We start from the raw sequence: 71593 nt of genomic DNA, 5'->3' as shown, positions 1-71593 counted from the left end.
GGGCCACTCGTGGAATGGTGTTGCGAACCTGGCTGAAACGCTGTATAAAGCACCGTAGCGTCTCCCCTTCCTGCTGTTGGACGGCGTGGAGGTCGCACTCCAAACCGGGACGCGTAAACGTGCCCTGAAAGTTAGCCACGAACTGGTGGCACAGGTCATCCCAGGAGCCGATAGACCCTGGGGGTAAGTTCATAAGCCAAGAGCGGGCGGAGCCCCTTAGGGCAACATGAAAGTAGTTTGCCATCACCTTTTCGCTGCCTCCGGCCGCTTGGACAGCCGTTGTGTAGATCTGGAGGAACTCGACGGGGTCGATGGACCCGTCGTACTTCTCCGGCAGCTCGGGGCGGAACTTGGAAGGCCACCTGACCCGGCGGAGCTCGGCGGTGAAAGCACGGCAGCCGGTGCCGTACCCCGCAGCGCGAGCGGGGGTCCTCGGTGGCGAGTGGCGGCGAGCCGGGGATCCCCGGTGGCCTTGGGCCGGGAGAGAGGAAGCCTGGTCCTCTGCCCCGACCCCCTGCCGGGTCTCCCGCTGACGCTCGAGAGTAACTCGGGCATCCTCGTGGCCCCTCCGCTCGTCAAGGCGCAAACGAAGGTCCTGGGCTTCAGATACGACCAGGGGGACGGCACTCCGCCTGGAGACCCCTCGGCCCGTGCGGGTGTTGCCCGTTGAGGAGCCGGCTCTGGCGGCACCATGCTGGGAAGTGGTGCGAGGACTCCCGGCCTGCACCTGGCGACGAGCAGTGCCGACCAAAGCGACGACATCTTGTATCCACCGGCCTTCCGGAGTGTTCGGCGTGGCCTGAACGGGCGGGTGCCTAAGGAGAGCATGTGCTGCAAGCAGCGCGCTCCCTAGGCTGGCCTCGCTGAAAGCGAGCCCGCGTCGTGGTGGCACCCGACGCGGTCCATAGGCGGATCTGGCGGCCGGGGTCCCGACCACCTGCTGGGGGTCGGAAAGTGCGTCGGCAGCGACGGCGGCGGCCCAGATGGGCCCAGCGCCTTGATCCCCTTGAGCGGGAAAAACCGCGCACGTGGATGGTGGCTGTTGCTGGTACGCAGCAGTGACTGGGCCTCCTCTGGCGTCGGGCAACGCCCCGTCACTGGAAGTGGAGCCGGAACGCTGGAGGCGATGCCCACCGGCCATCTCTTCCTGTGGGAAGAAAGCGAAACAAACAATCCAGGGATATTCCCCCCTACCTGGCGCGCCAGCTGTCGGAGGGTGAACTCCTGTCGCAGGGATCCCGAGAGACCCCTTTTTAGAGATTCGGCCGGGGGGATGATCCTGAATGAGCTTGTTTGGGAAATAAGAAGAAAACGGAAATAAATGCAGTGGCTGGTGGGAGATGATCGTCCTAGTGCGAGAAAGATGGGTGCACTGGGGTTTAGACAGGTTCGAGCCGCACGGGGGCGTAATACCCTACTCCTGTGTGAGTGCTATATCTATCCTTGAAGGGAATTCTTCAAGGATGTATCTGGTTACAAGAGAGAGCCACTTACAGAGAGCTTGAGGCTCTCGTGTTCTAGCTTGGCTTGAGCTGGTTCGAGCGTCTGCGTCCTCTTTCTTTTTTCCACACTTTTACGTGTTCTCCATCCTTTCCTTTTATAGGCGCGCCGACCTCGACATATCCTGAATGGGAAAGAGGGGGTGCGAGTGCCAAGGTGCCACGGAGAAAGGCGTCATCATTCCGTCTTGGCGAAGTGACAGGGGCGGTGGAAAAATGCGGTCGCATATCCAACCACCCGCCACTGTGGATGCCCTCGGGCGCCATTAAGGGGGCCCACCGGGCAGCCTCAGAGGTGCCCGGTGCGCCCACCCTGTCTTGTCTTCTGCTAGGGCAGGGTGGCAGGCGAAGCGCTTCGATTCTGGCAATGTTATCCCGAGGCACCCGGATGAAACGGGACGGGACCCGTGCATTTAATGGACCCACGCCCCCCTGCCAGTGCATGGCAGGGTCTGACACTGGGGTGTGGGCAGCTGAGAATGTCAGGATGTCAGGCCGCGCGTGCCTATTAAATGCGGCATTGGGCCTTTGACTGGCTGACACCCCGACGATGGGACCCTTCGGGTCGTCGGACGATCTTGCGCGAACCTTCGGGGAACCGAGTCCTCGGGGGCTGCCACGTGCAGCCCCGAGCACTCTCTCCCGAGCACTACGGTGAGACCTTCGGGGAACCGAGTCCTCGGGGGCTGCCACGTGTAGCCCCGAGCACTCTCTCCCGAGTACTTGGATGAGACCTTCAGGGAACTGAGTCCTCGGGGGCGGCCACGTGCAGCCCCGAGCACTCTCTCCCGAGCACTTCGGTGAGACCTTCGGGGAACCGAGTCCTCGGGGGCTGCCACGTGTAGCCCCGAGCACTCTCTCCCGAGTACTTGGGTGAGACCTTTGGGGAACCGAGTCCTCGGGGGCTGCCACGTGCAGCCCCGAGCACTCTCTCCCGAGCACTTCAGTGTTTGGATCATCGGGGGACTACAGTACTCGGGGATAAGTGAGAAACCTTCCGAGCACTTCCTTCCCGGTACTTGGACTCTGCGGATCATCAGGGAACTGGGCTGCTTAGGAACCTAGAGGCTACAGCCCCGAGCACCTTCCCCCGGGACTTAGTTTCTTCTTATCCTGCAGGGTGGACCTCGCGGGATGGTGACATGTGGCGGATGGCTGACCCGGTCTCGGGATTCAGGGACCCCTGGTTCCTAATACACCGACAGTATTAAACATGTATCAATTGACTGCTATGTGGCTATAATGTTTTGGAATTATGCTAAAGGGATAATGGGTGTAAAGCTCCCATATTTGCACCCTTTGACTTGGGCTTGAGACCTAATGTATCCTGTCATATGCTTGAAGCAAGAAGCGGCTGTGATAATTTGCAGAATGTGGACATTGTGGATGGCTAGGAATAAGAGGCGACATGGTGAGGTCATGATGTTAATGAGGCAAGCAATTATAGGACAGAGAATGACGACTAGAGGGGGTGAATAGGTATTTCACAAATTTCTTTGATGGTATTCTTCTATTCTTCTCGCCCAACGCATCTCAAAATAAAGTGGAAGCAACAATTGGAGAGAAACTAGTTGCTATGAAAAACTCCAAGCATAGCTCTTATAGGTGTAAATGAACTCTAGGATCCATTGGCACATATCCCACAAGTCATCGTCGTGAAAAGATAGCAACTTGAAGAAAGAAACATTTGTTCCAAAGAAAAGATCACCGAAAAAGAAGTTCTCCGAGTCGATGATCTAGAGATAAGAGAATTCAAGATCAATTCTGAATGTGAATTTTATACCTCTAACAACAATAATAACAACTTCCCAAGGTGGGAAAATTCTCAGCTCATCAATCAAAAAAAAAAAATCACAACCAAAAAGGAAAAACACGCAACAAAACAAGGAAGCCAATAGAAGAAAACTAGAAGGAGATGAACATAAACATTGAAGGAAACATGCACTTCATTTCTTCCAAAGGTCAACCCTCTTTTCGGCATATTACAAGGTATTTTACTCAAAAAAACTCTCACCTATTATAAAGGCTAAGCTCTCCTCTCTCCTTTCCTCTAAAACCTAACACTTAAAGTTCAAATAGTTGGCTCAAACCTCCCGCACAATTCTACCCCTTTATTTATAGGCCTAGAGAGGTAGCTTAACCCTTAAGCTTCCTTATTCCCAAAATACCCCTCTTTTCCAATAGCCTCCTACCTACCACCAGGGCTTTTTGGTCTATTGTTTGCTCCATCCATCGAACAGCCCTGACACCTTCATGACTTAGCTTCGTCTCGATGCAAGCTTGGCAATGATGTCACGTGCCCACCATCCTTCCACAATTTTGAGGTCAAACCGCGAAACCACCTCATATACTTCTCAAAGCGTGATTTTCTGCCACTTGCTTTCACCTCAAGCAAGTATCTCGATGTCGACGTGTGTGCTCCATCTTGCGATCTTGACCGTCGGTAAATCTCACTCGTTCCCAATCCCTCGGACCAACTTGTTACTTGTATTGGCATCCCATTCACTTGACTTCGTCAACACATCATCTTCATTCTTCCTTTTATGCTTTGCTTGACCTCCATGTGCACAGTTAGGATCACCCTTGGCTCCACCCGGCCCCGTCTTTCGTCCAGCATCAAGCACCCCGTTTGGCCATGATCATCCCATCGTCGGCCGCCAAATTGCATTCATCACCTACACAATACAAGACAACCACACAAATATCTCTAACTCCATTATAGATTAGTCAATAATCAAAATACTCAGTTAAAGCATATCTCAGAAAAATCATGAACACTAGATGATCCAGTGTTCATAGCTTCTGAGCGCCGGACCATCCAACATGTACTTCTTCTCCGGACTAGCCATTTTGCAAGCTCCCTGCAAGAAATACTCTGACGAAGCATCCGGCATTCATCCCTTTGAACGCCAGACTATCTGATGAGTACAAGTCTACCAAAGCCAGTTTGCATCCTCTCTCCAAGAAAAGCTCCGACGTTCACTTCACTCCATCATCGGACCATCCAGTTTACACTTCAATCTTTGCTTCTGGGATGAAATGCTCCGGTGTGTAAATTTCCCTATCGCCAGACTATCCAGCATGTACCTTCTTTCCAGAACCCATTTTGCAATCTTTGTGCAAGAAATAGTCCGACATTCTCTTCACTTCATCGCCGGATCATCAGGCATGTACTTCAACTTTTGCTGCTGAGCTAAAATGCTCCAGTATGAAGTCTTCTTGTGTGTCAGATCATTCAGCATGTACAAATTGCCCAGCGCTAGACCATCCAGCCTATGCAATTTTCCTAGACTCAAAGACAAACACGCCAACTTCATTTCTCTCTACAACTTTGGTTAGCCATGATCATAATTGCAACACATATACATGCTCGTGCAATCCAAAATAACAACATTGTCAATCACTCATCACATATAAACTAAGGAATATTTTAACTTTATTTCTCAATCTCGTCTTTGATGAGTGCATTGACAACACTCAATACACGCTTCACCGCTTGGCAATGAGATGTCCTTGGTAACACTCTGGAAGCAAGCATATAAATAAACAACAAAGTGGATGTCGGATCTTGTCGCCGTCAGGTACAGGAGGGAGCCAATCATACTCCTGTACTTGTGTTGGTTTACCTCCTCGCCATTTTCATCCAGAGCAAGCACGATCAAGGTATCCATTGGTGTCGCCAAGGGCTTCGCATTGCTCATGTCGAACTTATTTAGCAAGTTCTTGGTGTACTTCGTCTGGTGAAAAAATGTACCTTTCTTGCATTGCTTGATTTGCAGTCTGAGGAAGAAGTTGAGCTTGCCCATCATCGGCATCTCAAATTTCCTGCTCATAGTTTCTGCAAACTTGACCACAAGAGCATGAGAAGAGCCAAAAAAATGATATCATCCACGTATATCTGAACAAGTAGGAAATCATTGCCATGCCTAGATGAACAAAGTTTTATTAACTAACCCCATCACATACCCATGCTCTAACAAGAAGGATTTAAATCTATCATACCATGCCCTAGGTGGCTACTTAAGCCTATACAAAGCTTTATGATTCTTGTATACTCTATGTGAGTATTTGAGGTGCTTAAAATCGAGGGTTTGCTTGGCATAGATCTCTTCCTCTATGAACCCATTAAGGAATGCACTTTTGACATCCATTTGGTACAACTTGAAACCTTGGGATGCCGAAAATACAAGGAGGATGCTAATGGCTTCTAGTCTAGCTACCGGTGCAAAGGTTTCTCTAAAGTCTATCCACTCTATTTGAGTAAAACCTTGAGCCACAAGTCTAGCCTTGTTTCTTACTACATACCCATCATCCCCCTATTTGTTTTTGAAAACCCATTTGGTGCCTATGGTGTGAACATTTGGGGGTGACTCTACAAGGACCCAAACTTGGTTTCTCTCAAAGTTTTCTAGTTCTTCATACATTACATTGACCCAATTTAAATCAGAAAGAGCGTGTTCAACATCATGGGGTTCAAAAGAAGCAACGAATGCAAAATCAATAAAATAAACATGATGAGCAGATTTAGATCTTGTTACCCTCTCAACAAGGTCATCAATCATCTATTGAGGGGGATGTATCCGGTGAATGTGCCGATGGGCCTCGTGTTGTGAGACCACCTCCCCCTCAAATGTAGCTAGTGCAGGCTCAAAAGCAGCTGAAGTGAAAAGTAGAGGCTGCAAATAAAGCAGGAGCTAGCCAGCTCGGGAGCAGGTGTGATGGAAGAAAGTAGTGGATCATCCTCATCATCATCGAGAGCTAGAAGGTCGTCATCTACAAAAATGCTTTTGCTCATCTCTTGATCACCTACACACTCAAAAGCAGAACTGGCATACAGAGTTGATTCATCAAAAGTCACATCACAGGATTCTATGATGGTGTTAGTGTCAAGATTATAAACCCTGTAAGAATGACCATGAAGAGAATACCCCAAGAAAATCCCATCAGAAGAGTGCGACTTGAACCTGTCAAGATTGCCACGCTTTAGGATGAAGCACCGACAGCCAAAAACTCTCAAGTGAGAAACCTTTGACTTCCTCCCAAAGCGCAACTTATAAGAAGTCAAATTCAAGATCGAGCGCAAGAAAATCCGATTGGAGATATAGCAAGCAGTGCTAATAGCCTCAGCCCAAAACTTTCTAGGTGTCCTATGCTCATCGAGCATCGTCCTAGCCATCTCTATCAAAGTGTGATTCTTCCTTTCATCCACACCATTCTGTTGAGGAACACGTCTGGCAGAAAATTGATGCTCAATGCCATGTTCAAGACAGAAAGCATCAAAGAGATAGTTCTTGAATTTTGTGCCATTATCATTGTGAATTGCTTTCAATGCACTGGAGAGTTCCTTGAACAATCTCAAAACTAAACCCCGAAAGTGTGAGAACACTTCATCCTTGCTCACAAGAAAGAACACCTAAGAGTAGCAAGAGTAGTCATCAACAATGATAAGTACATACCACTTCCCACTCGCTGAACAAACCCGGGAAGGACCAACATTGTCTATATGGAGAAGTTCTTCTGCTCGTTCAGTCATCACCAGATTGACTAGTGGGTGAGAAGCGGCAACCATCTTGCCATACCGATAAGGAGCACACATAAGGTTCTTCTCAAACTTGAGCTTGGGCAATCCATGGATCGAGCCTAGGGCACTCAAACGAGAAAGCAAATCAAAACTCACATGCCCTAGTCTCCTATGCGACATCCATAGTTCAAAATAGGGTTGAGTAATTAAGCATCGAAAAGAACAAAAAGGCTTAGAAAAATCAGCTCCAAAGGCTCTTCATACTCAAGAAATCTGGCAAATCAAAGTACCTGAAGAATCAAGAACTCGAGAAGCATTATGCTTGAAGCACACTTCCAAGTCCTCATCCAACAACTGAGATACAGAAAGCAAGTTGTATCCCAGATACTCCACCAAAGCCACATCCTTGAGAGTGAAACTCTCACTCACTCTTACAATACCTTTGGCCATCACTCTACCTTTTCTGTCATCTCCGAATGTGATGTACTTGTGTTGCTTCGTCAGGGTGAGGCTGGAGAACCATGATGCATCTCCAGTCATATGGTGCAAACAACTAGAGTCGATGAGCCACTTGTTCTTCAGGCCTCCGCCTACCAGCTATATATGAGAAGAATAATAGGTGGATAGCTCAATAGTGGGGTTAGACAAAAACCTCTTGGCAATCCAGTACTAGGTCATCCACCCTGAAGTAGCAAAAGGAGGTGCATGCAAATCAACACTAATGCGCTAAGGGCGAGTGCCACGATAGGAAAAATGTAGTCCGCCAAAGCATTGCAACTCAAAGCCTATTACACGTGAACCAAAATCATATTAATCATGGTTAGATCTATGCTGGGCACCACCTCTAGGAGGAAACTAAGAAGCACCGAAACCTCATAAGTAAGAGCGAGGAAAAGTCTCATGTATAGTAAAAGAGGAGCGATACATGTCCCGAGTACTCAACTCCCACTCGCACAGCTCATCCCTCCTACGACAAAAGCAAAACCCAACTAGGTGACTCTGTCTCTGGTAGTAGGTGTAGTGATAGCATCTCTCAAAAGCTAGACTACCGGTCACTCTAGGCTCTCTCACAAGGACTTTTATCTTTGGTTGTGGAGATCTCTTGGGTTATGGTGTGAGTTTCTTCTTTGTGAGTTATAGTGGGATATTGATCTTGGATTTCTCAACCTCAAGGTTAGTAGGTGTGGTGAAAATAATCTTACCATCCCCATTGTAAGCCACCGTCTCAAAACCCAACCCCAAAGCTAAACTCGTCTTATCTGCACATATTTTGGTCTTGGCCAAAATCAAGTTTATCTTGCCCTTGTCTTCTGAGCATTTCTCCAGAAGAGAAAGGAGATACTCATTCTCGGCCATGAGCTTTTCTTCTTGCCCTATAACCCAGCTGACCTTGTCTTTAAGGACGATGCAGGTGAAACAATTTGGTTGCACATCCTTAGCATACTCAAGACTCTCCAATCTAGACTCTAGCTCCTTTATGCGCTTGACTTTCACATCAACATACTTTGAGAGCAAAGGGCAATTCTTGCAAGCACCTAAGAGAGTAGGTCTAGACTCCTTCTCAAGAAATATTTTATCAACAGTCTCAAGATGACTGGTGATTTGAGCATGCAAAGTTTGAAGCTTGACAAGATCACTCATGACCACATGGCAACTATCATACTCCTCATCCCTAGCCTCTAGACCTAAGCAACTCAAGCTTAGAAGATGAACATTCTAGCCTAGACTTGAGTTCCTTTACTTCTCGAACCGTTGTCTTAAGCAATATATCCTGACTAACAAGAGCGTCATTTAAGATATCAACCTGAGTAGAAAGCTAGTTATAGGAGGGTGATACCTTAGAACAATCGAGCTTGAGGTCGCTGTCGTTGTCGTCCGCCTTGAAGCAAGGTCCGGTGAAGTCCTTCTTTTTCCTCTTGTTCTTCACGTGTGGCTCCTCCTCCTTCGAGCTTTCCTCCTCGCTTGAGGAGGTGTCGATATTGCTAAGCGCTACCACAAAAGCTCGAGATGTCGCCTTGGCCACCTTCTTGGCCATCTTGTCATGGTTCTTGAAGAATAGCTTCTTGTTCTTCTTGTGCTTGTCGTAGTCGTGGCCATGATCCTTCTTCTTCTTGGGCCTTCGATAGTCTACCTTGAAGTGAGTGGTGTCACCACACTCAAAACAGGCACGAGAACCACCTCTCCTTCGGTCTCTTTTGTTGTTGTAGAAGTGGACAAACTTCTTCACAATCAAAGCCAATCTTCATCATCTAATGTGTCCACCTGCTCATCTGTGATAGAAACCAAAGAAGACAAAGCAAATCCGCCAAGTGAAGGGTTAGCACAAGAAAAACCAACTCTAGTAGGACTACCACCACTAGGTCCTGAAACCAACACCATGTTCTGAGACAGGGGGTTCCCTAGGCCTATTCTAACTGCTTTGGCTATCTTAGTGGATTTGAGCTTGCTGAAGAGTTCATCATAAGTCAACGTGTCGTAACTAGATGACTCTTCAATGCTTGAGATCTTTACTTCCCATATGCTACGGTCAAGAGCATAGAGAAGCTTGATCGCCCTCTCATGGTCAGAGTAAGGCAAAACTCCAGTTGATCTAAGATTGCTAATAATCCCATCAAATCAAGCAAATATGACATCCAAAGACTCTTTGGGGCCTTATACGAACATTTGATATTCTTGGTTGTACGTGCTTTGGCGCCGAGACTTGATTTGGTTAGTGCCCTCTTGAAAGACACCAAGAGTGGTCCAAATCCCTCGAACAGTGCAGAGGTGTTGAACCCTGTCAAACTTATTTCGACTCATGCTACTGAACAATATATTTCTAGCCTTGTTATTGGTCTCATATTGTTCTATTTGGACTTGAGAAGTACGAGCAACATGTATCTCATAGTTGGAGTCTACAACCTCTTATATTGCACTTTCTTGGCTTAGAAGATAAGCCTCCATGCACACTTTCCAATAAGAAAAGTCACAACCTTCAAAGAGTAGGATGTTTTCATATCTCTCCATTGTCGCATATGGATTACAAAGCCGGTTAAGGTCAATAAGTGATCAAATCTGTTCTGATACCAATTGAAGGACCGATAATGGCAACTAGAGGGGGGAGGGGTGAATAGACGCCCCACAAATTTCTTTGATGACCTTCTCCTATTCTTGTCACCTAACACACCTTAAAACAAAGCAAAAGCAAAAACTAGAGAGAAACTAGTTGCTAAAAAAACTCCAAGCATGACCCTCATGGGTGTAAATGAACTCTATGATCTATTGGCACATATCACACAAGTCATCGCCAAAGAAAGATAACAACTTGCAGAAAGAAACCTTTGCTCTAAAGAGAAGATCATCGGAAGAAGAAGTTCTCCGAGTTGATGATCTAGAGGCAAGAGATTTCAAGACTAATTATAAATATGAATTTTATGTCTCTAGTAACAAGAAGAACAACTTGCCAAGGTGGAAAAATTCTCAGCTTATCAACCAAAACAAAAATCACAACTAAAAAGGAAAAACTCGCAACAAAGCAAGGGAGCCAATAGAAGTAAACTAGAAGGAGAACACAAGAATTTGAGGAGACATGCACTTCATCTCTTGCAAAGGTCGGCCCTCTTTTCGACAGATTATAAGGTATTTTACTCAAAAAAACTCTCACCTATTACAAAGACTAAACTCTCCTCTCTCCTTTCCTCTAAAACCTAGCACTCAAAGCTCAAATGGCTGGCTCAAATCTTCCACACAGTCCTACCCCTCTATTTATAGGACTAGGGAGGTGGTTTAACCCTTAAGCTTCCTTGTTCCCAAAATACCTCTATTTTCCAATAGCCTCCTACCTACCACTCGGGGCATTTTGGTCTATTTTTTGCTCCATCCATCGAACGGCCATTACACCTTCACGACTTAGCTATGCCTCGACACAAGCTTGGTGATGATGTCACATGCCCTCCATTGTTCCACGGTTTTGAGGCCAAACCGCAAAACCACCTCGTATGCTTCCCAAAGCATGACTTGCTACCACTTACTTTCACCTCAAGCAAATATCCTGACATCGATGCTTGTACTTTGTCTTGCGATCTTGATTGCCGACAAGTCTCTCCCACTCCCAATACCTCAGGCCTCCTTATCACTTACACCGGCATCCCCTTCACTTGACTTCATCAACACACAATCTTCATCATTCCTTCCATGCTTTGCTTGACCTCCATGTGCACAACTAGGATCACCCTTGACTCACCCGACCCCATTGATCGTTCGGCACCAAGCACCCTCCTTGGCCACGATCAAACTGTCGTCGGCTGCCAAGTTGCATCCATCACCTACACAATATGAGACAAGCATACACATATCTCTAACTCTATTATAGATTAGTCCATAATCAATATCCTCAGTTAAAGCACATCTCAGAAAAATCGTGAAAGTCGGATGATCCGATGTTCATAGCTTCTGAGCACCAAACCATCCGGCGTGTACTTCTTCTCTGGACCAGCCATTTTGCAACCTCTCTGCAAGAAATGCTCTGGCGAAGCATCCGACGTTCATCCCTTTGAACACTGGATCATCCAACAAGTACAAGTTCACCAGAGCCAGTTTGCAATCTCTCTCCAAGAAAAGCTCCAGTATTCACTTCACTCCATCGTCGGACCATCCAGTTTACACTTCAATCTTTGCCTCTGGGATGAAATGCTCCGATGTGTACATTTGCCCATCGTCGCACCATCCAGTGTGTACCTTCTTGCCAGAACCTATTTTGCAATCTCTATGCAAGAAATAGTCCGGTGTTCTCTTCACTTTATCACCGGATCATCGGGCGTGTACTTCAACTTTTGCTTGAGCTGAAATGCTCCTGTGTGAAGTCTTCCTGCGCGTCAGATCATCTAGCATGTACAAATTGCCCAGCGCTAGACCATTCGATGTATGCAATTTTCCTAGACTCAAAGACAAAATGCCAACTCCATTTCTCTCCGCAACTTTAGTTAGCCATGATCATAATTGCAACACATATACATGTTCGTGCAATCCACAAATCAATAAACCAAAATAATAACATTATCAATCTCTCATCACATATAAATCAATGCACATTTTAACTTGGTTTCTCAGCAATATTTTGAGCAAGAGATACTGCATATGATCTGTGGAAAATTTGAAGAGCATTGTCAATCAACGAAAGTGGATGAAACCACCAGCAGGCTGGCTGAAGTGCAATGTTGATGGTGCTTTCTTTGCCAATGATAACACAAGAGCTACCGGCTGGGTTTTACGTAATGAGCATGGTCACTTTGGTGGTGGGGCCGCTTTATGGTATGAACATGCCTTGAGTGCTCTATTGATGGAAGCATATACTTGCAGGGATGGCTTAACATATGCAATTCAAAGAGCTGCTCGGAATGTGATAATGGAAACAGACAGTCATGTTTTGGTTGATCTATGGGAAAATCCGGCACGTCAACGATCAGAGATCTCACCGATTTTAGAAGATATCGGAGAGCTTAGTAGGAGATGTTCTTCTTTTTAATTGATCTACTCTAGCTGATCATGTAATAAAACTGCACGTACTTGGTTTCACGGTTGTTGACGGGTGGATGGCATTCTGAAGCGCCCTTGCTAGTTCGTGATTGTCTCTAGAGCTAGATTGTAATACTGCTTCCAGTTAATGAATGAAGCTCTTTGACCTTAAAAAAAAAAAGAAGTGACTTCAATGTCAATTGAGAATGCATTGCCTTTCACATTTATCACCCATGTTCTTTGCTATCAACTTCAACAATGTCACATAAATCTTTGAAGGATAAAGATGTTTACACGCAGAGTGGCATTGCAATTGAAAGGAAGTGGTTGTTAATGCCCAGAAAGTGTGCTCTATAGCATTTATACAGATTAAAAAGGTGGTCGTTAATAGTACAGATTAGTCGTTAATTCTCCAATAGTAGCATGCGTAATATTATTAACGACCGGAAATGTGGTGGTTATTATAAAAAAAAGTTGTCGTGAGAGGGGGAAATTTTTAATGAGGGAAAATTGTATGTGATTGATCATACTTTTAATGACAGAGTCTTTAAAGACCATCAACGACCACATATTCCATCGTCAATATTCATTTCTTTAGTAGTGCCAAAAACTAGCTCTAGAGGTGAGAGGCTCACCCATTGTTTAAGTTACGTTCCTTCAATCTCTCCTCACAACTAATGTGAGTCTGTTCCGACAATTTAGCTCGTCCCATAATGGTGTCCCTGGGCATTGACTGATTGACTGGTCCTTCACACGCAGCCACAATCCACTGGTCCTTCGCCGTTTTAGTGTCCTACGGGCGTAGAGATTGTGGACCAGACTCTGTTACCAGAGTTGGCCCAAAACTAGGGGGGTTCTATAGAGTTTTTTTTTTAAAAATTATCAAAAATTTAAATAAATAGACTCCTCGTGAAAAGATTTATAAAAATAGGCGTCTACGTAGCCCTTTCAGAGGGTGGTAAGGATTACCATAGTCCCCCCTTCCCGCCCTCTGAAAGGACGGGTGGGACTAACCGCCCTCTCAAACGACGGGTAGGGGGAATCCTCACACCTGCAGCCCTTACCGCGTTTAGGCCCCTTGCCGTCCTCTCATAGGACAATTAGGGGGCCTGCCCCGCCCCCTCCTCTATTTAAACCTCAAAAATGAGAGAAAATCCTCATTTTATTCTGGAAAAAGAGAAAGGGAGAGGAGAGGAGAGGGAGGCAGCGCGGCGAAGTCCTACTGTTTTCGATCAGCGGATTTTGAAGCGTGTTTTCCGGTAATTTTTTTATACTCATGTTTTTATTAGTAAGTGAAGTACCACTAGATCTAGGGTTTAGCGGTATAACAATAGCTATATTAAAATGACCAAGGGTTTAGAAATGTAGAAAATACTGTATTTTGTAATATATTGTAAATATTAATTACGACGTGGTAGGATAGCCATTAGATGCATAGTAGTATTTATAGTATGGTAGTTTCGAATATCTAGATTGTACAGAATAATGATGTAAATAATAATTGTAGGTAATTAGAAATTTTATTAAGTAGACGGATGGTTAATTAGTTTAATTAGGTTAGTTTCTTAGGGGCAATGTTAAATAACCTATTGTTAGGCGATAATTGGTGCTGGTAATTTCGTTGTAGTTTTGATAATCAGAAATATAGTTTTTCAGTCTTAACATTGGATATATTTTCGGATGTTTCTAAGGATGACAGATAAATTATATTTTCAAATATATTATGGTGAATGTCAAATTAGTTATAGTCCTAACAATGTAGATCTCTCTGAATTTCAGCATATCGTTAAGGGTCTTAGTAGAGCCAATGAGAGGACCATAGTGGGTGTGTGAAAGTGGCTGATGTGTCATTTTCAACTGGATCCCCAACAACATGATCTTAAGCTGAGAGTTGTGCTAAGCCATGCTAATCAGAGCTACTTTGGCGAGCTCGTCCCGATCAATGCGATATCTACTTGGAGGCAGTATGTAGATATATCATGTGGCTGTGGGCTTCCTCTGGTTTTGTTAGCTAAGGCGTATCAAAAGGATCCAACAGAGATAAACTCTACGGAAGCAGTAGCGGGAACAAGTCAGACAGTGGTAGATGAATCAGACCTGGTAAATGTCGGGGCCAAGCAAGATGTTAAGGATATGCGTGAGATGCAACTGAGGGGTGTAGCCGATAAGGGGGAGCACATCCCTAGCATAATTGAAGAGATGGAGATGGAGATGGAGGATCAAGAGGTGAAGGAAGTCGTTGCCGATGAGGATTAATCCGACGAGGAGGGAAATGCTCATGTTCCTACAGAGTGGAGGAATCCGGAATTTTCGAAGCTAGTGGTTAGTGAGGCTGATCGGACACCGTGAGAGTATCATGAGAATGAGGTGTCTCAGGGTGCTATGTACCATACTAAGGAGTTTGTTATTGATGCAGTTAAATTTTTATCACTATCTCTTCAAAGGCAGTTCAAGGTTGTGAAGTCGAGTAAAAGGAGTACGACGTGAAGTGTTTGGTGCCTGATTGTCCTTGGTGGGTGCACGCATTCAGGGGGAAGTGGGTTGACTACTGGCAGTGCTCAATAGTCAGGGAGCATAATTGTCACATTAAGAAAATAGAGTTCTCCCACCGGAACCTGTCATCTACTTTTGTTACCAATGTTATGTATGGGAAGATTGTGGACAACCTGAAGTATGAGCCACGATCAATAATCCGTGCTATTGAGCAAAGTTTCCAGTATACAATAAACTACGCGAAGGCATGGAGAACGAAATAGAAGGCTATTGAGATGAGGTGTGGGACATATGAAGATTCATATCACAATCTATCGCATCAATTAGGGCCTGTTTGTTTGCACTTGGGATTGTAGAATCCAGCTTTTATAAGCTGAAGTGGAAACAAACAAGCAGATTCTATAAGCTGGATTCCATAATCTGTAGTCTAGATTATCACAATCCCACAATCTGTACTCCACCAGCTTTTCTCAGCTTTTGATTTGCAAAAAGACCGAACTACCCATCAATATTGAGTGGAATTTACCCACCTCTACCCTCCCTTACCCCCTCCCGCTCCCACGCGCCCCTGACCACGGTCTCCACAGGCAAACCCGTGTTCCCCATCGTCTCCAGTGTTTCTGTCGAACCCTAGCGCCGCCATGGACGATTTCGGCGCCTCCGCCACCAACGAGTTCGACGCAGCCCTCTCGTACCGAGACGGTCTGGCCGGGGCCTCTCCCTCGCCCGACGGTGCTCCCTCGCCCGCGTCATCTTGCGTCGCGCATCTGATCCCAGGCACGGAGGCGCACAACCTGTTCCCCATCGACGGCACACCGAGTTACTTCCTCGGAGATGGTGGCTCTCCGTCGGCCGTCCCGTCTCCTCCGCCCGGAGCATTTCGCGGCCCGATGCGACCCGGCTCGGCGGCGACCTTGTTTGGAGGAGATAGCGTGGCGGCCTACTTCTCCAGCATCGGCGCGGCGGCCCGGCCCGGCGCGGCCGCATACAGGGCGCCTCGGCCCTCCCGCGCGGCCGGCGCTGCTCCCCTCCCGGGCTTGGCGGCCGGCGCTGCTCCCCTCCACGGCTTGGCGGCCGGCGCTGCTGCCCTCCCCGGCTTGGCGGCCGGCGCTGCTCCCCTCCCCGGCTTGGCGGTCGGCGCTGCTCCCCTCCACGGCTTGGCGGCCGGCGCTGCTTCCCTCCACGGCTTGGCGACCAACGCTGCTCCCCTCCACGGCTTGGCGGCCGACGCTGCTGGCCTCCCTGGCTTGGCGGCCACCGCTGCTCCCATCCCCAGCTTGGCGGCCAGCACTGCTGCCCTCCCTGGCTTGGCGGCCAGTGCTGCTTCCCTCCCAAGCTCGGCCGGTGCTGCTCCCCTCTCAGGAGCTGGCGGCGCAGCTCCCCTCCCAGGCGCGGTGAGATCATTTTGCCTCAATTCTATTTAGTGAGATGAAACTATTTTGTGCGTGTGCTTTTGTATGATCATCAACAATAGTTTTGCTTCATGTAATCACATGCCTCTGTGATTGGTAAAAGAAGTGCACTCCACTGTTGTACTGCTAGGCTGTTAGGTTCCTGGGAGAAGACCTTTTTTGAGAGTGAAGTAGTTCTCAGCTAGTAAACTTGTTCTGAAATTCTTGTGGAGTAATGCTTGTCATGCCAATTGTTTTATAGTATTACTTGTTGTTTATCATTTGATATGTACCAAATTACTCCTGATAGCTTGAGTTGAGGCTGGTCAGTAATGGGATAGATTGATGCCATGTACTGTTCTATCATTTGATATGTGCCAAATCTACTGTTCTATTGCATGTTTAGAGGCTGCTAATCTTACTTATTGTTACCGAATAGATCGATGAGTTTGACAAAGCCGATTGGAATACCATCAACAATAGAGCATTTTGTGAAATATGTGTTGAGGAGATAAGAGCTGGGAATAGACCTATTGGAGTTATGACTACTAGAGGGTATAAGAACATAGCTGAGAAGTTTTTGGTAACGACTGGCTTGCGTCACTCTAGAACGCAATTAAAAAACAAATGGGACTCACTTAAGGGTTTGTATAGCTTCTGGCTAAGGCTTAACAAAGACACTGGCCTTGGATGGGACAGTGCTAAAGGAACGGTGATGGCTAGTGACAGTTACTGGAAAGTGAACACGAAGGTACTAAATTTTCTATTGATGTCCATCATTTACACTGTATGTATTTTTTACAAATCTGAACCACTGTTATCTTGTAATGTTTTACAGAATCATGCAGAATGGAGGAAGCTTAAGAATGGTCCACCTGAGTGTCTGGATGAGCTTCAGATCATGTTTGATCTTACAGCAGTGGATGGCTCTTCTTCTTGTGTTCCCGGAGAAGGAATAGGAGAAGGAATTGGAGAAGGAGGTGGTGAAGAAAATAGCAGAGATGAGAGCAACTCAAAGGGCAGTAATCCACTAAAGCGATGTAGTAGCAGTAACAATGCAACTAGCCCAAAGAAGAAAGTGAAGAATCCCATGGTTAAGATAATGAAGGGCATTTGGGATACTATGCAGGCTAATAGTGATGTTGCCAATAAGGTGATGCAGGGTGAAATGAGGTTTGAGTCCATTAAGGAAGTGATGAGCTTGACGGTAGAGTGCGGAGCAACCGAAGGAAGTGTAGAGCATTTCATGGCTAGCCAACTCTTTGTAAAGGCTGAAAATCGTGATGTATTCCGCACAATAACCACAAAGGAAGGGAGGCTCAGTTGGTTGAAAATGTGGTGCAAGAAGGAAGGCTATTAGTAGTTATCTAATATTAGCTTATTCATGTAATATTTGCTTGAACTTATGTATGACAATGTCTATGTTTGGGTTCAATAATTATTGCATTATCAATGTGAAATATGTTTGACAATGCCTATGTTTGACAATATTTGTTGCATTATCAATGCTCATTATGTTTGACAATGCCTATGTTTGAATATGTTGTAGATGAACATGTATGGAAGTGATGATGAGGATGAAGCATTTGAGGTTGCACGCAATCAACTTGATGTGCTTGAACAATATGGAGCAATATTTTGCACATTTGGTATGTACTATGCCGACACTTATTTGAACAAGTCACGGAGAAGAGAATCTATTCTATCGGGTCATGACTGGGTTATGCATACCCTTAATATTCCAAAAGATTGCTATGACATGTTTAGGATGAGTAGACCACTTTTTGATACCCTTCATAATTTATTGGTGTCATCTTATGGTTTGAAGTCAAGTAGTAACATGAGCTCCATTGAAGCTTTAGGCATGTTTTTATGGACTATTGGGGCTCCTCAGTCATTTACTCAAGTGAAAAACCGATTTGAGAGGTCAAAGGAAACAATTAGTAGGAAATTCAATGAAGTGTTGGATAGTATATATCTTATGTCAATAGATGTTGTGAAACCAAGGGACCCAGAGTTTACAATGGTGCATCCAAGACTTCAAGGTTCTCGTTTTGCACCATATTTCAACAATTGCATAGGCGCAATAGATGGTACTCACATACCCGTTGTTGTGCCTGCGGCAAAATTGGTTCAACATGTGGGACGTCATGGATATTCCACTCAAAATGTGTTGGCTATATGTGACTTTGACATGAGGTTTACTTTTGTTGTTGCGGGATGGCCCGGATCGGTCCATGACATGAGGGTGTTCAATGATGCTATACAGAAATATGCCGACAAGTTCCCATTTCCTTCACATGGTAAGGACACATATTTTATTGATTTCATCTCACTTCATTTCAATATCGAAAACTATTTCTCATGTTGTACATTGTTTTTTAGGAAAATTTTATCTTGTTGACTCGGGCTATCCTAATCGAACGGGTTTTTTAGCTCCTTACAAAGGGACAAAATACCATTTACCGGAGTTTCGACAAGGCCCACGTCCTAGTGGCAAGAAGGAGGTATTCAACTATTTGCATTCATCTCTTCGCAATGTGATTGAGCGCTCATTTGGTGTTTTGAAGATGAAGTGGAGAATTTTATTGGACTTACCAAGTTATCCTATGCTAAAGCAAACAAGAATAATACATGCATGTATGACTCTTCATAACTTCATTCGAGATAGTGTTATGAGTGATGAAGATTTTGACATGTGTGATCAAGATGAAAATTATATGCCAATACCCTCTCAAGGGAGTGGTGAAAATAGTGAATTAGGAGAAGAAGAGGGAGATATGAATATCTTCCGTGATAACCTTGCTAATGCTTTGTATGCTATGAGAGAGTAGATTATTTATAGGAGGATATTGATATGGACAAAAATTAAATTTTATTTGAATGATGTATTTTGTGTAATTTAATTATGCAATTTCGTATTTTACAAATAAGCTACAAGTTCGATTGAATGAGAAACGTGTCACGAAATGGTAAACAATGTACCCAAGACAGATAAGGGCATTTCAGACTTTTGACCTGCACAAATAGCAATCCAACACATCCAGAATCCAGATTGCCAAACAGCCCTCAGCTTTTAGATCATCAGCTTTTCACAATCCAGCTTTCCACAATCCAGAATCCAAAAGCTGCTTTTCAGAATCCACAGCTGAAACAAACAGGCCCTTAGCCACAATATGTGCAAGAAACCCTAGAAGTTACTATGACATCAAGCATTACCCTCGACTGATGTGGAGTATAGCGGGAAATGAGTATTGCAGCGTGCTTTCTTTGCATTTGCGACAACCATCAAAGCATTTAGGCACTGTCGACCTATCATTTGCCTGGACGGAACGTTTCTCACTGGGAAGTATAAAGGACATATATTATCTGTAATTGGGGTCGACGGGAACAACCAAGTCCTGCCACTGGGGTTTGCCTTTGTGGAGAGTGAGAACGGAGATAGCTGGTATTGGTTCCTTGAGCGGGTGAAGCATGCTATCATTCTGGACTGGCCAGATGTTTGTTTGATTCATGATAGACATGCGGGGTTGTTGCAGGCTTTGCTGGATATGTAATATGGGAGTGTTCGATGATGTGTTACATCAAAGTGGCCCGACTTGAAGAGCGGGTGGTGCATGCGGCATATGGGTGCAAACTTTTATAAACAATTCAAAAACAAGGACTTGATGAAGCTTTTCAAGAAATTGTGCAGTCAGAACCAGCAGAGAAAGTTCAATGCCCTATGGGCAAGACTAGACGAACTAACCATGAAGCAGATAGCTAGGGTAGTAGCCACAGGTTATGAACCGATTGCTCTTGGACCTCTCTCAACAAATACTCCTCAGATAGTAAGGAGGTTAGGGTTAGCTATCAGGAACTTTTCACAATGGATACAAAATGAGCCAAAAGAAAAATGAGCTTTGATGTACGACAGTGGTGGGGCAAAGTATGGGATAATGACAACTAATCTTGCTGAAGTCTACAACTGGGTCATGCGGGGTATGAGGTTCATCCCACTTGTTGGAATTGTAGAAGATATTATGCATGGGACTTGCAGATATTTTATTGATCGCTACGCAGCTGCTACGAAGGCAATGGAAGATAACCATATGCTTTATGGATGGACGCTATGTGAGTATATGGAGAAAGCAACAAAGAAGGCACACATGTACTGCGCTAATCAAGAGGGGACTGCGGAGCACAGGTTCAATGTCCTGTGCCAGGATAAGGGTCGTTGGGGTGGAAGACGTGAGCGGTATGTGCAAGAGTGCGTGCTTAGGAGTGGCTCATGCATTTGTATGTGCCAGAAGCCACAATTGCTACACAGGCCATGTACAAACGTCATAGCTGCATGTGCGGAGCACAATATGCTTCCCAGGCAATATATTTCTAAGTACTTTATAAAGGATCAGATACTGAACATATGGAACCATGAGCTGTATGGCTACGGCATTGTTGATACATTTACAAGTAATCTAGGTCCCTCACGAATCTATGTGCCAGATTTCAAAAGGATGAAGAACGCACCGGGACGTCGACAAACTCGCCGGATTCGAAACGATATGGACGAATCCGAGGCGGGTCCAAGGGTGAAGTGATGCAGCCAGTGCAATAAAATAGGTCACACGTACAAGTATTGTTCAAAAAATATACCTGTTGTGTAGGTGGTGGCATGACTGCGGTTTAGTGTGAATGTATTTAGCGTATCTTGCTGTTATATTTGTACGGTTTTAGCCTTAGTTACCTACGTTGCATTTGGACCTTACATTTGTACTTACATGTTACAATATATTCATGTAACTTTTCATACGTGTATGTAATATGCTGTTCACGTAACTATGTGTATATTTTTATGTAACAGACTGTACATATTATTCATGTAACTTTTCATACGTGTATGTAATATGCTGTTCACGTAACTATATGTATATTTTCATGTAACAGACTGTACATATTATTCATGTATATATAGTTGCATTGTATATTTTGATTCAATATATATTCTTTTTGTCTACATGTTGTAATATATTCATGTACATTTGGTTTTAATGCAGATATGATGCACCCTCTGACCCCCGAGCTTCTTGACCCTGCAGTGGACAAGAGGCACCGCAGCTTCTTGTCTGTCGTTCACCAGACGGAGTTAGGGGTATTCCAACCACGTGGCCCTAGGGAGCTACTTACGATCGATGATAGTTGAAAGCACCAGTGTGTCGCTAATTAGGTACGTATGTGCCGATTTATTTATGTATTGCATGCCCCACATTCATGTTCTATTCCCAATGGTGCAGGTTGGCAGCATCGGGACTCCTACTGCTTAGTCGTTTGGTGGAGGTCCGAGTGACGGAGAACCCTAAGGCAGCGGCGAGACGATTCTATTTTGACCGCTCACTAATCGCTGCCCTGGTTGATTGATGGAGGCCTGAGACCCATACTTTCCACCTCCCCTGCGGCGAGATGACTCCGACGTTGCAGGAGCTGCCGTTGGAGTCATCGACATGGATGCAGACTGGATGAATGTCATGCATCAGCGGTTCTCCCCTGTTCAGCGGACTGATGATGCACCCCCCTACGTGCCTGAGTTCCTGTCGGATCCACAAGAGCCCGTGAAGAAGTGGATCCTATAGTTCCATGTACCTTCCAATTTAACTTTCCAATTACTTTACGGTTTTTCAGATATTTTACTCATCATCATTTGCATTACTTGTAGCTTGCATACATGCACCTGGAGGCCGGCTTGTACTCGGTCTCGAGGCACTTGGAGGCCTACCTGCTTTGGTTGTTTGGCTAGGTTATGTTCACTAGTGGCCAAGACCATCTGTGTCGAGGACCCTTATTCCGTACGGGAGGTGGATAGCGGATGCGGAGCCTGATGATGTCCTACAGTTGAGTTGGGCCTCTGTTGTCCTTGCTGTGACATATCGGGCATTGTGTGATGCGTGCATGAAGAAGGAGCCACTAGCCACATTTGTTGGGTGCCCACTACTGCTACAGCTGTGGTCTTACGAGCGGTTCACAATAAGCCAGCCAATTGTGGACCGCTCCCTGTACCCTGAGGAATGGTACGATGAGCCCGAGGAGGACGGGCCCACCATGGCCTCACTGTGGTGTCGACACCGGGTACGCACGTAATATTTGAATGCTTTACTTCTCACATATTTTTGTTCTAGATTCTGACTATGTTTCTCCATAGCCTCACTGGGTGCATGAGCAGGCCCATAGAGCGTACGAGCTTTTTAGGTCGCAGTTCGACTGTCTTCGTCCAGACGACGTGGTCTGGACCCCTACAACTACTTGTTCATCCAAGCCTGTGCGTCTATGGGTCTATCTCCGTTGTGTACCTGCGACAAGGAGTACTAGCTTACGAAGACGCTGTTCGTCTTCGACATCTACGTTGAGGAGTACTCACACCACCGTGTCATACGGCAATTCGGGTGCTACCAGGCTTTCCCCTTCGTCAACGTTTGCACGTTTCCTGGCCACGTCCACAGGTAACTAAAATCAAGTAAATAATTCATAGCATTCGTCTCATTGTCAGTCTATTTAACATGGTTGACTTGCAGGTATACACGAAAGGGACAACCGAGTGGCAACCTTTGGGCAGATCGCTGGGCGCCATACGTCTCAGCATGGTCCCAGGCCCTTGAGGATGTCGTGGAGGAGGCTTGTCCTCTCGATGAGCGGAGCTTCGAGGAGTACCTGCAGTGGTATGTGCCACGTACACATACATGGGTCACCTTCACCCCAGAGGATGTTCAGCACCACGTCGCGTCGACTACAGAGGCCTACCCGGGCCATTGGGACAAGGACGTTGCATTAGTGATATGTATAATTAACATCTCATTTAATTAGCATATAATCCCATAAGAACAACTATAAACTGAAATTCTCATTTATTGTTTGTTTCCACAGGTTGATATTATTTATGATATCCATAGGGACGCGACTGGACCATGAACCGCCTCAGGCAAGGGGTGCAGCTCAGTGCAGCTGATGTAGTGGAGTTTGTCAAGCGGTTTTTTGACAAGACCACGCGGGCTTTGAAGCTTACCTCTTGCTGGTCCACCGCAGATGTCGCAGGGGCTCCTCCCAGGTCGAGTGGGGTCCACACAGAGTCATCCAGGAGGTCTGATGTGCAACGTCGTCCACCGGGGTTGGCACCCACACGGCTACCTGGACCACGACCTACATGCCCGGTCACAATAGGTACGGATATTTCATACGCACGGCATTTATAGATATTCGTTTGTTACTGATGCATTAATTTCAAATAAATATTAGGTGCACCTACACACGTCTCGACGTTGCCACCTAGACCGAGCTCAGTGCTGACACCCTCACCTCTTGCAGGCCACTCAGGTAATGGGCGATACTAAATTGCTGTATTCAATATATTCAATAGTATATCTAATATTGTCCGTAGGTTACTACGGAGATGAGGCCAGACCGTCTTCAGCTACACCTCGACCGGTCCCACCACCACCGTTCGCCTCCTACTAGGAAACGCATGCCTGACCATCTACTGCTGCACCTGCATACCATACAAGTACAATATTGCATTTTATACAAATACTTTCATTTGCACATTTTCCGTATCTAATAAATTCATCTGTTCGTAGGCCCCTCCAGTCAGTACACATGGACGTCGCCGGAACCTTCGCAGTCGTCATACCCGAGTCAGGAGGATGAGCTTGGGCCAGACCCCCCCCCCCCCCCCCCGTTCGACCTCGTGAGGGACTTCTTCGGAGGCACACCGACTACGACGTCTTCCCACAGTCCTAGCTGCCCAGTGCTCCACTTCGGACACAGCACACCCAGGAGGAGGTCTCAACACCTTTGATCCCTACTAGGCCTACTAGGCAGGTTGGTCCAGCCGACGCCCTGACCTACTCTAGGGGGCACATGAGGGCCAACCAGTGGTAGTGGCACTGGGACTATGATGGTGGGAACAGCCGACGTCAGCGGGGGAGACAGTAGTAGGATTATACATTTACTTTTGTAACTTACATATGCATCTTCGATTCACGAACTATTCTTACATATTCGGATGTGTCTACTCTCTATGGTCTACTTACCATGCATAACTGCATTTCTTATTCCATTGTGACCACACGCTAGTTGCATTTTTTAATCCGACGTGACCACACGCTACTTTCTATTGTCCTCGGCTTTGTATGAACCGTTGATGATAGACCTAGAAAAGTATTTCTTACAAAGCTACTTATACACGAAGTGACCACTCGAAACCTCTGTCGGGAGTCTAGCTTTAGACACGAAGTGACCACACGACTCAACTTTAACCATTAAATGACAACATCTCTGTCCTGGCGTAATCTGTAGACATGAAGTGACCGCACAACTCAACTTTAACCATGAAATGACAACACCTTTGTCCTTGCACGGGCTGTAGACAAGAAGTGACCACACGGGAGAGCTTTAACCATAAATTAAATGACAACACATGTATCTTGACACATGGAATCTCTGCCCAGCATCAATGCCACAACTTTTCCATTCTTCAAGAGGGAATCCAATGCTCCAGCCCCCTGCCAAGCCCATACATCCACTCCATGCACCTACCCTCTGCCACCATAAATAACCTCACCTTCATGCATGGATACACCACTCATTTCTCAGTTCTCTCAACTGCAATGTCTTCATCAGCTCCACCAAGCCCACCCAAGAAACATTGGGGGATTTTCATCCCCCAGGGGGTCGAACCACCGATGTGCTTCTGTGGCGACTATTGTAGGCTTCGCGAGTCCCAGGCCATCTCCCTCCTACACCTATGGCCTACGCTTTTTCATGTGTGCCAACTACCAATATGACAAGCCTCAACATAGACCGTATGAGTACCCACCGGTATAGCGACAAAGATCAGCCACATCTTTCCCGATTTCACGCACTGTTTTACTAATCTCTCATCTTGTTTTATTTGTCCAGTCTCCTCCACCTATCTGTGACTTCATTGAATGGCTCGACATTGAGCAAAATGAAGACCAGAAGCGGTGGGTCGATATGACCATGTGGTGGAGGAGGGAAGCTTACGCAAGCCGGGAGTACGAGCAACAGTAAGAGGAAATACAGCTAAAGCCGCAGGAAGAAGAGCGCATGAGGAATGCAATGCAGGACCATACCGTGGCTCAGGCCCGCGAAGCTGAGAGGGCAAGGAAGCGGGAGAGGACCCATCGCACTAAGGCGGCAGGTCCTGATGCCATGTGAAAGGGCAAATATCCTAGGTGCACTCAGTAGAGAGCATCTAATGTAACCTGGCATGTTTTCACTCCCTAGGGCATGTTATGATTAGGAGCGGTGCACTATTAGGTAGGTCTTTATGCGTACCGTACATACCACTATTTTTTGTCGTCGTGTCTTTGTGGTTAGAGTCTCATGTAATATTTTCCACCGTATGTCCCATGTAATGTTTGTCGCCATTTGCCACGTAATATGCTGCGAGTGCTTCACATCTATAATTTATTCATAAAATTTGATTTTGCATCCTCCCAATAATACATAAACTAGTCCAAAAATATCGACAAATTTACAACCATCCATATTTTCTAAAATATCAAAACTCTATTATGCCGTATTGGCAACTTTTTTACCATTTTGATCCAAAATTTGCAACATATTAATTTCAAATATTTTCACCGAACGAATATGCACTATTTTTAATATTGAAAAATACAAACGTAAAATAAAAAAACAAACCATACCTGGGCCTACCCGCTTTTTGGGAGGGCGGTTAGCACCTACCCACCCTTTGAGAGGGCGGTTAGCCCAACCCGCCCTTTTAGAGGGCGGTAAGGGGTCTCCTGCCACCGTGGGCATCCTTACCACCTTCTGAAAGGGCTGGACGATAGACGTCTATTTTTGCAAATCTTACCGCGAGGAGTCTATTTATTTAAATTTTTAATAGAAAATATATATAAAAAAATTCGGGTTCTATATCCCAAAAAAACTCGCCCTGAAGATGAGGTGGGCTCCCCGACTATTTGTGTTGGTTCAATTCTTTGGTTATTTCCTATCCAACTTCGTGTGCACGCCCAGGTATGTTCATGTGTGTTCTTGTAAGAGCCATGCCCACAAGTTCGCTTGTGTAATCCTGGGGTGATCCAACATGTGAGTCCTCATATTACTAGTGTTTGTGTCATTTATCCTTATTGTGTTTTCCATTTTTTAATCATGCTAAATGATCGATCTAATTCAAAAGTATTTTGTTTGATTCATTATTTTTTCATACAACATAGGTACTTGTACTTAATCGAGTCAACTAAAATTAAAAAAAATGTTAAATGAAATTGATTGAAAACTTTCTCTCAAGGGAAAAGTCCATTTTCCTCTTGTGAACGTTTTCAGCACTCCGAACTACTTCCTCTGACCCAGTATATAGGGCGTATTACTATTTTCGCAAAGACCAACGCAGGCTTATAGGAGGACGTCTTGGACTCATTTACCCCTCATAAACTCACGCTGGATTTAATCCCGCCCGCAACACAAGATATTATGCCCTAACCAAGATACTTTACACTACCGACTGGCCAGAATATGAAACATCATTCTTCCCCATGTGGCATCAGGTGTAGGCACCCACTATGCCACTCACGAACTGTGTTGTAAGCAAAAAGCAGTTAAAATGCCGGGTTTTAGGTACCTTTCGACCATGTTCCGAACCTTCCCACACCACGCAAAGATGGAAAGAAAGAGAAAGCAAAGCAGCCACGACGCCCCGATCACCCCCCCCCCCCCCTTTGTTCCCCAAAGCCAGGACTGACCCATCCCGATGTGCTTGCTGCTCGATCGTCGGTTTTGGATGCCAGGCACGGTGGTGCGCCGCGCACAACCGCAACTGAGGCCACCATGCGCCTCAACCAATCACCAGCGCCAAGTGCGCCTTACAGTATGGACGCGGAGTACCGTGACCATCACACCATAAATACGCGAGTGGCCAGTGTCTCTTCCTGCTTAGCTACCGATCAGGACGGCGTGCTCCGTGCTCTGTTTCGGTAGTGGCTGAGCCAGATATGAGCACCTCGTCCGCTACGAGCTTTGCTGTTCTTGCTCTCCTCTGTTTGCTTCTTCCTTGCCATGCGAAGCTCTCGACCAAGTTCTACGCCAAGTCGTGCCCCAACGTAGCCGCCATCGTGCGGTCGATGATGGCGCATGCCGTTGCCAAGGAGCCGCGGATGGGCGCGTCCATCATCCGGCTCTTCTTCCACGACTGCTTCGTCAATGTCGGTCACGTACAGTAGCCATGTTAGGCTTGCCTAGCTTTCGCCTTTCTTGGCCTTGATGAGCTCAGAGTGCGCTGACATGTGTATGCGTATGTGTGCACAGGGGTGCGATGCGTCCATCCTTCTGGATGACACGAAGACGTTCACCGGCGAGAAGAACGCCGGCGCGAACGTCAACTCCGTCCGCGGTTACGAGGTGATCGACGCCATCAAGGTGCAGGTTGAAGCGGCCTGCAAGGGCACCGTGTCGTGCGCTGACATCGTCGCTCTGGCATCTCGAGACGCCGTAAACTTGGTCAGTCCTTCTAGTGATAATAGTGAACACGTACAGTCTAATGACCAGCTCACATTTCCTCTTAACGCTGATCTGCATGCGCCGCAGCTCGGAGGCCCGACGTGGAACGTGCACCTCGGCCGGAAGGACTCGCGCACGGCAAGCCAGAGCGCCGCCAACGCCAACCTCCCTGGTCCGGGCTCCAGCGCCACGTCCCTTGTCTCCGCGTTCGCGGCCAAGGGGCTCTCGCCGCGCGACATGACGGCGCTCTCCGGCGCGCACACCGTGGGGCGCGCGCGCTGCGTCTTCTTCCGCGGCCGCATCTACACCGAGCCTAACATCAACACCACCTTCGCGGCGGCGCGGCGGCGGACGTGCCCGCAGGGCGGCGGGGACGGCAACCTCGCGCCGTTCGACGACCAGACGCCGGACGCGTTCGACAACGCCTACTACAGGAACCTGGTGGCGCAGCGCGGGCTGCTGCACTCCGACCAGGAGCTCTTCAACGGCGGGCCGCAGGACGCGCTGGTGAGGAAGTACAGCGGCAATGCCGGCATGTTCGCCACTGACTTCGCCAAGGCGATGGTGAAGATGGGTGGCCTTGCGCCGGCTGCTGGGACGCCGACGGAGATCAGGTTGAACTGCAGGAAAGTTAACTAAGAATGGCTATACTTGAAGTTTTATTTGTGGCTAAGAGCCTAAATTTAATTACAAGTGTTCTTTTGTGATCTTTTATGCCTTCATTTGTTCTGCCCTGATAAATAATCAGGCTGCTGCAATTAGTTTTGTGCTTGCTCGGCAAAATCACAGAGCAGGTCGTATCGGATGCAAGAATTTTGTAAGGAAAAAGATTCTATAATTGTGTTGTCGAAGATTAGTTCCCGACAAGTGTTTGTAAATTGACTGGATACCTTCGAGAGTAGGGATTAATCACGAAGAGAGATAAAATAATGTATACAGGTTCGGGTTTCTGATTGGAGTAATACCCTACGTCCTGTGGGGCTGTTACTGTCTTGTATTGATGATCCCGAGTATAAGCAAGGTGGCTAAGACTATTAGAAGGAGTTGATTGGATCTAATCTATCATAGGGCTCAAGTCGTCGAGTAACTCCTCTATTGTTGCTTTCCGTGTTGCTCGTAATTCCTTGTTCTTGTCTAGTTGTGGTTGTTCCTTCGTGTGTTTCGTCCTCTGTCCCTCCTAGCCTTTCCGCCTTATATAGAGGTGAGGTATCGACTCCTATTCAGCCATAGTCGATAGAGAGTTGTCTTTCTTGACGTCCAAGTAAATATACCTGTTTTGTATAAAGATCGTATTGGTTTGGGTAACCAATCTAATCCCTCTCGGTATGTACTTCCTTTATTCTAGGTGTATCAGGTACCGCTGATTCGGTTCCGCGATACCTGGAGTTATCGAATATGCTTCATATATACCTTGTCAGTATATGATGTACTCTTTATACGTATATACTCTATAGTTAGATATTCGACAATAGCCCCCTAACTCTACTCCGGACGAGAGGTTTCCATAAGCACCTACTCGAGTACTACCAAGTTTAAGCTTGATCGAGTAAAGTAGATCAGTCCCATGGTCAAAAAGAATCGAGTATGGACGAATCCTTTCTCAAGTATCAAGTGGAAGCTTAGTCGGGTCGAGCGTCCTGTGGCTAACCACACGACTCGAAGAAAAAAGATTTAAAGAACTTAACTGATCAACATTCGACTCCGAGTAGAGTTAAAAAACCTTTCGAAATTTGAAACGACGGGTATGAGAGCATTTAATGCGGGCAGAAGGGTGTACAGAGATTCGCACATCGTCATCATTCCTTTTTTTTGCGCCAATCGAGGTGTTGCAAAGGTGGGAGTGGTTGAAATGGTGGTAACTTTTTGGTTTTTTACCCGTAAGACCCAAACTTGCAGCAACCATTCTTCGTCCTTTGCCATTTGTCTTCCTACACAAGCCTCTCAACTTTCTCTGCCTCGACACGCACTATCACAAGAAAAAAGTTTAGATCCATGGATCCCAACCCTTCCCCAATGATTCCGACTTCCTTCTCGCCGGAGAAGCAGTCGGATGCAGCAGCTGCCAGCGCCTCGCTCAATCAGTATGATGAGGCGCGGTTCATGATCGAGGCCTGGACACTCTCGGGGATGCAAGAGTCCCGGCTGGCGGAACTCAAAGCGGAAGGAGTGGTGCCACTGCGCAGCCTGGTCGAATGGAGGACGGCATCGGGTGAGAGATTCCCTTCCTGTAAGATCAAGCACGAGTTCATAGTTTTTGAGTATTTCTTTTGTTGCAGATTTAACATCCCTCCTTCCAAGTTTCTGCTCAACGTGCTCGATCGATACCAGATTGAACTCCACCACCTGAACCCCAACTCCGTCACCATGTTGAGTGTTTTTATTCATCTTTTTGAGGCTTTCCTCGGCATTGAGCCAAGTTTGAATCTTTTTCAGTATTTCATAAATTGAAGAGGATTACCGACAATAAATGTGTTGGGGGATGTAGTTTCTAGTTGAGGAGTGGAATGAGAAACTCCTATATCTTGGTTCCCCTAACCTCCTCTTGGTCAAAGGATTGGAAGAAACTTCGGTTTTACGTCTCCAATCCCGACCCAATCAGTTTTCCTTTAGTGTATAGATGTCTTTTTCCCGTCCAAAATGTTTCTTGGATGCAAGAGCATTGAGAGTCCAGCCACACCACCTACTTTGCCAACAAGATTGGCATGCTGAGGTAATTTGGCCTAACTAGGTGGCATGTGGCTAGAGACTTTATTAGTCAGATATTGAGTCCCTTGAAGGCACGAATGCGCCTGGCTTGGGAATACAGTGGGGATGAGGATGCTTTCAAGGATGCGGCCGGATGTAAGGCTTAGTAAGCTTTGTCGAGTAAACCTTTCTTCTCTTTTTTAGCCCTGCCTGCACAGGATGTCACCGCTCGGTTGAACAAGCTTTTCTCTTCCGGCACACCGGAGTGTGGCATTCTGCCTTACTCCTTACCGAATCCTCGACCAGACGTAAGGATTTTCTTAATGGAAAAGTAGGACCGGTAATTGCCTATTTGATCTGATTCGTCTGTATGACTGCAGACTCTAGTTTTTCGTCAAGAACACATCTTTTCGAATGAGGTCTTTGATCTCGACGATGCTACTTTCGCTGATGCCATCGACAAGGGGAAAAGATCGACCAACGAGGAGGCCGAGGGGTCTCTTCAATCGAAGAGAACGTCCCCGTCTTCTCATCTATTGTCGGATCTGAGCCCTCTCAAGCGCAAGCGAAGGAGCCCTCGGGTATGCTGATTGAAGTTCTTATTATCTTCTTATTTCCTTCCAAATTATCAAGTAGATACTTGAATACATTCAGTTTGGATGAGTGGCCTTTTGTTAGGGAACAACGAGCGTACCTACCCAATTGCCTCCTCGAGCAACCGCCACTCTTGATGACCCGGCCGAAAAGGTAACTCTTCTCGAGTTATCGATTTCCTTTCGGTCATTCTATTAATGGCGAGTTGCATGGATGGCTCTTTTTTTTAGGGGACGTCTGACGTGTCCTCGCAATCCCCAACTCGAGGGACTTTCATGCCTGATGACCCGACTAGAGAGGTAATTTTAGTCGAATTATCGCTCTTTAGTTGGTCATACTTTTACTCGATAATGCATTCTTATTATCTGGTTCTTTGCAGGCTACTGGTGACTTGACTCTACCTGGTCCATGTGTAACTCCTCCACTAACTCCACCTACCGGACCAAGAACAAAGAAGGTGACCACAAGAAGGCAAAAGTCAAGCATCATTTCACATTTTTCGATTTCAAAAAGGTTTGTGTTGGATTCTGATCTCGAATGGTTGATTGGCAGTCCTTTCTTTTTCTCTTCTCTCATTCTGTTGATTGCAAACTATCGACTGAGGTGCAAACCAAGGCTGCTAGTGCCTTGACCAGTCATCCAGGGCTAACTTCCCCGGTTGACTCGGCCTCAGCTCCAATCAGAGATCCTGCCTCAAGCGTGCCCGAAGAAGACCCGCAGCTCAGGGGAAGTGAAACTTCAATATCAATTCCAACTGATGATCAGTGGGCGGCGATAAAAGCTCTTCTCTAGGTTAAAAGCACTCAAGTAGCCGCCGCCGAGGCCAACCACCACAAGAAGCTCGAAGCCAAGAGGGAGAAAATTGAACGTAAGTCTGTTCTTGATCACAAGTGCGTGATTCGATTATTCGGTGACTAGCAAATAATTATTGTTCGGTTTACCTTTTTTAGGCCTTGAGTCCTCCTGCAACAGCAAGAAAAAGCTTCTTGCTGATGCAATGAAGAAGGTTAACGATGATGTCAAGTTTCGGGAGAGACTCAGGAACCAAGTGAACACCGCTCGAGCTGAAAATAAGGCTATGATGGCAGAGAGGGATGGTGTTGTCCTAGCTCTTCAAGAGCTGAAGGAGTGCAAGTGCTGCCACATTGCTAGGTATTCTCAAGAGCTATAACCCCACGCTTGATACCTCATTAGTGACAGTTGGGTTCAATTGTACTAGCGAGGAGACCGCAAAACTTGTTGAAAGCGTCCAGCCAGTGGTTCCCGCCTTTGTCGAGTCGTTAAGGCTTAGTCTGCTTAATGATGATAGTGATGAGAGTCCCTTGGATTGATGGTCCATTCTATTCTGACACCTGTAAAACATATTTTATAATCTGAGAATGCACGCAATAGCACTTCATTTTGCCAGTCTATTATGCTTTCATCTACTATTCCCATGTTGATAAAATAGGATTAGCATAAGTAGATGCAATAACTGATAGATACATGTTGTCATCGTTCTTAGGATCATACAATTACGCATCTATCAACACCTAAAATCTTAACTAGATAAGCCATTAGATGCATAGCCCTCGAGTACTCTTGAAGACCGTAATAGTGAGGAAAAGACTAATACAGAGCTAGAAAAAGAAAGAGCACATCGAATTTTTTGCAAACTTTTATCAATTTACACATTTGATCAGCATACAAATATGAACTCGATAGAGAGCACACGTAAGGCAAACTAGGACTTCATAACCCTTTTGGCTGTTAGGCATGAGATGTCTGACAATCTTTATCCAGTTATGCCTCCTGAGGTATAGTTGTCCGTCATCGACCCAACACATACCTCCGTTGGTTCTATTTATCGTGATCAACGCAGAGCCAGATAAAATTTTGCAAAAAACGTATAAAAAGAAATATGGTACTACAATGTAGCCCCTGACTCTGCAGTCGAGGAAGAAAATTACTCGATCGGAGAGTAGAAAAGGACATACCTGTACCATTGATTGGAGAACAGTGTTATAGCTCAGAACTCTGTACTCGACCAAATCTTGCTCTCCACCATGTGCTTGATGATTGAGTCAGTTGAAGAGTAAGTCTCTTTCTCGACCATGTACTCGATAACAGAGTTGGTCGAAGAGTAAGGCTCGTTCTCGACCATGTACTCGATAACAGAGTCGGTTGAAGAGTGAGGCTCGTTCTCGACTGAATACTCGAGAATGCAAGCCCCCGAGCGTTATGGTTTTGACTGCAATATGATTATCGAGTGAACTCGAACCAGTGGGCAGGTGGGCATTAAAAGATCCCACTCCCATTTTACTCGTTTTCACCGTAACATTGATCTGACGTGTCATAATGGCCGCCCATCCCTCTTTGTAGAGACGAGAGAATCCATAATGCCATCATGACTTCCACCAAAACGTGCTACATGCCCGAGGCGATGCCATCGTTTTGGATCTTAACGGCCACATTTACATAGTACAACTCGTTTCCCCCACTATAAATAGAGGGAACTCGAAGCCGTTTGTTCGTCGTCTCCTTTGTTTCCTTTACCCATTGCCTCCTAGGACTTGTAGAGCTTGAAGCCATGGCCTCCACTCCATCTCCACCTCTTGAGCCAATCCCAGAAGTCCTTTCCCCTAGGCCGCTCACCATGATACCCCCTGAGGTCATCATCATTACGTTTCCGATGACAAGGACTTGAGTAACGGGCCTCAGAAGGAGAGGGAAGAAGCATCCACCATGGATCGTCGCCGCCCCCTCACTCAGCGTGTTCGCCATTACATCAAGACCTATGCTTCGGCACACGCTCTGCACCGAAGAGGAATGAGGATGGTGGTGATCTCGATCGGATCATCGACCAAGCCACCATTGAGGTCTTTAGTGGTGGAGCCCTCGAGTCGTCGCCAACAAAGGAGGCACGGTCGCCTTCTCCGTCGACAACCGCCAGATCGCCTTCACGCCAGGCAGAAGATCACTCGGCATCGCCGGTGCCGGTCAGCAGCTCTAGTAGGGCCTTCGCCTCGACCACTTTTCCTGACCCTTATGTTGGTCGACGGCCGATTCCTGGGGTGATCAGTTGCCACCCGAGGGAGGAGTATAGAAGGTTCCTTGACTCGTTCAAGGGCGAATGAGGGTCCATACGCTTCCAAATTTTTGGAGGTGGTGGATCATCACTATTTGCCAGAGCTAGGCGGATCCTTTTTGCTAATTTGCACTAGCCACATAGATTAGAGGAAAAGGGAAAGATTATGTAATAAAGTAGCTAATCGAATCGAATGTAATTGACTTACCTATAATCTACCTTTTCTATGAATAAAACTTCCAGAGTTGGTCGATGTTCCACGAGTGCTCGAGTATCTCGCCGTTCGGAGTAGATAGCCATATTGACCCATGTCGAGTGACTTCGACTACTATGTAGGGTCCTTCCCACTTAGGTGATAACTTGTGGCGTCGGGCCTATTTTTGCACCTTTCATAGGACGAGGTCCCCAGCAACAAGTTCTCTAGGTTGAATTCTCTGGCTTTGATATCTACGCAACACCTTCTGATACTTAGCCGCTCGAATAGATGCTCAATCTTGGTACTCCTCAAGTAAATTTATGTCATCCGCTCATAGCTGCTCCTGCCTTCTTCAGAGTAACTTCCCACTGGAGGTAATCCGAACTGCAACTCAGTCGGAAGCATCATTTCCGCTCCATAAACCAAGAAGAACGAAGTTTCACCAGTGGCTCTATTGGTTGAAGTACGAATGACCCATAGTACTGAGGGAAGTTCTTTCACACAGCGTTTCGAGTAGGCTTTTAGCCTGTCGAAGACCCGAGTTTTGATGCCCTGTAAAACTATTCCATTAGCATGTTTGACTTGTCTGTTACTCTGCGGGTGAGCTACTGAGGCGAAACGAGTTTTGATATCGAATTCTTCGCAGAATGCAATAAAGGTCCTACTTCTGAACTGGCTACTGTTATCCATAATTATCCGATGCAGAATGCCGAATCGAGTAATTATTCTCCTCATGAACTTCGTGGCCGCTCTTGCGGTTATCTTTCCTATGAGTTCAGCCTCTATCCGGCCTGGCCATATAGAAATACCTGAAGAGATCTAGATATGGCTTGACCCCAATAAAGTTCTTGCACATGTGAGCAAAAAACGCTTAGCATGATAATGGAGTTAGGGTTGAGGAGGAGGTGATGGACATCATAGAAGAAAATGATGATAGTGACGAACTCGAAGAAGGATGGCACGAGACCGGCCTGGAGAAAGGAGGCAAACCTCATGATCTCCCCCTCGTGGGGAGCAAGCGTGTCCTCCCCAGCACAGTACCCAAAAGAAAGGCACCGAGAGAGCAAACAGCTCTCATACATCACCTTCAGCCTCGCCTTGGTGCACTTCGACTTGGGAAAGTCTAGCTCGTTGCCAGTGCGTGGTGCCTTGGGATTTCTTAGGGGGGGGGCTATAAGGAAAGCTCTGATGGAGAAGAAGGCGATAGGCATTGGGCTCTAGGGCTGGGTGACTAGGGAGATGGCAAAAAGTTTCATGGGGAGCCTTTGGTTGTCCAACTTATAGGGCTAGGACGATATCCCAACCGCCGCAAGCCCAACTGTTTTGGAATTCAAGAGGTCGCATGGAAAACCAAAATCCTCTCGGGTCCAGTGGCAATTAAAGTTTCTCTCTCGCACAATCCTCTCCCATGCACATGCCTTCCTTTTTTCTCTCCCAGGATTCTCTCTCTCTCCCTGGACGTTTAACCTCCCCTCGGGATGTGGTTTTCTGAGCCAACCACAAAAGTGGACCATGTAGCCAACCACTCCCTGGGCGATCATGTTCACCCGGGGCCCAAATGGTACAACTCGGTTCGACCATGACCGCATGACAAACTGCTCAGTCTATCATATCCGTGAGGGAGCTTGTAGGCTACTGTCGGTGTAAAGAATAATAGGGTCCCCTGGTAGGGGGACCCACGACGATCAAATATCAACATTTTCTACGTGTTATGATTGGGCAGGAGCATGGTCCTCCGGCGCATCCAGCTAGTGACCACGTGACCAGTTTCTCAAACCAGTCCCCAGGTCTCAGAGGGAAACCCCGCAGCCAGTTTTCTCTGGTCATAAGGCGGTTATGTGCCTAATTAGTCTAATTTCATTACATACTTTTCCACTCAAGTGTTTCCTCTTACCCAGGTCATCCTTCTGGGTGGATCTAGGCGTGGCCAGCACAGGCTTACCATATCCCGTTTTGTATCATTAAACACTACAGGACAGCCTAACAAGATGTGACAGTAGGTTTTGCAGGAGCGTAGACGACGCGTGGAGACAGGACCTAGCAGACCAGGCGATAAGGATGATGCGAGCATTGGAGCAATGGAACAGACCCTGTAAATCGACAAGGCAAGTGGAATATGACCACTTGTCGTAATAATGGGAATAGGTTAGAAGGATTAGCTAGACCTAGGTCTAGCTTGGGTCCCTATGTAAATCCTCTCTCCCTCTGATATATAAAGGGGGAGAGACACGGAGAACAAAGTAAGTGTAACTAGTTCATTCAGACCCATATCAAAAAATACATAGGATGCAGGACTATTATCCCCAGGGAGGCCTGAACCTGAATAACCCTCGGTGTTCTTGACTTCATCACACGCACGCAGCTAGGACATACAGCTCGAGGATGCAAATTATGCTCACGTCGTCAGGTATACCCGATATCATTGTCAGGGGCAACCCTCGAGAGCTCCGAAGCCCAAAGCAGCTAGGGTGGCAGCGACAAACTGGGAGGGAGTACTAGTTGTGGGATTGGTGGCTGCGGCAGACGGCAGGAGCCAGTGGGATGGACCGAAGAGGAGGGCCATCTCAGTATCAGGGTGCTGGTTGCTGGGGCCGACAAGGCACAATTGTGCTTGCAACAGGCGGGGTCAATAGCAAGTGGGTGCCCCTCAAGGTGCTACAACCGTGGGCGGGCCCTCTCTGTCACACTAGAACTAAGGCGGCCATCCACCTCCTGGACAACATGGGAAGAGGGGGGAACTGAGAAGAGATACGGGCACGACTTGCCTAGCTTGAAGCCGTAGTGGAGCAATGAAGAGAGAGGGGAGGTATTGTCACACCCCAAAACCCTAATCTAGTTATTAAGAATGCATACGCATCATGACATCATGCTTCATGTTGTTGATTTTGGTTTAAGTAATTAAACACATTTTGAAAATGTTACGTTTTTTTATCAATGCGCACTTCCACCGTATATTTATAGTGGAAATTGTTTAGAGATAGTGAGGAAGACCCCAAAGTCATTAAGGAAGGAGAAGAAAAATAAAAGGGGAAAAGAACGAAGACTTTCAGCACATGGGCCCTCCCAACGGTCTGACCACTAGAGCATAGAGGTGCCACTAAAGCCATCGACCAACTCTATCTCGCTCTCTCTCATTCATTCACTCCCTCACTCCCTCCCCTTTAGCAAATCGAGAGAGACAGAAGATCACCTTGACCACCTTGACAGCCGAAGATCAACGGAGAAGACTTCCCCGAGCTCGTTCCCACCGTCTTCTTCACTAAAGATGCTTCCACGTAACTTCTTCCACCTCAAGTCCAATCACCAACCTAGACCCCAATCTTCGAATCGAAGCTTCCCTAGAGTTGGCCAACCCCCTAGAAAGCTTCCTCATGCCGAGGTGAGATTTCTCCTACATTTTCCCATCGTTTCTGAGCTCTAACAGGTCCCCATTTTGTTTAGTCCCGAGCTCCACCCTAGCTATGGACTTCATCCATGGGATCCTCTAGTTTGGCCCCATGCATGTTGCCCAAATGCCCAAATCACCTAAGAAACACTTCCCTAGTCTTGTAGAGTGTTTTGGTACTCTTTATGGTCGAATGCATCACCGAAGCCTTCTCTAGTGACCTCGCTGAGGTGTTGTCGGCTAGGCCCAACGGTCTGACCGCCACTAAGGCTGGTTTGACCACCAGGTTATGACTTGGTTGGTCAAACTTTCAGCCAAACTCCCTAGTCAGGAGTCAGACCATGGTCTGACCATCATGGGTCCGGTCTGACCACCAGATCTACTCAGTATCGTTTTCTTCTCTATTAGACCTCCATGGTCTGACCACCACCTGCGCCGATCTGACTGCCTGTTACTCAGTACCCTGTAACCTTAGGTTGTCTCATGCAAGGTTTATACCTCGTTTAACCCCATCGCGTAGGCGTTCTTTGGCAAATGTTTTCGTAACTTGGTGCATTACATCTTGTTCATGATCATGCATCATAAGCATACATTTCCATTCATTTATTTGTTTATTCGATACGTTCTTAAATTATTTAGGGAGTGACATCTTGATGGTTTAAGTGGTCAGGGCAAACACCGAACTTGAACTATACGTGAGTGAAGCGCTAGAGCAACAAGACAAGCATATAAGCATATTTCACCTTTTGCTTTGGATCTTATGGTGTCTAATTTGATAAGTTATCTCTTTTATGTACGTTGTGCATGTTAGCGAGTCAATGTCAAAATTTGTAGGTAGACCCTATGTTGATGTATTGTTCTCTACCTTGAATTATTAATGATCCCTTACCCTTGTAACTTGGGTATAACAATATTGCTGTCTAACTTAAAAGTTATCTGAGATGCTTAGCAATGCATAAGTCATCGGTAGAAGTTGAGCGGTGGTTTGACCATCGTCGCGAGCTATAGGGCTTAATTATTGCTTCACAATGAAAATGATGTTGGAATGGATGAGTTGTGAGAATGAGATAAGATGTGAACGGTGCCAGGATAGGTCGAGAGTGGAACCTTAATACCATAGATCGTTTGCATTGATTAAGCATCGACTGTTGGTTGCCGTTGGCTTAAGCATTTTCCGTACTTCCATATATTTAATAAATGCACGAATGATCCGATTATCATAAGCCGTGCTAACGCTTGACTTATGACCCTATGACATGTCGGAGAAAAAGAATGAGGAGGAGCATAGTGGTGGGGAGCTGGAGGTGTCCGAGACATGCTCACGGTAACCCTGGTGCCATAGGGGCATGTGCAAGTGGGTAGTTCCAAGTATGAGAAATGTTGTCTCAGGGGCCAACATGTAGGTAAAGATGTATCCCCGTAGGATGTAAAATCAATTCGAATTATTGCACTTTCAGTTATGATCATACTTATGTCTATCTGTATCAATTGTAGAGTTCTCATGTTGGGATGTTTGTGGTATGAAAATGGCTAGTGTTGGTTATGTTTGAAAGATTATGATTTCGTGATGGATATGCTTATGGTTATGATCTCATGTTAGAAATGTACAAGTTATTAAGTTATAGATGCTCACACTCTTGAGTCGTTAAAATGCTCATAAATTCATTTAACTTTGTGTCTTATTTCTTGCTACACGTCCCCAAATGCATAACCCTTGGAGTAAGTTATTACATGTACCCAATATAGAATGTCTTATGAGTACCTTCGTACTCAACTTATTTTTGTTGAGTTTTGCAGGTGAGAAAGAAATAGTATAATTACTTCACGCCCGCCGATGTCGGTGATGGGCAAGAGTAGTATGGGCTACTCGTGTTGTTTTGCAGTGGCACCTAAGGGCAAATGACACCACCTACCTTTTGCTATTTCTAAACTTTAATTTTGCTACGTAGTAAATTTAACCGGCTAGGAGATGAAACTGTTTTTTTCTCCTAGCATTCGTTGTTCAGTAAATTATTGAACTTGTAATAACTTATGGACTTATAATATAATTACATTACTTGCTATTTATTATGTATTGATATGATAAAGCTTGTTGTAAAAACGTGTGTTTTAATTTTGGACATAAAACACATACCGGGACTACCGGAATAGAATTCGGGTTAATTGTTGCTGGTCGTGGTCATTGTGGTGAGATATGGGTTAGCATGTGGCATATAAAAAAATAGGTGTGTGCTACCTCTTATCTTATTGAATGATTGTTCTAATAATTAATCCGAATACGATTTGGATGGTTCCTCGTAAGGAAGGCCTCATGTTCTTTGATTTGGGGTCGATTTGAGCAATTCGGTGGAGAGATCGAAGGGGTGAGGGAAGATTTGAGCGATTCGGTGGAGAGATAGAAGGGGTGAGGGAAGACAATGGTTCTCGCAATGCTTCTCGATGAGATCGAGAGACCTCGTTCAATGAAAACAAAGACGAGAGGTCCCGTGGGGATATGGGGCCCACATGGAGATTTTTTTGGAGCCTCACATGTGAATTATGTTGAGAAATGATCAATTCATATCTATTAGAAAGAGGTGTCTCCCCAACAGACATCCCTTCATTCATGTCTATTAGAGAGAGGTGCCACTCTAACATATATCCCTTTCATATTGCATATATGTAACAGACATAATACAATGAATCAATGAATTATATATTTACCATGTTCAATTGAGTTAGAACCAAATAGATTGGCTTGGTGGTGCTTAGAGCCCTTCACATCGATCGGACGGTGGATGTGGTGTGCGTGCCACGAGACAAACGCATTCACGTTCAAAAGTTAGGCTTTATCATTCTTTAAGAGAGAGAAATTTACAAAAAATTAAAAAAGAACATCAATAAATTGACAACCGGAAATTAGAAAAGGCTACAACAGGTAGCACAAATTACATCAACGACCCGCTAGATTTGCAATTATCTGGCCATCGGATAGTCTCGGTGCCCCTCTATAACTCGTCTTAGATTTGCGGGATTGAAAGTTCTTTTGTGTTGAAAATGCGCCGGTTTCTTTCGTTACATATTTTCCACCAAAAATAGTGTGGGAAGCCAATATTTTTTCTTCGGTCTGTTTGGGGCTTCGTTCTGCCACTTTCAGGAACCAATCAAGGAAGAAATTGCGTGCATAATTTATTAATTATTTATATCTCCGTGATTCGGAATGAGCCGAGATGATTCCTTGCAAATGCAACTGATTCACGGTGCCATAGTAAGCTGTTGTAGTTAAGTTTCGTTGGCATTGCTGTTCTGTACTGACACTCTGACAAGCATACCAAACTAACAGCTCATCAGCGGCTGCAAAATGTACTACTATATATATTATCACGAGTAGGTAAGGAAGCATATCGTGATTAGGACTGCAAGAAAATCTGATCCAAGCCTTCATAGGCTGGTGCTGGACTTGCAGGGCTAAGTTTGTCTCGGAACAAGTGCAGAGTCGGGCTCAGCTTGGACGCACCTACACGTTTTCTATTTTAAAAAAGCAGCCCGTGATCGTTTCGCGCCTAACTCTATGCCACGATAACTGTATAAAATAGAACGTTGAGAGTGCACCAACTCATGGAAACAAATGGTGCTGAGAACGGTTAATTACACTACATTTGTGAACTCAAATAAGAGTAAAAATAAGGGGGGGGGGGGGGGCAACTAATTATTGGGCGCGCGCGCCAGTCGCGGACCCTTCCAGACAGCCTATTTTGGGTAAGCACCCTGATTCCCCCTTTCCTTTTTAAGTAATTTTTTGACTAAACAATTTTGAGCAAAGATTTTGATTAAACCTTTGATGGAAATTTTTGACTAAAAGATTTGGATAAACTTCTGATAAAAAATTTGACTAAAGGATTCGTTAAAAGATTTGGACTAAACATCTTGATAAAAAAAATTGACTAAAAGATTTTGATCAAACATTTTGACGAACTTTTGATAAAACTTTTTGACTAGAAGATTTTGAGCAAAACTTGTTTCAAAAAAATCTGAGAAAATATTTTTTGCTAAATATTTTCTATAAAAAATTTGGGCTAAAAGATTTCGAAGAAAATGAAACTAGGGTCAGGATACTCCGGGTGTGCAGGGGTGAGGCCTCCCCAGGCAGCAACAGTGTGCCTCCTAGAAGCGACGGTGCCATTTTGCTCTCTTTCTACATGCACGGAGAGAGAGGGTATGGCAGCGCTCCTGGACGGCCTTCATTCACCGACCGGGCTGCGCCTTCATTGGGCACGGGTAGATCCGGCGAAACTGAGGGGGAGGAGCGAGTGTGGGAGAGGGAGCAACGGGGAGGAGAATGGGTTTTTCTGTTCTTTTAAAAAAAAATCGGGGAAGAGAACAGGATAAGGGAGCCGTGTCATGCGCCAGCGAACACGTCAAATTTTTAGTTGTGAACTTTTTAGTTGAAATTCAAAATTAATTCTCAAATTTTCCAATTGGATAACCCCAATCCAAAGAGGCCTAAGCAAAAAGGAGTTTCGTTCATCTCCCTAATTGGTTGACAAAGCTCCTACTCTTTCATTCCAAAAAAAAAAAAAGAAGAGGCGAACTACAAGCCAAGTGGCCAAATTTCCATTTTATGTATCAGATTATCAGTAGAGCTCTAGGGTCTGCGCAATTTTTCTCCGGCTACAAGACTACAAGGGTCAAAAGGAGTTCCTGCGCGACATATATCCTTCATCGATCTTGAATAGTCCACTACACATCTTCATGCACTGCATATGCATATTGCCCCAATTTTGTCAACCAGACAGCCACTCCAACATACTTCGCACACCAAGTCGCAATATACAAACGTGATTGAACGAACATGCTGAAACCAAACCAGCGTCGTCTGCATCGATCTGATCCGGTAATTGTTGCTTTGTTTTAGTTCCGGAGCAGCACTAGATTCCAACCTTCATCTGCCCACCGTCGCCTTCTCGCCAGGCTGCACATTGCGAATTAGTCAACCAATCCGGCGCGAGTTGAGGCGCTCGCTCACGAAATTTTCTTTCCCGGAGCATCTCCGCCTAATCCGCCCATATGGCCACGCAGGCACGCGCCGCAGCTGCGCACACTATATATACGCGCCGGAGTCTCGCTTGCTTCTCATCATCAGCTGGTACAGTCTTCAGGTGGTTGTATCACTGCTCACTAGCAAGCTTGCATTGTACTTGCAGCTCGCTAGTTGGTCAGCTATGGCGACCGCTGCAGTGAGGTGCTTGCTCACGGTGGCTGTGGTGCTGGCTCCCCTTCTCGCTGGTGCTGATGCCGGCCGGCCGCTGTCGACGGGTTTCTACAACAAGAAGTGCCCCAACGTGCAGAGCATCGTGAGGGCGGCGATGGCGCAGGCTGTCACGGCGGAGCCGAGGATGGGCGCGTCCATCCTCCGCATGTTCTTCCACGACTGCTTCGTCAATGTGAGGCATTGTTGCTGACGCCATTTTGTCACCAGTTGCAAGTTGCAATGCATGTATGTCACGCTGATCGGAAATGTGGTGGTTTTCTTGATGCAGGGCTGCGACGCGTCCATCTTGCTGGACGACACCGCGAGTTTCACCGGCGAGAAGAACGCCGGGCCAAACGCCAACTCGGTGCGCGGGTACGAGGTCATCGACGCCATCAAGACCCAGGTCGAGGTCTCCTGCAACGCCACCGTCTCCTGCGCCGACATCCTCGCCCTCGCCGCCCGGGACGCCGTCAACCTGGTACGTCTCATCTCATTAACCAAAGCTTGTGGCCTTGTACATAAGCTGGTACACCGCAATGCAGATGCAGACATGCAGAACTCTGTAAGTAACCGGTATGACGTCCGTAATGCAGCTCGGCGGGCCGACGTGGACAGTCTACCTCGGTCGCCGCGACGCGCTGACGGCGAGCCAGAGCGCGGCCAACGCCAACCTCCCGGGCCCGGGGTCCAGCCTCGCCACGCTCATCACCATGTTCGGCAACAAGGGCCTCTCGCCGCGCGACATGACGGCGCTGTCCGGTGCGCACACCGTGGGACAGGCCCGGTGCTCCACCTTCCGCGACCGCATCTACAACGACGCCAACATCAATACCACCTTCGCGTCGCTCCGGCAGCAGACGTGCCCGCAGGCCAGCGGCGACGCCACGCTCGCGCCCATCGACGCGCAGACCCCGGAGGCGTTCGACAACGCCTACTACCGGAATCTGATGAGCAAGCAGGGCCTGTTCCACTCCGATCAGGAGCTGTTCAACGGCGGGTCGCAGGACGCGCTGGTGAAGAAGTACAGCGGCAACGCCGCCATGTTCGCTGCCGACTTCGCCAAGGCGATGGTGAAGATGGGCGCCATCAGCCCGCTCACCGGGACGCAGGGGGAGGTCAGGTTGAACTGCAGGAACGCCAACTAATGTCAACTGGTGGACGATCAATATTAAGTGTTCCAAGGTCGGGTTCTGAGTAGTGAAAAGTCAAAATGGCTGCTCGTAGTTTGCTTAATCATTTGTTTCTGATTATCCTACGTGGAAGGAGTAATCCTCCTGTTCTTTAATGTTGGCAATTGTAATGATAAAGTCGTCAAGTTCCTTGTTCCGAAATTTTTGCATATTAAGTAGGAATCTTTGTTACGGGATAAATTTTATGCAGCAATTGGAATCTGATAGCACTACTAATTGCTACGTGTTCATCATACATGTGGAGGCCCAAGTGAGATCATTTCTTTTGGGTGCTTAAGGCCCAGTCACACCCTAAGGTGGCGTTTGGATAGCTGGTGGATTTGGGTTAAGGAAATCAGATGAGATATGATGAGATAGGTTTGGGTTAGGGTTATGAAGTTTTAATCCCATTCCCTTGTTTGGCGTCATTGCTTTGGATGAAGTTAGTGAAAGAAGGCAAGAGCAATTTTAACCAAAAGGAAGCGGCAGGTGACAGCGTCTCCATATTTTCCAATGATAACCCACCCTCCCCGCTGGGTTTGGATCCGTGAGAAATGAGCCTCTCTTTTCCCAATCCCAAACCCACCTCTTTTCCCATTCCCACCAACCAAACATGGCAAAAGATATCCTTCCCTCCCTATTTCCATTTCCCATCTGCCATTTCCAAGAATCCAAACACCACCTAAGGATACGCGGTGAACAATGAGATAGTCCAGGAATCAAGAAACAAAAAGGAACTTCTCTTTTTTTTTGGGTTCATTTGGTAAGTATCAGTGGCAAAATAAGGCCAAATCTGGAGTCAGACTCTGAGCACGTACACATGCATGATCAGATCTCTCAAAGTAAATTAAGAGGCGAGGTCTGAACCCTGAACAAAATATGAGCGGCCGAGCTAGGCCGGAGCATGGGGCATTCGTGCAAGTTGCACGGAGCATGGAAGTCCTCTTATCCTTCCTTGTTCTGCGAGCAGAGCAGTAGAGCTAGCACACGTCCACTTGTTCGGAATGCCCGTTCGGAGATGCCCGCACGCCGCCTCTGCTCGTTTGGCCCGTGCGTGTACTCATCTGCCTGGACCACGCGTTCATCCTGAGCCAGGGAGCCGCATCCGCCCTATTCACGGCCGCCACGAAGTCCACGAGCAAAACCTTGGCTGATCAAGCTCCGCCTGTAGGTAGGCTAGGTAGGCATGTGAGTCCGTGGTCACAACTCACAAGGTTTTGTTGCATTCGAGCGGCGGTTTGAGAGTTTTTGGAATGTGGCCCGCCACTCTTTGCAATTGGCGGCAGCACTAGCCCTACGCAAACAATCTAGCTACCTTGCCGTGTCATATTCAAACCGTGAATCCTCGTAGAGAATTGTTACACGTACGACCAATTTCTTAGTGCAATCTTTATAAAACATTTCCCATCCTAGTAAGCCTACATCATCTTTCTTTTTTTTCCTCTCTCACTTTGAGCAAACCATTCTTTTTATTTGATTTTGTGGTTATATCCTTAAATTTAGCTCGAAACGGGAATTCATGACATTCAAATGCCAACATCAAACTTTCAATTGGGAGTACCTTACAAATGGAAATTTGTACTTTCAAGTGCTGACTTAAATTTTTCACATGAACACCATAGATTGGGAAGACGACGGCAATAGTTTTTACGCAATAGATGGCTCTGGTGGAGTATTGGCATTCGGCAATGGTGTTTAAGGAAGCAGCATAGAGATGACTACTAGTAACCTAGTGACACTAAAGATCTATGAGGACAAGAGGAATTTGTATCCAATCTCCAAACCTGATCCTAAATAATTGGCATTATATATAAACGATATTGTATGTAAAAACTTCTACTGTAATTACGAAACTATATTTTGAGAAATAGTATACCCATATTATTCCCAAATATATACCCTCAATATTCAAACATCACCTTTTTTTTGCTATAAGGAGTAAAAATTACTTTAGCATTACATCTCATCTATCAGCAGCCCCCATGATCCTGTTTGTAACGCAGATTCCTGTGGTAGTTGAACTGCACGTGAAGTTCATATTAAATTACTATGTTTCAAGTGAAAAAAGATTCCATTTTACCCCCCAAAAGTGTTTAGGTTGTGATAACCCCTATACTATTTTTCAGTTCACTTTACCCTTGTAAGGATTGAGATGCCCTAAGCTGGTTGAATTAGGGATTTCTAAAACTATTTGGCTCAACTAAATTAAAAGCCTAAATTAATTTCTATCTAAATGTGTTCTAACCTTTTATTGTGAGACTACTCTAACATAACAAAGTTTTGCAACCTAGGTTCCAATCCTATCAACTACATATGACAATTTTAGGAATGGTAAATGCAAAATTTAAACGGTGCAATAAATAAGTATGGAATATAAATAACTTAGAGTGCGCAAACTCGGCAATGCAACTTTTTCCCAAGGTATTGAAGAGTTGTTGCTCTTCCTATTCCTCATTGGAGCCCCTCGCATGGGTTATATATGCTCCAAGGCCAGGTAACTCCAAGGTCTTGCTTTTCAAGAGCCGAACACCACAGTGGATCACTTACTTGGCCTTAGCCAAGATGCTTGCTGCCTTATTCACAAGCATAGCACCTTCACCTCTGTGCTGTGGCGTGATCAAACCATGAGCTCCGCGGTCGCTCCATAATTTCTTCTAAGGGTTTCGCAAGACTATGGTACAGCCAAGCCATCTAGGTGAAACACCAAGAGTAACAATTGTGGATCACTCACTGGATCCAAAGGCAAATCACCTATCTAGATGCACACTAGACCTAATCTAGCACTAATCAATCCTTAATCTTCTGCTTGACTGCCTTGATCAATGATATGCTCCAAGTGTTCAACTATCTTTCAAATATGTATCTATGCCTTCCAAGCGAAGTGGGTAACCTCAAATAGCCGTGGATATGGTATATATAGAGCCAACCACAAAAACTAGCTGTTAGGGTGAATCTATGTAGAAAAATACACTAACTAGAACATTTGGTCCTAGGACCCTAAACTTCCAGTCCACGGAGGCTAACGACTACAAAAACTAGCTGTTGGAACATCGGTGTTGGGGGTCATTGTTAAGGACCCCCGATGGCCCCTTGGCTTCATTGGCCCATGTCCATGGGCCCATGTCTCTCAAAGGCCGCTTTCTGACTTTCAGGCTTCGGAGTAACCACCTCCCGGAGCCATAACTCTGGAAGCCTCCATCTCCCAGAGCCATGCCTCCAGAAGCCTCCATCTCCCAAAGCCATGCCTCCCTAAGCCTCCAACTCCCAGAGCCATGCCTCCCGAAGGATCCATCTCCCGGAGCCATACCTCCCGAAGCCTCCATCTCCCAGAGTCATGCCTCCCGAGGCCCCCGTCTCTCGAAGCCCTGCGTCCCCCTAGAGCCCCTATCTCCGGGGCTCAAGCAGGCTTCCCAAAGGCTATGGGATAGGCCATCAGGCCTCAAGAAAGATCTGCCAGAAGAGGAACGCCAGTCATCTTTGGCTTGCATGGAAGTGACCGACATTAATTACCTAGGCTAGTGGGCGTCGTCTTGACATCCCAATATAATGGAGGTTATCTTGACACCCTGATATCACGGCACTGGGCCGCAATTGGCGACCGGCTCACCCCTCTGGGTACAGGTACCCCTATAGTTACCATGGTAGATATTTATCTTCTATATAGGGTAAAAAGTAGTTATCTAGGATAAGGCCATGTAACTCGACCTGATACTGGATATTTTACACATAGCGGTAACTTGTACGCTAAGCTACGCCCAACCCTATAAATAAGAGGTCGTGGTCATCTGAGCGGAGAGAGCATGCTCAACATAGCATAGAGGAGCACAATCACAAGTATTCCTGTAATACTCCCCCTAGTCTAGTCCATATTTTTACTATCAATACATTTGTGGTGTTCCTTCCTCTCAAAATTCGTCTTCAAGCTTGAGTCTCCTCCTTAGAAGAAACTCTCACTATACTTACTGGGGCAAGATGAACTCTTGCTCCAACAGTGGCGCCGTCCGTGGGGACTCGAACACAGAAGTGCTAAAAGAGGTAGGATGCCACCCAAGAAGAAGACCACCAAGGTCGCGGCAACGACAATCGACCCCCGGTCACACCTGTACGACAGTTCAGGCGACCAGGCGCAGGCCGCACCAACGACGACCCCCTAACTAGGGGGAGCAAGGGCTTTACAACCACCGCCGACCAGCCTTGACCACAGTTGTGGCCGGCACAGAGGGGCTCCCTACCCCAGAGACCTAGCTAGCAACAGCAGCAGCAGGGCGGGGTCCCCGCTGCACCCCTAGGCACCGCCACCAACACCACCGCTGAAAACACCATTCCATCCGAGCATCAATCACGCCTGGCGGCACTGCTGACCCGTATGGAGAAGCTACAAACAGCCCTGCGGGTCGAGCAGTAGGCTACCCGCATGATCACTGTTGCCCCCGTGATGATGAACCCTTCGACGCCAGGGCCCCGCATGTTCGACCTCTGGAGCCCTGGAGCTGACGTCGCAAGGATCCCCTGCAAGATTGCGACTCCCCCCTGCAGGCTGACCAGCAGAGGACACCCTTCCTGGAGGGCTTTCAGACCCCAAAGCTACCTAAGTTCAGGGGCGATTCAGACCCTGATGAGTTCATCCGGTCCTATGCCCTCGCCATAGAAGCTAATGGGGGTGGACCGGCCACCATGGCTAAATGCTTTCCTCTCGCCTTGGAAGGGGTGGCCATATGCTAGTTCTGGGCACTAGACCCTGGCCGCTATTCACACCTGGTCCCAACTCTGAGACCTATTCTGCAGCAACTTCCAGGGCACCTTCATTGATCCAGTAACCTCTGGAAGCCTGATCACCATCAAATAGGAGCCGAACGAAACACTATAGGATTACTTTCGAAGGTTCTCCCAGACCAAGGCCCAGATTAGGGGCATATCGGACTCTTTGGTCATCGATGCCGTGACCCAAGGCCTGGCTGAAGGCCCCCTATACGATCAGCTGAATCAACGTCCCACACGCACGATGGAAGTCCTCATGAGCAAATTCGAGGAATATGCGCGCAGAGGAGGAAAAACTCCACCGTAGGTGCTCACGAGCTACCAAGACTTCCCGTGTCAACCCCGAGAAGTCACCCTCAGAGGCAGGACCATCACACACCCCCTCTCCCCCAGCGAAGAGGGGCTCCAAGGAGGTCCATACCTCCAGGTCCCAAAGGGGGCGGCAGCGGCAACGCTGAAACATTAACAATATCAGCCCCAGTCGCAGGGCTCCAAACCAAAACCACCCCGGGGGACGCAGTCGAGGACACCCCAGAGGCATCCCGTAGTGAGGTCGCACTCCGAACTCGCGCTCCGAGGAGGAATCCTGGTGTACTCTACACGGCGCGGGACGGGGACACAACACCAACAACTGCCGGATCCTCACTACTTTCCGAGAAGAAGACCTCGGCAGGCAGGCATCCTTCGCCTCAACTGAGGGTGCCACCAAGGAACGGTCCGAAGATCGTAGGCTACCGGCCAGCTGGCGGGTTGATCATCTGGCCTTGCAGAACCCTCCATAGCTGGCCCTACCTTCTCTACCCCAGTCATCCGCAAAGCAATACAACGACGAGGGGGCACAGGGCAAACAAATCATCCTCACTATAACCGGCGGAGGGAACTCTGACTGTGCTTCGAAACGGCAGCGGCGAGACTATGCATGTGGGGTGTACCACATCGGAGCAACCAGCATCCATCGACAGGCCCCCGAATGGACCGACACCCCCGTGACGTTCACCATCGACGACTCCAATGGGGTGAAATTTCCCCACTCCGATGCCCTGGTCATCTTAGTCAACATCGCCAAAGTCGAGGTCCGGAGAATACTAGTCGACGAAGGCAGCTCGGTGGACCTCCTATTCATGCATGCCTTCGACTAGCTCTGAATCCCATGGAACCGGCTCTTGCTAGGACATAGACCCCTCCAGGGGTTCAATGCAGCCCCCCTTGACACCCTAGGCCAGATAGAACTCCCAATCATCTTCGGTGAAGGCCCCGCAGCACGAACAGAAGTGATCACCTTCGACGTTGTGGATGTACCTTACGCCTACAATGCCATCCTGGGATGAGGAACCTTGAACAAATTTGGAGTCGTGCCCTATCACAATTACCTCTGCTTGAAAATGCCCGGACCCCAAGGAATGATAGCTATCCACGGGGACCAAGACCTGGCTAGGGGCATTGAGTACGGGCAACTTGCTCCACTCCCCGGTCGCCACATCCATGCAATAACCCAGGAGGGCTCCAAGGACCCTTCATTGTCATATCCCGGGCACCACGAACCTCCGAGCCCACAACCAGAGGGAGACATAAAGCGTGTCCCCATACACCCAGACCAACCTGGCCGGGCCTTCTAAATAAGGGCAGACCTCACCTCCGAGCAGGAAGCCCACCTCCTGGCCGTCCTACAGGGTAACCTCGACACATTCACATGGTCACCACAGGACCTCCCAGGAGTCAACCGCTGCATTATCAAACACTCTCTCCAGGTCGACCCGAAGGCCCGTCCCGTACGCCAGGGGCTTCGCAAACTCTCCCCAGAGCGGGCAGAGGCCGCAAAAGAGGAGATCCAGAAGCTCTTGAAGGCCGGTGTTATCCGAGAGGTAATCCACTCTGATTGGCTCTCCAACACCGCCTTGATCAAGAAACACAGTGGAAAGTGGTGTATGTGTATCTATTTCACATCGCTAATCAAAGTGTGGCCTTGGGACCCATAGCTCCTTCCTCGCATCGATCAGCTAGTACATTCCACCACCGGCTGTGAACTACTAAGCTTCCTGGATGCCTACTCTAGGTACCACCAGGTGTGGATGGCGATAACGTATGAGAGCAAGACCAGCTTCATTACGCCCTTCGGGGTATACTGCTACGTTCAGATGCCTTTCGGTCTTCGAAATGCTAGGGCCACCTTCTCTCTCCTAGTGCACAAGGTACTGCAACAGCAATTGGGTTGCAATGTTGAAGCCTACATGGACAATTACGTGGTAGAAAGCTGACTCGAAACCAACCACATTGCCAACCTGCAAGAAACGTTTGATAGTCTCCGGGTTGCAGGCATACGGCTGAACCCGAAGAAATGTGTATTCGGTGCCAAGGCGAGAAAAATGCTGGGATATCTTGTCTCCCAGAGAGGCATCGAGGCCAACCCTGGCAAGATTCATGCCATCGCAGAGATGTCACCTCCCACCAATCCAAAAAAAATACAACGCTTGGCCGGCCTACTCGCAGCCCTCAGCCGCTTCCTCGCCAAATCCGCCGAGCATAGCGTCCCCTTCTTCAATACGCTGAGGGGCTCCAAACCGTTCAGCTGGACTCCGGAGTGCCAAGTGGCATTCGAGGCCCTCAAGACCCACCTTTCCCACCTTTAAACGCTCGCAATACCCCTCCCGGTGAAGGGCTGCTCCTATACTTGTCTGTCTCTGCCTTTGCTATCAGCGTCGCCCTGGTACGAGAGGAGAAGGGTGACAACCACTTTGCTCAGAAGGCAGTATACTATGTCTCGGAGGCCTTAGCCAGGGCCAAGACGTGCTACACTGAGCTCAAAAAAATAGCATATGCCCTGCTGATGGCCTCACGCAAACTTCGACACTACTTCCTCACCTATGACATCACTGTCCCAACCTCATACCCACTTGGTGACATGTTTCGCAACTCGGAGGTGATGAGACGCATTAGCAAATGGGCGGTAGAGCTACCCCCCTTCGTGGTAAGGTTTGTGGCCCGCATCGCTATCAAATTCCAAATCTTGGCAGACTTCATCAATGAATGGACTCTGGCGCCCGTCGAACCCACCACTACCCCTCCCCAAGACATCTAGACTATCTACACCGATAAAACATATGGCTCCATGGGCGCCGGAGCCAGCGCGGTCCTCATCTCCCCCACAGGCCAGCAGGTCCAGTTCGCTGCTCGTCTAGACTTCAAGACAACTAACAACATAGCCGAGTATGAAGCTATCCTCTTAGGCCTGCAGAAAGCCTGAGCATTGGGGAAACCAGAGTCATCATCCGAACTGACTCTCAGATTGTCGCCGGCCACGTCGACAAAAGCTTCCAAGTTCGACATCCAGACATGGCAAGATACCTCGAAGCCATTCGCAAAGCCGGAGCACACTTCTGCGACATGTCAATACGCAACATACCACGGACGGACAATGGCCAGGCAAACACCCTGGCAAAAGCTGCCGTTGTGGGCAATTACCCACCATCGGGCACCTTCCTCGAGACTCTACACCAGCCGGTTGCTAAACTCTTGAAGCGACGGTCGCCAACATCCTCCCCATCGAAACCACCAACTGGAGAACTCCCCTCTTATCCTTCCTTAGTGGAGCAGAAGAGCCGGATGACCAAGTTGTGCTCCACCGCATTCAGTATCGCGCCAGGGGCTACTGTCTCATAGAAGGCGCCCTTTACAAAATAGGTGTCTGCGCTCCCCTCCTTCGCTGCATCGCTAGACAAGAAGGGGCTAACCTCATCCGGGAGATACATGAGGGCCTTTTCGGCAACCATTTAGTGCCTCGCGCCCTAGCCAGCAAGGCCCTTCACTAGGGGCTCTACTGGCCTACAATCATGTCTGATGCAGATGACCTTGTCCGCACCTGCCACGGATGCCAATGGATGGGACGACGAAGCCACCGGCCCCCGGCTCCCCTACAGCCAATCGCTCCCATCTGGCCCATGGCTCGTTGGGGCATGGACCTAATCGGCCCATTCCCCCGTGCTAACGCAACCTTAAGTACACGATGGTAGCATTGGAGTACTTCTTCAAATGGATCGAGGTTGAACCCCTAACGACGATGACATCGAAGAATGTCCAGAAATTCTTCTAGAAAAACATAATCTTCCACTTCGGCGTCCCACGACAACTCACAGTTGACAACGACACACAATTCGACTCCAGGCTTTTCAGACAATTCTGTGACGACCTCGTCATCGAATTATGCTTCGCTGCAATTCGACATCCTCAGTCTAACTGGCCCGTTGAACGGGCCAACGACAATATTCTTTCCGGCTTAAACCGCCAACTTGTCGGCCTAGCTTGAGGCCTGTGGGTCGAGGAACTCCCTAAGGTTTTATGGTCCCTCCGCACCACTATCACGCAAGCCACAGGGGTCACCCCTTTCCGCCTCCTATATGACGACGAAGCCATAACCCCCACCGAGGTCAAGGGATGCTCTCTCCGGGTACAACTCCCACAAACTACCAGAGAAAGAGAACTCTCCCTCAATCTCACCGAAGGAACGCGGCTCCGTGCCATCCAGAACTTCAATCACTACATCGCGAAAACCAAGGCCTGGTATAATCCTAAGGTTGCGCCATGAAGCTTCAAACCTGGCGACCTAGTACTTTGATGTGCCCTAGCTCCGGGAAAACTGCACAACAAATGGGAAGACCCATACCCGGTCCTCAGGTCTAACAAACCCAGCTCCTACCGCCTGGCCAACACAGAAGGAACTCTCCCTACCACACAGTTGGAATGCGGAGACCCTCCGCAAATACTATGTATAAGGGCCCCTAGACTCCGCCCTCTCCAAAGGTCCAAAAACAAATAAAACCATAGATTACCCACCCACAAATAACCAACTTACCTAGAGGTATCACATCCTAGAAAACACCTACGCCGCAAAAACAAACCCACACAGAACCTACTAAGACCCTCCGGCATCTTGAAGGCACTGCCTCCGTGCTGAAGGAGTAAGACCCTCCGATATCTTGAAGCCACTGCCTCCGTACCAAGAGAACTAAATCCCTCTGGCATCTTGAAGGCAGTGCCTCTATGCCGAAGAAGTATATCCCTAAACCATCTTTAAGGCATGGTTGACCTACGTGGCGAAGAGGCAAAGACCGCTCAAGCATCTTGAAGGCTTAAGCCTCCGTGCTAGACAAGCATATATCCCTCTGTCATCTTTAAGGTCTAGCTAACCTACGTGGTGGAGAGGCAAAGACTGTTCTGGCATCTTGAAGGCATTGCCTCCATGCCGGACAGGCATAAGACCCTCCGTCATCTTTAAGGCTTGGTTGACCTACATGGCGAAGGGATAATCTCCTCGGGATCTTGAAGGTCTAGCCTATGTGCCAAAAAGGATTCATACAAAGTACTGATCCTCCGGCACCTTGAGGACTAAAAGTCTCCGTGCCAAAATCATCTCACCCCTACCGTATCGTCCCTGTTCACACCAAACGTTATGCTGTACCCCTCGTATCTCGCACCCCGCATCCACTAACAAGCCGCAAAATGCGAAGGGGCTGGGATAGGGGGCACAAGCGAAACATCGATATGATATCAAAGCATTGATGTGATAAAATTATAAAAACAAAAATAACACAACGCAAGTTTATTCATACACGACATACAAAGAGTCTGCACTCAACTAACCACTGTACATCGAATCTATGCCTAGCAAACTCGCTAAACTATTACACCTTCCCGAAACACCACGGGAAGATGAGGGCGCTCGACTACCATGCCTCCTAGAAACACCACGGGACCTGGAGGATGGAGCTCGATAACTGCGCACAGGGGGTCGACGCGAATCCCCTCCACGGAGGGAACCACTGCCTAAAGCAGAGCCCCCTCAGCCTCAGGAAGACATAGGGCCCACTGGGAACAGATATGAGTTGAAGGTTGAGAAATCCAGCTCATCCTCCTTCTACTCTTCCAGCGGGGACTCCGCAGCCTACACCTCCTCCACCTTCACCTCGGCCAGGATAGGCTCAAGAATTTTCAAAGGCACCCTTCCATCAGGATCTCGAGGGAGGACAAGACATTGGAAGAAGCATGAACCGACAACCTCCTGGGCTATTCGAGCTGCACACTAGTCGTCCTTTACAACAAAATATACATCCGAGCTAGATACAAGGGGGTCCAATGGCTCGACCTTGACCAAGACATCGGCAGCCACCTTTGAATCCACGCGCCCCTCGGAATCACGGGGCTTAACAAAGCGACTCCACCATCGGACAGACGGAGTGGCCCCGGACGCTCCGGACACACTTGATACCTCCCCAGAGGCACTATCCCGGATACGAGCGAGGCCCCCTCCGGCTTCGGGCCGCCGCACCTATACACACAGATCGGACTTCGGTTAGCCTCCAAGGCACGAGCCCCCCCTCAGCCGTCCTGATGTCATCTAAAGTCAGTACCCCAAGGTTTCCCCCCTTGGCCGTCACGGAGGGAGCCCCGGCGGAGGGCAAAGTGCCCCCAGTACCGGCCACCCAGGCCAAGTCACCAGCCAGCTCGAGGCTCCGCAAAGACGAGGCCACGTCCCCCAAGACGACCTTCGGGGACACCTCCAGAGAAGTCCCCGACCCCTGCCGAAGCTCCCCAGCCTCCAAGGGGGGAGTCAAAGACACATATACCTCGGCGATCGCTGCGAAATAGCATGAAACACAAGGTCAAGATTCCGGTCCATGACCCAAACAGAATATAGCTAACAAAGCAACAACGCCTCACCAAGTCCCCCAAACCCTCTCAGAAAGGCCCGTAACATCATCGACGTCTGAACCGACGAACCCAAAATCGTATTCTGTGGAGGCCACGCCTCCTCTCCAGCTCTGGCCATGGCCGGCAATGTCCGGAGAGGCCAGGACCTTCTCCTGGTCACCACCACCGAGCTGACCCTCACCTCCGGGTAGGTCGCCCATGCTCCCTGCCCGCCTCTGACGCTTCCTGCGGACCAGCGGCACCTCGGACGACTCAACCGTCGAGCCAGTATGCGAACCCTCGGAGACAGAAGGCCGTCGGGCCCGAAGCAGCTTCGCACGGATAGCGGGAGCGGCACGCGCTCGTTTCCCGGCAACCTTAGGCTCCGGTGAATCCCACCACGCCGGAGCCCCCACTTTGAGATAAAAGAAGACACGGTTGTACCGCTCCCAACTCCGTGTCGGAGCCACCCACCACTCCCGCTCCGCGTGAGTAGGTGGTCCCAGGATCACCTTGGCGATCTGTGTCGCATGCTCCAGCGGGAGACAGCTCTCTAAAAGAAAAAGGCAGCTCACATCTGCGAATCAAAAACCAGACAACAAAGAGGACTTACCAGAGCTGACGGTGGGCCCAGAGTACACCCTCGGCCACTCATCTGCACCTTGCTCAAAGGCGCAGTCCCAGCCCATCTAAAGGGGCTGAATGAGCAGCATGGTGAACTCCTCCACGAGATCACGCATGCTCATCCTTTCGGCTACCCTCCAAAGAAGGGCCAACCGTGAAGTGAATTGGTCGTCCGTGATCCCTGTCTCCGGCTCCGGGACATATGTGATATCTCGGTTTGTGGAGCAAAGGGGGATGCAAGGCCAATGTTGTAGTAGAACCACCGCTGCAATCAATCGGTATACCATCGACCGTTAATAGCCTTCGCTGGGAAGGCATCGCGGTACTGTAGTCGTATCTGGAAATTAACACTACCGAAGCTAAGGGGCTCTTCATCTCCTCGCCCTTGATCATCTTCGGCTGACAGCTGGCGAAGTGGAGGGCTACGAAGAAGTCTGCCCTCCCTTCGCACCCCTCTGCCCGCATGGCCCACTTGAAGGTGGCCAGGCGTGCGATGGCGTTGGCATGGAGCTGCGGAAGCTTCACATAGTAGTGGCAGAGCACCTCCTCGAGCAGTGACACCCACGGAAAGCCCAGGCCCTCTTTGAAAAAGCCTCGAACACCACAACTTCGTGGGCTAGAGGCTCCGGGACCTCCTTATCCAGCGAAGGCCGAACGACGGCTCTGGAGGGAATCTTCCCCTCCCTGACAATCCGGTCAAGCTCCTCATCATCGATGGCAGACACCCCCAGCATGGTGGTCTGCTGGGGATGACTCCTGCTGGCGCGGTGGAGCTCCACCCCAGGCGGCGGCCCCATCAACAACAGGTTTACCAGCGCCACCTGAGGGCCCCCCGCTGCGGCCGCATTGGTGGTTTCGCTGGCCGCTTGAGTTCTTGCTCCACCTAGGGCACTCAAGCCAACCATACGGATCACAGGAAGATGGCGACAGGCGCTGGACTGCGGAGAAGAAAAAAGAGCAGCAATCGACAGACACACGCGCAAAGCAAGAAAAACTGGAGGCAAAAGGTAGATGAGAACAATGCGCGAGCGAAAAAGCCAGTCAGGGTAATCTCTCCCCTTATAAAGGTAAAGGAGAAATTACCCCCCCCCCCACCCCACCTAGAAAAATGAGCGTTTGCCCTATCTCTTGGCCTGCTAGGCCACGATCATGGAGAAGCGGAACCGCCCCCCGTGACTCCCTAACCACAGGATGCCATGCGTCCCACGTCCGCCTGATAAGGCGAAGTCACACCCTTCTCATAGGGCGCATTGAATGCCCCTTGTCATCAGCGTCATCGAACGGGCCGTTCAGATCAAGTGGGTCGAATCTTCCTAGGCAAGCCAAGCGATATTAGGGACCATGAGTCATCAACAACAAGCTAGGGACCGCCGGAGGCCCTGCTCAACGTTGGTCTGCAGGCACGTCCGCCTCCTCAGTGCCGTGAAGGAGTTGATGTTGGTGTCGCCGTAGATGCGGCCGTGGAAAGTAGTGCACTACGCAAATCAGATGGTGTGCACACCGGACAGCGTCGTCATGTCGCGCGGCGAGAGCCCCTGACGGCCGAATCGGGAGATGATCATGGAGAGGCTGGCGGTTGGCCAGGAGGTTGATGTTGGCAAGGGACGCGCTAGCCTTCGTCGAGTCCCGCCGCCTGAGGGGCACGTTCCAGGTTGGCCCACCGAGCTACGCACAACAAAGCTGAGGATGTCGGCGTAGGAAACGACTCCAGGGCATGCGGTCTCGACGTTGTTCTTGATGGTGTCGATGACATCAAAGCCACGCACCGAGTTCAAGTTCGGGCTGGCGCTCTTCTCGCCTCCCGCGTCTAGAAGAATTGATCCGTCGCAACCCTATCATCGCATAGGTATGATGTTACAGTCACCAGAGTAGTACTATATTTGTACCAATTCATTAGTTATCTGGAACAAAGAATCAGCGGCTGGTGTGTAGTAGCTAAGAACTTAAGATAATCAGTTCTAGTATATACTTGCACAAAGAAGTCGTGGAAGAAGAGCCTGAGCAGGGATGCGCCGATCCGCCTCTCAATGCTGACGGCCTAGGACATCGCCGCCCGCACGATGCTCTGCAGGTTAGGGCAGGAGGAGGCGTAGAATGTCGGCGAGAGCTGTGCATGGGCAGCGCAGGAGAGGAGGGAGATGGCGAGCAAGCATTGCATCAAGTTAGGAGCCACCATGGCAATAAGCAGTTGGATGACCTGCCTAGCTCAGTCCAGTGAAGGCACTCGAGCAGTGATGCCTTCTTGGATTGATAGGGGGATACATGTACATGGCTTTATTTATAGTGCTTCCAGGAAGAGTTGCATGCATGCGAATCCGTGACCTCCGTTGTGGAGTCAAACAGGGCTGCCGGGAACTGGAAATTTGAGGAAATTTGAGAGCAACTATTGCATCATCTTCGGTTCCAATTGAGAGAAGAGATATATACAGTGGTAGAATGCCCGTGCTCCAAACTTTTGGATGAAATACCATCTTATCCCAATAACGTTGAGAAGTGGGGTAGCCAGGATTTCACTGGGTGTGTCCGTTGCACACTCTAAACTTTTGAAAATAATATACAAGTATAAAACTCCTAAAAGTACAATATAAATATATTAGAAGTTCTTAACATCATAAAATCAACAAATAAGTTTGAATTTTTTGAAAACTACAATATAAATAGTCCAAATATAAAATAAAATCTTATATAAATATAATATTACAATACTTATTCTAGAACTCTACTTACACTTTCTCATAGCCATGAAAGTCTCTATTATGTCATCATCACTTACCTTGGAGAAAATATCGTGCTCAATAAATGTGACTAAACAATGGGCTAATAGAGACCTCACAAAAATTGTTTAGTTGAGCAATCAATTCAGCAATGCAATTCTTAACAATAGGATTAATTTCTTTCTTAACCAAAATATTCGGTCCGTGTTATCGACACTTAGCCTTAATACTAACTTTTAAGATCCCCACGATAAGATAATTAATTGTTAATCAGCTGAAAAGGTACCTGTCGGAGGGTAAACTCCTCAAGCGGGGATCCGGAGGGACCCCTTTTGAGATTCGGTCAGGGGATGATTCTGAACCCGCCTCGTACGTGAAATAAATGGGAGTAAATGAGATGCAGGTGGGGTGGAATGATCGGATGCAGGAGAAAGTAAATGCTCAGGGGATTTTTAGACAGGTTCAGGTCGCTCTGAGCGTAACACCCTACTCCTGTGTGTATGCTATAAATGCTCTAAGAATGTCTCTATGAGGATCTACTGTGTTACAAGAATATTTGTCTAAGTCTAGAGCTTCGTGCTTCTTCCGTCGTCGTCAACCGGAGTTCGTACGATGTGCTCTATGTCTTTGGTGGATCCAAGTCTCGGTTCCGCCCTCCTTCTCTGGGGAGCCCGCCCCGCTTATATACCCGTCAGGGCGGTAGCGTGCCCAGAAAGGATGGCGTAAGTTCCAAGGCGCCATAAATGGAAAGCAATCATCATGAGCTGCAACTCGAGGTGACGGGAAGGGTTGAAAACGTGCCCCAGTCCGGTCTTGTTCGTCATCATTCTGCTTTTCAGCGAGTGCTGCGGGGTGGGCCCACTGGGCAGCCACCGAGTAGCCCCGCGTACCCGACCGGTCAGAGCAGGCCTAACACAGCAGAGTAGCAGGTGGTGTGCCTTGAGTTCTGCGACGTTATCTCAAGGCGCGCCGGATGACACGCGATGGGACCCGCGCATTAAATATCCCCACGCCTCCCTGCCAGACCGTGGTAGGGACTGACAACAAGCATGGGGGCAGTGGTTGGAAGTGACAGGCCACGCGCCCTCTTAAATGTAGCATCGGGCCTCTCACCAGTTGACACCTCACCGCTGAGCCTCTGTGGGGACCACCGGCAAAGGACTTCTCAGGCCCTCAGGGAACTGTGGGTGCTCGGGGACTACTGTTCACAGCCCCGAGCACTCTCTCCCGGATGTGCCCTCTCTTGGTCCTTGGGGAACTGGGTGCTCGGGGACCACTGTTCACGGCCCCGAGCACTCTCTCCCGGAACTTGACTGCTCGGGTCCTCGGGGAACTCGGGTGCTCGGGGGCCACGGTTCACGGCCCCGAGCACTCTCTCCCGGAACTGACTTCTCTTGTCATCGGGAACTCGGGTGCTTGGGGCCACTGTTCATGACCCCGAGACCCTCTCCCGGAACTCGGCCTTCTCGGGTCATCGGGGAACTCGGGTACTTGGGGACCACTGTTCATGGCCCCGAGCACCCTCTCCCAAAACTTGGTCTTCTCGGACCTCAGGGAGATAATCCTCGAGGGAGGATGCCACGTGGCACTCTGCTGTCCTGACCTCGGGACTCGGGGACCCCTGGTTCCCATGTCACCGACAGTACCATATTGGTGATCAAATCGGCCTAATAGTTTAGTCCATCCATGATGAACATGGTAACCAATTGGCCATATGGGTTATCGACAAGTTGATCTCGAGAAATTCTAGTGGCTAGTCACGTCCAGCTCAACTTATATGATTACCCAAATTCCATACAATATCAAAAGCTAGTCCAAGAACACCTTGTCTTGAATAGTAACATTCAGCACCAAATTCAACATTTTGTGCTACCCAAATGTTCTACCAGCCTAATTGTATGAACAATGACATTAAAAAAGAAACATTACGTGACCCATATGGTCCATAGATTATTCTCGTCAACGCATCCATGATTCTTCAGAGACAAGAGTCTTGGTCCCTAAAAAAAACAACAAAAAAGGAATGGAAAAAAAGAGCAAAGTAAGTACCCTCAATGCTCCCATCTTTTCTTCGCCCGATTCATCGCCAAGGACAGCAAGATCCCTCAAAGATTTGAGGAGCAGAGTGCGCCGGGATGCTCTCACCGCCTGCCACCGCTAGAGGGAGAGGGATGACGGATGAGGGTTAGAAAAGGCTGTGGACTTTTTTTTCTTCTTGTTTTTTTCTTCTCATTTTTAATGGGTTTGGGCCTTGGGCTACATAGTTAAAAAAAAATTGGGCTAAAATCTAGGGTAGTTCTCGACTCACATGGACTACCTTTGGATCCGTCCATAATGGTGAGCCACTATCGTCAAGCTCAGATTGCACCACACCCTCAGCTCCATAGTTGTGCTCACCTACACCACGCTTTCAGCTCCACTGCTGGTCGAACCCGCCCTCACTTTACAAGCTGCACCACGCCCTGCGCACCATACCCCAAACGACCATCACCTTACATGACACCTGTGAAAAGTGAGAGGATGAGACGACAATATATAGTTTTGAAAGCTAAGTAATGCAATTATTTTTCTTGAAATGAACCATTGCGACCAACTCAAACTTTTGTAGCAGTAGATAGATGATGTTATTCGACTGTGGTACAGAAGATAAACTCCAATTTCAAAAACTTAAACTTGTGTTTGAAAGGTGAGGGCAGATTTTCTCAACCTGGATGTATCGTCACTCTTATTACATGATGTGTGCATTTGTTTACTCTTCAAAATTCTTGAAAGGATCCATAACACTAGAGTTTTGCATAATATGTACACGAAAAGTGCAAGAACTCGTGCAAACCTGCACATTAGAAATGAGAAAAGATAAGTCTTACCTTTTGTTAAAAAGCCTTATAATTGGCCCCTTTTTTGGTACAGTACACATGAAAACAATTTTTTCTCAAATACCACATTTATATGCACATCTCATTTTCTTCAACATGATGGTGATAGCACTTAAAGTGTAACCTAATCACACATGAACACATTATCTTAATGCGAAATTAGGTGGGTCTGACCTTGATTAGGAGATGCCATCACCGGAGTCTTCATGGGTCGAAGTAGAGCCGCAACGTGGATTTGTACCTCAGTGAAAACAAGCCAAAGGTGTAGAGGATGCAAGAAGATATGTTGCGTAAGTCATTGGCAATTCACTGGCGGCAGTGACGACCTTTGATCACTAGAGTGCCTAAATCGGTCAGAGATTAGGAAATTTCATATTCAACCACTTATTTTCCACCTTGTTTCAGATCAAGAAATTCTTGCTCTTTTTTTCCCTTGTATACTAGGTGAAAAATACTTTTGATAGAAAGCTTGCTTGAATATTTCCCAAGTGAGAATAGTACCTTCAGGATATGACTTTCTATGTGCATTCCACCAATCAAAAGCTCCTTCTCTAAGCATAAATATGGCATACACAACCTTTTCTGTATTTGAACACTTTACTATATCAAAGCATTTATCTATGTCAGTTATCCAATTTTCCGCCACAAGAGGATCAGCTATCCCAACGAAAGTAGGGGGTTTAAGGAGGTGAAAATATGCACTGTGATATCGACGGTCTCCATCAGATGTTTCGTCCATTCTAGGGACTTGCTGACTAAGTTGTCGAATCAATGCAATTTATTCTTGTTGTATCTCATGCTGCTTTCCTAACATTGCTATCAATATTTGGGGTACTTGCGCCATCTCAGACCAGCTTTCAAGAAAACTCAGGATGACATGTTCTATTGTTGTTGTTTGACCCGACACATTAGTTCCTTTATCCTTATTATTCTCATCAGAATGGTTTTGTGCCATCTGATTCATTATCTAAAAAATGTATGTATTTACCAATTGGACAAAAGCTACAAAAACGTTATAATTTTTTTTTTGAATAATGTACATAAGTAGTACATGACAATAGAAACAACCCGTTAGAGAGATAATGTACAACAAAACTTCTCTCTATCTATGGTATGTGGTGAGCATGCCTAGCATAAAGAGGTATTTCAACACCAAATCCCTCTTCGTTTGAGTCTTTTTTTAAACAAGGCTAGTAGGTTGGTACTACAAGAAAATCCTACTAGTTGCTATTTAGGTTGGACATAATCTATTTAGGATCCTCATCCTCGTCATCATCTATATTAATAATGTCTGAGAGCTGGATATACGACTCTCCTATATGAGAATCATTTGGTGCTAGCATTGGGAGTGATTCACCAGGTTCAGAAGCTAGATGTGTTGTTGATCAAGAATCTGGTAAAGTTCATATAATTCCTGTGCAACTCAAGCACCTTGCTCATAAATACATGTACACAAACCTCGAACATTATTAATCTCATTCTCTAGAAAAGATAGATCATCCTAAAGATCGTGATTGTAAGAGCGATACTGAGCCACGATATTATGTAGTTCAAGAACCTCTCTTTGATTCAAATCATCTAGGTGGATAGGTAAATGATGGCGCATCTCAAGTATAGCTGCTAAAGCAGTCCTCTTGTAAGCTTCGCCTTCAAAGGTATGCTCCCCAAAGAGAGTATGGAAAGGATGATCTAGTGGTCTATTTCTTTGCTTATACTGGACATAATAAAAAGCTTTAAACACATCTCCATCTCGAGTATAGCCAAAATATGGAGCTCGGAGGGCAAAGTCAGCTGTGATATTATTTAGAAACTCTTTAATTGTACATACCTTTCCGCTTGCCATCTGCGGCAAGAAATAACAATTGAAAATGAGTGAGAATGTCTTATATAAAGGTAAAATAAAGTATTAATGTATATTAACTAGAAAATAAGGCACAACCATAATTTGCAAAAGTAAACCATGAGACTAACTAAATGTTCCCCAACCACACTACCTAAGGCTCTGATACTATTTTAACTGTCACGTCCCGAACACAGGCCCACACGACAGCCGCCACATAATTATGGATTAAAAACCCATAACCATGGTTAAGGAAAAAAAATAGTCAAATAAAATTAGTGGTTTACAGAGCAACTAGCGGAAGCTTTATTTATATGAGAAGTCATAATTTACATGGTTAAGTGCATGCTTATACAACTTATTTTGATGTAAATAAAATATTAAACACTACACTATTGATATATCTCAAAATTTCCCTCGCATAGCACCTAGTTGTCGATGTCTTGATCATAAGCTTGAGATTCTGTGTTTAACACCAAAAACAAGTATGAGTATAAAATACTCAGCAATATAAAGACATTGCATGTATAAATATACTTGAATTATTCTAATTTCAATTTTTCATTATTTATTTAATTCTGCAGAGATTGTCTAATCACTGAAATCACGTCGTGTTTTGTAGCACGATGGGGCCTGAGCTTTTCCTATGGATAATCCTAAATGATACTTTCAATGCACGTACCACATCATACAGGTGAACAAAATAGTCCTGGTTACATGACTAGATCTTTCACTAGGTACTCTTGGTAACTCAAAGTATATCGACTGTCCACGTTAGTATCCACTCTACCATTAGTGATCGGCAACAGTATGAATAATTGACTGAATATATGTATTTCTACTCTAGAAATACAAGCATTACTTAAATGTAACATCGAGGTATAATATTAATGGATAATAATGCATAATAAAGAAAAGTAAAATATTGAAATATATATAGAAAATAATTCGAGTATAAATATGTTACTCTAAGAGGGTGTGGACGTAGCTTGCCTCTTACTAAGAAAACCAAAATTCTCTCATTGACTAGATATAGAGCCTTTGCCCTAATATGAAACTTCGATACAACCGGCACTTGAAAACCGATATTTATATATCTCAGTGAAAAACCCAAACTATAACTCAACAGTAACCTTAATGGTAATATATAGCTAGCTTTAGACTAATACTAATATGGGAGTGTATGTGTATATGTGTGGGAGTGTTGAAAGGAGGCTTGAGGTTTTGTGGTGCATTGCTCTATTTATAGGTGCCAATGGCTTGGCCATTACGAAAGCTGAGGCATGCTGTTGTGATCCAAATGCTCTACTAGATAGACCTTTGTTTTAAGTAATATATGGACCACAGAAATTAAACCTATTGGCTACTATTGATAGCCCACATGTAGGTGTCACAAGATTGTTTACCGACTATGAAAACATAGAGCAGCTCTTGTATTTGTGGTTGCCATTGGAATAAAATACAAGGGACAACATGTGCTGCTGATTTAGGATGAAGTTGGATAGATATCAATCATTTTTACTTAGTGTTGTTGCTGTCCTATGTGGATAGTATTTTTTGTTTGTTTGGATAGGTCTAACTGGCAAATGGTCCCACAGGAGGGTTCTCACCTTTTATTAAATGATGTGCATCTATATATTTTCTTTTATGCAAAGGTGTTGGCGTGAGGCACTTGGTAATGTCTGGTACTATTGTACACAAGAAGCTTCATGCATATCACTATGACATGTGGGTCCTTGGTAGAGTTTCACTTAAATAATGCAATGTAAGTTGTAATTATTCTTAAGTACAAGGCTAATATGTGGATGCACTCAAATATCATAATTAATTAGCCAAATCTCACACGACCCAGGTCCATCCTTTCGGCCCCCGAGACAACCTTTCTCATACCCGGAACTACCTACTTGCACATGCCCCTATAGCACCAGGGTTACCGTGAGCGTGTCCCGGACACCTTCGGCTCCCCGTCACCTTGCTTCTCCTTTATTTTTCTTACGTGTCATAGGATCGCAAGGCAAGCGTTAACATAACATATGATACTCAGCTCATTCATCCATTATCCGAATATGTGGTTGTACGGAAAGTTCTAAAGCCAACGACACCGACAGACGGTGCTTAAATAATACAAGCGGTCTATGGCATCCAGGCTTCTCTCTTGCTTACCCCTAGCACCGCCCACATCTCGCCTTATCCTCACATGTCATACCACCCACATTATTGTCATTGTATTTTTTTTAAACAATAAGTAAGCCCTAAGCCCACGAACAACGTTTGAACCATTGTTCGTCTTTTACCAAGGACCTAAGTATTGCTAAGCATTTCGAATAACTCTTAAGTTAGACATCAATAATGTTATCAAGGATACAAGGATATGGATCATCAACAACTTAAGGTAGAGGTAATGCAAAACAATATAGGTTCTACCCACATAAAGTCGACATCGACATCGCTAAACATGGAAACATATATAAGCGATAACTTATCAGTTTAGACTCCATTCAATTAAAACTCAAGGGTGCAATATGCTTATATACTTGCCTTACTTCTCTTGCGGTTGCCTGATACTACCGGTGCAACACTCATAGAACTCCGGTAGATTGGCGTCGCCTTCACTCGCTTGGATCGCTGGCGAAACGCTCTCTAAACAAATCAAGAATGCATTGTATAAACAAATAAACAATGGGAAAATATGTAAATGATGCATGCTTGGATAATAATAGAGTGCCGTGTTTCAAAAATATTTGCAAAAGACCATCAAAAGATTAGGGTTTCAAAGTTTGAAACCCCAGACAAGGTAACCTAAGTATATATAGCTTTAAATGGCTGGCAGTCAGACCAGTGTTGAAGTGGCAGTCAGACCGTCAGCGTGCAGAAGGTTTTGGCCTCTGACGGTCATATCGTCGTCTAGCAATCAGACCGACCCTAGTGGCAGTCAGACCGCCAGAACCCACCGGCAGTACCCTTGCGGGGTCGTCGGCGAGGACTCCGGCGAAACCTTCGGTGTCGAAGGGCACCAAAGTACTCCAGAATACTAGGAGAATGTTTTATGTGGTCGTTCGGATGATATGCATGGTCCGAACATGTTAAACCCCTAAAATGAGATCTAGACTTAGCTTTCCTACGGCTTTTCGGTGAAAATCAAAATGGCGATCGCCTGTGCTAGGAAACGATGGGAAAATGGTAGGGGAATATTTACCTCGGCATAGAGGAACTTTGTACTGAATCGGAATCCTCTGGGGAAGCTTCAATCCACCGATTGGACTCTCGGAGGGTGAATGAGCTCGCTGAGGAAGAAACGGTGAGAAAACCCTTCCGATAGGGAGGAAAGGGGCAGGAAACTCGGAGAAGTCCTTCAGGGAGCTCATGAGAGTTCCCACCACCAATCTCTGGTCGTCAAACATGTCGAGCAGATCTCACCTTCTCTCTCTAGGGTTTGGGGAGGGAGAGAGTGAGAGAGTGAAATGAGATAGGGAGGGAGGGAGAGAGAGACCGGTCGCTTAATGGGTGTCTCTGCTGCGCTTTGGTGGTCAGACCGCGAGGGACGTCAGTCAAACCACAGGATACCCACGTGGCAAGCCCACGTGGCTGCTCCATGGCGGTCAGACCGTGGTGAGACCCGGTCAGACCGCGAGAAGGGTTCTTTAGCTGAAATTTTCTAACTTCCCCCCTTTTCATTCTTCTTCTTTCTCCTTCTCTCCAAAGTATTTAGGGTCTTCCTAAAGAGCTCTAGGACAACTCCAAGTATTTTGAACATGTTTAAAACTCAAATTATCAAACGAACACGCATAAACATAACGTTATGATGATTATGAATGTACACTTACGTAATTAACGTTTAGGGACGTGACAAAACCTCCCACCCCCTAAAAAGAATCTCATCTCGAGATTCAGTAAACTTAGGGAGAAAGTGATGGTAGTGGTACAGGAAAGAATTCTCCATAAATGGAAACAAAGTTCGTCCAAATCCATCAACACAATTGGAAGACAGCATTGGACCTTCACATGAGCTGGTGGTCAGGCCGTAGCTAGGCACGGTCAGACCGTGGCTCGGTTAGACCATGAAAACAGCAGTTGGACCAAAATCTATACTGAGAGTTTTGGACCCCAAACGACTCTGGCGGTCAGACCGGTAGACCAACAGCGGTCAGACCACTAGGAGTATGTTCTTCCGGTTCGAAAGGTTTCTAAGTGCAATCTTTTAGGAACAAACTTTCCATTCAACATGGTAATGATTATAGACATGTGAGATGCTCCAATATGTAAAATTTATAACGATATTTACACGTTCTCAAAAATGTTCGGGATATTTGGAGCGGGTTTTATCCTCACACTCCCAAGCTCCCAAGTCGCCTCATCTTCGGTGTTGTTGCTCCATGGCACCTTGATGAATTTTATGGAATGCTTGAGTCTTGCATTCTGCTTCATCTAAGATATGGATTGGCCGCTTGCAATATGAGAGATCTGGTTGCAATTCTTGATTTGCAACTTCAACGACTTCTGTTGGAACTCGAAGGCATTTCTTCAATTGCGAGACGTGGGACACATTGTGAATAGAGAAGAGGGACAAAGGTAGGTCCAATTGATAGGCCACCTCTTCATATCAAGCAATGATTTGGAAAGGCCCTACATAACGAAGGGCCAACTTTCCTTGGACTTGAAAGCGTCGAACCTCTTTGAGAGGCGATGCCTTGAGATATACAAAGTCCCCAATATCAAACATAAGTTCTCATCGATGGCGGTCGGCATAGCTCTTCTATTGGGACTGAGCTGTGAGGAGACACTTGCGAATAGCCAAAATATGCTCTCTGCCTCTTTGACCAAATTCGGGCCTAGAAAAGCCCTTTCGCCGGATTCGGACCAATTCAATGGTGTTCGGCATCTTCGTCCATAGAGAACTTCAAACAGCGACATTTCAATGCTCGACTGATAACTGTTGTTGTAGGAGAGCACTTCTTCCCATATGTGAGAGCACAAGCTCGCAACATGTCTTCCAGAATCTGATTCACCCTCTCGGTTTGACCATCGGTTTAAGGATGGTAGGTGGTGCTATGGAAGAGCTCGATTCCCATGGCTTCATGAAGGCTCTTATAGAAATGAGAAGTGAACTAGGTGCCTCGATCGGAGATGATCTTCTTCAAAATCCCATGAAGGCAAACAATTCGAGTGAGATACAACTCGGCATAATCCTTGACACTGTATCAAATCTTCACAGGTAGGAAATGTGCTTACTTTGTAAGTAGGTCCACAATGACCCAAATCGAGTCATAACCTTGAGAGGTCTTCGACAACCCGGTAATGAAATCCATACCAATCTCCTCCCACTTCCAGGAGAGTATAGGCAAAGACTGGAGTGTACCGGTCGACTTGAGGTGCTTAGCCTTCACTCTTCGACAGACATCACACTCAACAACATATCGAACGATTTTTGGCTTCATGTGAGTCCACCAAAATCTAGGCTTGAAGTCTTGGTACATCTTGGTGCTTCCTGGATGAATAGACAATAAAGAATCATGAGCTTCATCCAGAATCTTCTTCGTCGTTGCCTCAACCCTCGAAACAACTAGTTTCTTATCAAACCATAGGACACCTTGATCATCTTTAGAAAAACATGCAGCCTTGCCTTCCTTTATTTTCTCTCAAATTCGGGTCATACCCTTGTCATTCTTTTCAACTTTTTTGATTTGATCCAGGAGGATCAATTTGATCTCCAAGTTTGCAAGAAATCCCTCTGGGACTATTTTAAGTCCAAGCCTTCAAAATTCATCACAAAGTGTGGCACTTCCGGGCTTGACCATAAGATAATTGTATCGGGTCTTTTGACTCAGTGCATCGACAACCACATTTGCCTTGTTGGGATGATAATGAATTTCTAGCTCATAGCCTTTGATTAACTCAAGCCATCTTCTCTGTCTCATGTTTAGATCGGCTTGAGTGAAAATATATTTGAGACTTTTGTGGTCCGTATAGATACGACACAGATTTTCTAGCAGATAATGGCATCAAATCTTCAGAGGGTGTACAACTGTTGCGAACTCTATGTCATGAGTTGGGTAGTTCTCCTCATGACGCTTCAACTGGCGTGAGGCATAAGCAACAACCTGACCTTCTTAAATGAGGACACATCCGAGGCCTGTGGGAAGCATCGCAATAGACATAAAAGCCCTTGTCCACTTCAGGTTGAGCAAGAATAAGAGCGGTCGTGAGCAGTTTCTTCAAAGTTTGGAAGGCTAACTCACATTCACTTGACCACTTAAATACACTTTCTTGCTTCAATAGCTCAGTCATTGACTTGATAATCTTGGAGAAGTTCTCGATGAACCGATGATAATAACCTGCAAGTCCAAGAAAACTCCGGGTGTCGGTGACATTCTTAGATTGAACCCAATTGAGAACTTCTTGCACTTTGTTCGGATCAACGACAACATTGTTCCTAGGGATGGCACTAGGCCACATCGGGTCAGATCCCCATGGGTTTCAGACCCGTTAGGGGTGGGTTCGGATGAAAAATTGACTCTACAGGGCCATCGGGTCGGACACCAACCCTAACCAGGTTCGGATGCGGGTCTATTTTTGCACCCGCAGGTACAACCTAAAACCCGAAATCCCGTTGCCCCACCCATCCGAAATCACGACCCAGCCCACTTTGACCCATTGCCCACCCCAGCTCACCCGGCTATTACCCTAGCGAACCGGCGCGTGTGCTTGTGCGGCCTGCGACGCGTGTGAGCGCTCGGTGGCGGCAGCTCCTGTGCGGTGCGGCCGCACATCCCCTTCCTGGCTTCCCCTGTTCGGCCGTGGAGAGAGGGTGCGGAAGCATATATGGTCACTTCCACTCGCCGCCTACGTCGCTGCCCGCGTCGCCGGAGAGGGATGGCACGGCAAAAGGTGCCCAACCGATGGCGGTGACGGAGTCATGGAGAGCACGAATCTGGGCAAGGGAGCGGCAATGGCAGGGAGATCTGGTGTGCGCCGTGCAGGAACAGAGCAGGAGCTTGGATCCAGGAGGTGAGCCGAAGTGCCAAATCCTTCTGCAATCACGTGAGCTGGAATCACTAAACCACATGCATTTGCATGCATATGAGCCAATCGGCCATGTCCACGAGACCATGACACGCGAGCACGACCTCATGGATTCAAACAGCCCGGCGGCGTCAAGCAAGCTCGTATGTGCGCCGACTACAGAGCCTCCGCCACTGTCGCCCGCATCATTTCGCAACAGGATCCTGCAGGGGCCCCGTCAGGTCTTGGGTCCCCAAAGGGGCCGGGGGGCACAACTATTTTGAGGCTAAGTCGGGTTTGAAGTCTCAGGTGGGATATATTCTTGCTGCACGACTCTGAGCCGACCCGTTGCCACTCTTACGTGGTCTCGTCATTAGCTATCAGTGATGTTGGCGCACCAGGTAAGCTGACACAACTGTTGCTATCTGCTTCCAGAAAGGCCCCAATCAGCCCAACAGAGCGGTCAAAAAATTTTGACGCAACTCCAGATATGCCAAGCACACATAAAACACATGCAATGCTGGATGAGATAACACGAGTAACAGCACCGCAACAGCCGCCACAAACATGCTGGGATAACTATTCTGGAACTAGGAAAGCCGACGAAACTGATTGTTACTAGCAATTCCAGCTAGGTCATCTCACTTATGAATGTATCCTAAGGCTCTTTCAAGTGTCAGTATTCCCAAATCCCAGATGAAACTGAATGCAAGGTTTATTATCTAAAAACAAGGATGCTCTAAAACTACAATCTTTTTAGTAACAAATTCAAGATTATATTTCGTACAACAAACGCAGAAACCTTGGACAAATGGACCAGCAACAGCAATCACAAAATTGCAGTGACCCGAGGACAAACTCAGC

At 47.1% G+C, this 71593-nt stretch overlaps 4 protein-coding genes and 1 pseudogene across 5 annotated transcripts in view; 3 read left to right on the top strand and 2 right to left on the bottom strand.

The window, feature by feature from the left end:
• Positions 1-18093: 18093 nt before the first annotated feature.
• Positions 18094-19231, top strand: LOC133927692 (protein ALP1-like). The gene is made up of 2 exons (XM_062374120.1): positions 18094-18700; positions 18783-19231. Exons 1-2 carry the CDS (start codon positions 18121-18123, stop codon positions 19229-19231), a joined length of 1029 nt encoding a protein of 342 aa, XP_062230104.1. The 5' UTR covers positions 18094-18120.
• An 8123-nt stretch (positions 19232-27354) lies between these two features.
• On the top strand, positions 27355-28976 carry LOC133926859 (peroxidase P7-like). The gene is made up of 3 exons (XM_062372997.1): positions 27355-27613; positions 27717-27908; positions 27996-28976. The coding sequence occupies exons 1-3, from the start codon at positions 27404-27406 to the stop codon at positions 28545-28547; spliced, it is 954 nt and encodes a 317-aa protein (XP_062228981.1). The 5' UTR covers positions 27355-27403; the 3' UTR covers positions 28548-28976.
• Positions 28977-42968: 13992 nt separating this feature from the next.
• Positions 42969-44462, top strand: LOC133926858 (peroxidase P7-like). The gene is made up of 3 exons (XM_062372996.1): positions 42969-43258; positions 43355-43546; positions 43662-44462. The coding sequence occupies exons 1-3, from the start codon at positions 43037-43039 to the stop codon at positions 44211-44213; spliced, it is 966 nt and encodes a 321-aa protein (XP_062228980.1). The 5' UTR covers positions 42969-43036; the 3' UTR covers positions 44214-44462.
• Positions 44463-57649: 13187 nt separating this feature from the next.
• LOC133927691 (peroxidase 52-like) lies at positions 57650-58476 on the bottom strand (annotated as a pseudogene).
• Positions 58477-71240: 12764 nt separating this feature from the next.
• The window catches only part of LOC133926857 (uncharacterized), an 8289-nt gene continuing 7936 nt past the window's right edge, over positions 71241-71593 (bottom strand). For both annotated transcript variants that reach the window (XM_062372994.1, XM_062372993.1), the window contains exon 10: positions 71241-71593. This exon is cut by the window's right edge. The gene's annotated coding sequence lies outside the window, so the exon portion shown is untranslated.

The sequence above is a fragment of the Phragmites australis genome, chromosome 8 (genome assembly GCF_958298935.1).
Source record: "Phragmites australis chromosome 8, lpPhrAust1.1, whole genome shotgun sequence".
In the NCBI taxonomy this organism is placed as follows: Eukaryota; Viridiplantae; Streptophyta; class Magnoliopsida; order Poales; family Poaceae; genus Phragmites; species Phragmites australis.
This window is presented reverse-complemented; position numbering and strand designations above follow the sequence as displayed.

What these genes read in the sequence shown, in the direction of transcription:
- LOC133926858 (XM_062372996.1), top strand. Translation starts at nt 43,037, where the DNA reads ATGGCGACCGCTGCAGTGAGGTGCTTGCTCACGGTGGCTGTGGTGCTG. An exon ending in TCCACGACTGCTTCGTCAAT is followed by an intron (nt 43,259 to 43,354) that starts GTGAGGCATTGT and finishes TTCTTGATGCAG; the next exon opens with GGCTGCGACGCGTCCATCTT. An exon ending in CCCGGGACGCCGTCAACCTG is followed by an intron (nt 43,547 to 43,661) that starts GTACGTCTCATC and finishes TCCGTAATGCAG; the next exon opens with CTCGGCGGGCCGACGTGGAC.
- LOC133926859 (XM_062372997.1), top strand. Translation starts at nt 27,404, where the DNA reads ATGAGCACCTCGTCCGCTACGAGCTTTGCTGTTCTTGCTCTCCTCTGT. An exon ending in TCCACGACTGCTTCGTCAAT is followed by an intron (nt 27,614 to 27,716) that starts GTCGGTCACGTA and finishes ATGTGTGCACAG; the next exon opens with GGGTGCGATGCGTCCATCCT. An exon ending in CTCGAGACGCCGTAAACTTG is followed by an intron (nt 27,909 to 27,995) that starts GTCAGTCCTTCT and finishes CATGCGCCGCAG; the next exon opens with CTCGGAGGCCCGACGTGGAA.
- LOC133927692 (XM_062374120.1), top strand. Translation starts at nt 18,121, where the DNA reads ATGCATACCCTTAATATTCCAAAAGATTGCTATGACATGTTTAGGATG. An exon ending in GTTCCCATTTCCTTCACATG is followed by an intron (nt 18,701 to 18,782) that starts GTAAGGACACAT and finishes ATTGTTTTTTAG; the next exon opens with GAAAATTTTATCTTGTTGAC.